This window comes from Papaver somniferum, chromosome 7 (genome assembly GCF_003573695.1).
Source record: "Papaver somniferum cultivar HN1 chromosome 7, ASM357369v1, whole genome shotgun sequence".
Lineage (NCBI taxonomy): Eukaryota > Viridiplantae > Streptophyta > Magnoliopsida > Ranunculales > Papaveraceae > Papaver > Papaver somniferum.
The window spans coordinates 134648192-134720280 of NC_039364.1; the positions used below are offsets into that span (position 1 = coordinate 134648192).

A 72089-nucleotide genomic window follows, 5' to 3' on the forward strand; every position below is an offset into this window, starting at 1 on the left:
CTTCACATACCTTTTTGTCGAGAAGTTCCACCGGTTCCTTGAGTAGTTCTTCTTCTTGTATGATGAATCTCCATGAAGTCCTTGAGCTCAACTACACTTTCTATCCTAGTCCGAGACTTAGCTATAATAGACTAGAAATCAAGACTTATAGTTTTGATCACTAACATTGACAAACATGCTTGAGATAACAACGCATGCGAGGTTGACTGAGCAATGCTCTAACAATCTCCCCCTTTGACACTTTTAGTGACAAAGCTATCAATACATATGGAATACAAAAAAGATAAAGAAACTTTAGTAGCTCCTATTCCACATGTCTAATCTTCAACATTCCTCGAAATCTTCGTCACTTCCAAGTACTCCAATGATCCCAAAGGTTGTAAGTTTAGTATCATCGTTGTTGAAGATCCATAGCTATAACAATGAGAAAGCATCGGTCTCGATCATTGTTATACAGTGTCATAGTATTATTACACAGTTTCAAAGTCCAATTGTATCACAACTTCAACAATAATACTATGGTGATATGTATCACTCCCCCTTAGTCAATACTCCATCTCACATGGAAACCACTCCCCCTTACACAATGATCTGAAAACCATATGTATTTGTAGTATGAACTACATATTAATTCTCCCCCTTTTTTTCAATAAAATTGGCAAAGGTACAAGAACGGGATCATAATGAAATTTCCGTAAGAGACATTTCATGACTAAAAGAAAATACATACCATCTAATTTAGATGCAATCATATAGCCGAAGCTAATAGCATTCATCAAGGAGTTTAAAGATACAAGATAACCCCTCTAATATTCCACAGCCGCACTCCCCTCAAGATATTACCATTAAGCACAAGTTCAAAAGAACTCTCCCCCATTTGATGTCATTATCGAAAGAACAACAAGATCGACCTTAATTTCAAAAGAAAAGAAGGATTTTATTGGACACCAAAAACCATGAGAATGATTTTCTATATCCAAAAACTCAATCAAATTAATCACAAGTAAACCCATGATTAATTTAATCGGAATATTCAATCAAATTAAACACAAAAATGATCAACATAATTGATTACGCTCGACATAAGAGAACTTATGGAGCATACGACTAACATAACCATTAGAAAATGAGTAGGATAGTCGTTCATATACTCAACATAAGAGAAATCTTACGGAGTATGAAGATACTCAACTAGATTAATTACAAGTGAACCCATAATTAATTTAATTGGAATACACAACCAAACTAACTAAAAAAATAATCAATTCAATTGTCATTTGTTTTGCTCAACGTAAAAAGACTTATGGAGCAATAACTAAATAACCAGACAAGATGATTAATTTAGTTTAATATGCTCAACATAAAGTACCTTACGGAACAACCAATAAAGCTAATCAAAAACTAATCAACTTGGTTGTATTGTGCTCAACATAAGACACATTACGGAGCCTCACAGTAATACATAAAATATGGATCAGGGATGATCAATACTGCGGAATACACAAAGATTCATTCTATCTTCAATCACTATTTGCATAACGATTTTAATAGACATAATCCTTCAAAACAAAATATTTTAACCTATCTTCCATCAAATGTTTGACAATATAGGCATAACGATCACAAACGACTTTACTTTTGACAATATATGGGACCTTCAAATTCACGGATGCAAACATACATATCCCATAACAAGTTGCAATATAACAAATCACAAAGATTAAATACTGCAAAAACATCATCATCCAAATATTTTTAGAATTTAATATCAAATAAACCTAAAAAACAAGAAGATGAAAAATAATAGATATGTGTAGTCACAATCATTGTTATTCAAGCGCTAGTTATTCTTCCAACTAAATCAAAAAGGATATATACTAGGCAACTAAAAAGAAACAATCTAAAGAAAAATAGACTCTGGCGCTATGTCCGAACATGAACTATGATCATATGGACGGTTCAGGATCCTCATGAGTCATAGGGTCTTTGAGCTTGTGATTGACAGCAACCTCTGCATCTTTAGAGAGGATATCCTTGTTTGGAGGATCTTTTGCATGATTTTTCAAAAGAATAAGGTCAGGATTAACCTTTTTCAACTCAGATTTTACCATATCAAGACACTTCTTTGCATCAACAAGTTTCTGAACGTCAAGAACCATATCAGTTGGAATCTTCTCCCCAATATCTGAGTAGGAATCAGGAGATTGAGGAAAAGATACTTCGACTTCAACAATGGTTCCTTTATTTTTATCAAACTCGAAATACACCGCATTATCAACGAAGTCTTCAGGTAAATCCCAAGAACATGAAGAAGAAGCCATTGATAATAGGAAACCTAGAGTGAGATATCTCAACTCGACAGGAAAGGTATATAAAAGATTTTAAAAGAACTTAGGGTTTTATAAGATCGGTTTGTGTGGACACCCAGGAACCGTGTGTGTACCCATAGATAGAAGGGTTCACAAAACCCTAAACAAAAAGGCTAGTTGAAAACAGACAACACAATACTTAGAAGCAAGGCTAAAACCAAATGGTTTAGTTAGCAAAAATACTAATGTAAAGTGATTTATAACTTACAATCCTTCTAAGGACGATAAGAAATTAGCTAGATAATCAGAGACACTTTACCAAAAGTATACCTATCCAAATCTCACTCACTAGGATTTTTGTAGGTGAGACTTCAACCTTGTGATTAATTAACACAAGTATGATCCTTTGGCTCATTAAATGAATGTTGATTATTATAATCCCCTTTTTTGCGAGACTTTGGAGGAAAACCATTATGATGTGAAAACTTATCATAAAATATATTAATATAAACATAATGTAAATTTTTACCTGGGGGAATTAGACTGGAGGGAATTGACAACCTGTTGATGATCTCTTCATAATCCCTTATGATCATTCTTAGTATGTCTTCCGGATTTCCTTCTTTTGGTATCATTTTCACATCAAGACTATCATTATCTCCCTTTTTCACATAAGAAGATTCAGTGCTTCTTTGATGGAGTGGTTTAGAGAGACTTTTCGCTTTTGAACATTTGAGGAACCTATAGGAAAATTCCTGTTTTGTTCAGCATGTCCTTTTGAATCACAAAATGGACATACTTTCTGATCATCGAAATGATTAGAGGGAACAGTCTTAAAACCATTGTTGGGAGGCCTCTTCCTTCCTCGTGATGTAAACATTCCTCGATTAGAGGAAACAATCACATTTTTTATAACAGGAAGAGATTTTGATATTACTTCTGGTTTATGAACGTTTTCAGTCGTAGCATAAGTACTTGGTATATTAGACTGCTTAGAGCATCCTTGAATAGAGAGTTTACTCAAGCGATGTTCAATTTCCAAGGCATCCTTTTTCATGCTAGCCTCAAGAGTCATACGTGAAGAATGATCTTCAGTCTTTTTCTTGAATTTGCATTCTCTTATTACACCAAGAAGAAATTGACATGGTGTTTCAACCGATTAAATCTATCAGCTTGGATTCTAACAAGATTTAGAATCAATTCACTCTCTTCAGCTGCATCCCATTAATTAATAGAGAAAGTCTCTTTAGAAGGGTATCAGAATCACACATGTCAGTGTTTGTCTGTCTTGTCGGAACACAAGGTTCATCTATATTCGAAATTGAAATATCTTTCTCTTTATTAGAATTAGACTAGACATAACTTTTATTTCTGGCGACGCGTTTATCAGAGATAATACTCTTGTACATAGAGTCAGACCTCTACAAACACAGACTTTTGAGGTCTTGAACGTGTTTTCCTGCTCTGATACCAATTGAAAAAGCGGGGGTCTAACAACACCACCCAATATTTCACTTAGCAATCTGTATGGACTAACTTCCAATATACTTTGCTATAGAATCAACTAGACAGTCAGACTCAATCTAGACTAAAGTATACCAAGGAGTTGATATCTCTCTCTTGTTTTGATTTACTCGAGCTAATAGAAATCATCGAGTCTTTAATCAAACACAAGGAATAACTTGGATGGTAACAAAGACCAATATCCAAGGATCAATCAATGGCAATCAACAACCAAAGGTTGGATTACTCTAATTGATGATCTAACACACAACCTGTATTATTTCATTATAAAGATAAAACAATATAATGGGAAATTGAAATAACACAGACACCAGAAATTTTGTTAACGAGAAACCGCAAATGCAAAAAAAAACCCGGGACCTAGTCCAGATTGAACACACACTGTATTAAGCCACTACAGACACTAGCCTACTCCAAGTTAACTTCAGAATTGACTGTAGTTGAACCCCAATCAATCTCCACTGATCCAAGGTACAGTTATGCTCATACGCCTGTGATCCCAGCAGGATATGCGCACTTGATTCCCTTAGTTGATCTCACCCACAACTAAGATTTGCTACGATCCAAAATCGCAGGCTTTGACAATAAACAAATCTGTCTCACACAGACAAGTCTATCAAAGGATCAATCTGTCTCCCGCAGATAAACCCTAAAGGATTTGTTCCGTCTTTTGATAATAATCAAGGTGAACAGGAACCAATTGATAATCCGGTCTTATATTCCCGAAGAACAGCCTAGATTAATCAATCACCTCACAACAATCTTAATCGTATGGTAGCGAAACAAGATGTTGCGGAATCACAAACGATGAGACGAATACGTTTGTGATTACTTTTTATATCTTTCCTATCGGAGATATCAATCTCAAGGCAATCAATCTGATTGTACTCGTACGATAGAAGATGCAAGATCATATCACACAACTACGATAAAGGTAGTATCGGTCTGTGATAGACACATTTATGTATCTAACTTGTCCTCAATGTTCTGTATTGTTAGTACTCGTTTTCGTACTTATTGTGGTGTTTTGTGTGTTTGTAGGTATTTATTGGAAATAAATATTGTTAGAAAGTTCGGCTCGAAAAGTTGCTCAGAGTACCCCCCAGAGGACAATTGCTATACGGGCCCTCACTTTTGCTAAGGGGCACCGACGGCTATGTGGAGCCCATTTTTCTATATCACCTACTGGTTATTTGGCATCCAAGATGTTGGATAAGGGCTAACCTCCTTCTTTGTTTGAATTAAGAAAAATGGCGGGAAAATACTACAGGTTACTGTGTAATTTTCTATTGGATTTTTGGAGGAGTTTCAGTGAGACTCAACCACTGGTTTTGATTGGGATAAACGTGATATACCAAAACAATGCTGGTATGGGTGTTTGTATGAGTTAAGTTGGGCTGGATAATCTATGGGAAGCAAAACAGGAAGCAAGCTCGGGTTTCCCCTGCATTTGTTCTGTGAGAATTTGTGGAGTTATTTGGCGAGATTCTTGTCGTGTTTGGATTGATTTGACCCTGTTGTATCTAAACAGGGGAGGTAGGTGTCTTGAATTTGAATATAAAGAAGATTTCCAGGAGATTAAGCAAAACAGAGGAAGGTACGTATCTTGAGGATATCTCGGGCTTTTGGTTGATTATTTTGGGAATAAATCTTGTAGAAGCAGCATGTTCAATGTCTTTTGAGTCGTGTTGCGTTGATTTGGTGTGTGCTAGACATCTACAGGCGCATGTAGGAGAGAAACAAATAGAATTATTTCCGAGAGTTAATGAGAAGATTTGGGAAGATTATTTGCATTTACAGCGAGATATATGGGTCATGTGGGTATAAATAGAGATGCTTGAAGTCGGATAAGGGGAGGGAGAGATTGGGAGACGTTTAGACATTACAGAGCCGGAGAAATTGGAGTTACAGAGAGCTTCCAATTGCTGCTCCTGTGAAGAACACGAAGAACATTAAACAGTAGGGGACAGTCATAGTGCTACAGTACCAACGACGCTTCTCATGTATCGTTTTCTGTAACAGTTAGTTTTGTAACAGATATAAGTGTTAAAAAGCCGGTTTTATTATTTTTCTCCCATTTCATTATTGTGAACACCTTTTTGAGCAGTGAAAAATTCCTTTGAGTGTGTTTTCACCATGCGGAGTTAGAACCCATTACTGGGACAACGGAGGAAGCAACTTTTCATGATTGTGGTAAATGAATTAATTCTTTATATGACTTTTTGCATAGATTTAATTGCTTTATGATTTCTATTAATTATTTGTTATTTTGTTTGATGTCGCATGCTTGGTTTTAATTACTTTTGATGTGTCCTGCTCACAACTTACAACTAATGTTTTATGAAATCTATTTTTGGCAAAGAATTAGAGTCAAAACTTCTTTTGTTTGAGCTTATTTTGTATAGTTTCCTTTGTTTTTAGTATTTTGTATATTCAAGCCTAAATCAATCTGAACAAAGTCCGAGTGAACGACAATCTATTTACCACTATTCAAAATTCGATCAATTTTTGGCGACGCTGTCGGGGATTTTGAAAAAAAGATATACAAAAACCTTAATTACAGTTTCCTTTCTTTGATAAACACGTAAGTGCTACATTTTATACCCATATTTATATTAAGTAGGACCCGATATTTTGTTAATAACATAATTTTAATGCTTTTATAGAAAGTACAAACAAATCCGATCATCCGAAAATAAATGACGAAATATAAAACTAAAATGACGTTTGCGACGATAACAATCAAAATGCAGTCAAAGCATTATAGAGACGACAGTTAATTAACATTTTTGTGCCTTGTTATTTGCTTATGTTGTCGGAGCACCTAATCAACTCATCATGAAATGATGCAAGGAGACAAAATTCATTTAAAAGAAGTAAATGGGAGACGTGGCATCACTGTTTCCACACATTCTGTTCTTTTTCAAAGGTGAAGGAATTCTCATTTTCATTTCCTAACCAAGCAGCTGCTGTCATCATCATTCGTAATTGTTTGAGAACAAGATTCTATGGAGTCAAAAAATGGTCGAAAATCAGAAGCAGCAGTTCTTGGGTGCACATCGAATGGCAAGACGGAGACGGGTGCTGGTCGGAACTGCAGCAATGGCAGTGATGGATTATTGGTTAAAGGTAGTCTCGATCGTACAGCAACTGCAACGGGAGTTCGGAGATGGAGTGCATATTGCTGGCGCTGGTTTGTTGTGGCATGTATTTCCATGGTCGTGGCTGTAACAATGAGTCTTCGATGTGAATCTGAGATGAAGAATGAATGCGCAGCAAACCAATTACATGAGCTACTAGTACCGGTCGAGAAGGTTCAGTAAACGGAATGGCCAGGGAACAAGAAAGTGTTGTGGTCGAACTGGAAATTTTCGGGAAGAATTTGGACGTGGGCTGAGTTTGGAAAACGGTGGTGAATACCAGGTTGGGTCCGTGGTTAGAATTTGGCATTATAGAATCGACAGAAGATGCATTTGGATTCAAGTGAAGCTGGGGCCGGCTGCAGGCTTGCGAATGAGCTCGATTAAACCGGCACCCTTGAGTTGAATTGCTGGTGGAGGTGCTTTAAGGATCGAAGAACAGAATTTTGACGTCAAAGTCAGAATTTGGATAGTATGTGGATTTGGATGTTGGTGGTGGACCGGGCCTAGGTAGTTCTGCTAGGTTTTAGTCAGACTTAGAGGACTCGCACAAACTACAAGAGGAAGACGGACGGACGGAAACAAAGAAGGAGGAGGCCGGACTGGGATTGGAAAGAAGCGCGGCTACACAGCCGCAACTGGAAGAGAAGTCTAGGGTTTGAAGTTTCAGTTCTTCAATTCCATTTTTGCTTAGCTAGAGTTTTTGATTCTATTTTGTTTATGGCTTTTGAGAAAGTCATGTCTAGCTAGAGCCATGTTAGGGTTTAGGTAGAAAACAATTTTATTGTGTAGACTCTACATATATATGCTTAATAATGATTTGATTGATTAATAGTTTTTCTTCATATAGTTTGGTATTTAATTGCTCATGAGATTTTGTTGATTATTTATGTTTTTCAATTGATATGGCGTGCTTGGGTTAAGTTCTTTGACGTGATATACTTTAGGATTGATAAGTAATGCTTTAGAATCACTACACATGAAACGAAGAAAATTACAGCGGAGAAACAGTATTCAATAGGCATGAAATATATTTTTTTAACGATTAGTAGAGTTTGCATAATTAATTGGTGGAAACCGAAAATCCTAATAACTCATTCCCATTTTATTTTTATTGTTAAAATTATTATTATTTCATTTTGTTCCAAATTTCTGAAAATCGTTCAAACATCATCTTGTCAATTACTTAGTTTTTGGTGTTAGTTGGTAGAGTATTTCACATTCCTCGTGGGAACGACCTGTACTTGTCATTGTCTACTAGTTAGAAGTTGTGCACTTGCAGTATTATTATTGTGGGTTTTTGAGCCTACCAAGTTTTTGCCGCCGCTGCCAGTGAGTGGTTGCAAAATACTCTCTTGTTGATATCAATTTTTTTTTTGTACATAGTTATTTTTATTTTTGTATATAGTTTATTTTTGTTTTTCTTTAATTCCTTTTTACGCAGTCTGTTTGACTCTTTTTAGGTACCTTAGTCTGAGGTGCGACGATTGGAGTCGATAGCGGCTAGAAAGTATGTGCTTGATATTCTCGTAAAGCTTATGCAAGGTGAGTTATTGGGTAAATTTTACCTTATATCATGGTTTCCAGTGAGTTGGATTCTTTTAGCTTTTTGGAATCTTACCATCAGAGCCGAGAAAGTAGAGCCATCTAATAGCTCACATGAGGAGTATGCATATGCACCTTCTTATTGTCAGGAACCTGTTAGAGACGAGTATGTAAATAATGATTGGAATTATTCTCATAGGTATGATCATTCCGGACTTTGTGAAGGTTATGATCATTACCAACCTTATCCAGGTTATGAGACAAATTATATCGATTCCAATTATTATTCACACACATATGAGTCACCATATGAAAGAGATAATCAATTGTATGGTGAACTATCTCCGTCTCTCGTATCTAGCCTAGAACAATTGACCAAAAAAACTGAATTATTTGTGATTGCAACTGCTGAGAGTTGTGCTCAAACTGATAGAATGATTGCTGAACTTATGAACCCAGTAAAGGATCTTCGTCTATACTATGACTCAAGTTCTGATTTTCTTCATATTGATGACACTAATAATGAAACCGTTGTTGATGATGAATCTGTATGCTTCGAGGATGATGATGGACTTGACACTGGTAGTGATTTTAGGAATAATGATACCGCTATACCAAATGAATGTATTGTTTTTTATCCAACTCATGATCATGTTACTGATTATTTGCCTATTCAAAAGGACGAGAGTTGTGTTAGAGATGCAATTTATTCTGATAATGATGATTTAGAAGAATCTGTATATACAGAAGATACTATTGTTGAGTCTAACGACTTAGAGACAGTAGACGTTCATAATGAGATACCTTCTAGTCATTTGAATAACGAGATTCCTATAAGTCACTTAGTTGCAGATAATAATGAGGCGATTATTCATGATATTGTTGCTCCATTGAGCTCCTGTTTTGCTGACCCATCTTGTAATTTTCTGATTGTTGATGTGGATGTGGAGCCAATTTGCACTGGTCAGGTAACTGCTGATTTTGAACCAATCTCAGTTTGTTTATCCCACTTTGAAGATTCTGATGATCCTATGCTTATTGACATTGTCAATGCATTGTGCATTCCACTGATTAATCAAGGTAACTCAATAACGGAAGTTATTTCCGCTGACTTAGAACCAGATTTAAGAGTTACTTATTTTGGTAAATTTGAACCATTAGATACAGATTTGAACCATTATGTTGAGTTTGAAAATCCGATACCTTTTTACAATGTCAATACATTGCCTCCTATGATTTCTAGTGAAGATAATGTGTCGACTGAATGTATTTCAGCTGATCTTGAGACTGATTTAGAGTGTGCTTCCCGAATAGAGAATAATATACATTCTAAGTTTGTTTTCCATGTAAGTGATTTATTTATCTCGATTAGGGACTATTTTCTATTGGGAATGAATCTACACATCTTTTTGGAGGTTTATAGTGTTTGCAGGTTCATATTCGCAGTTGACCTGATTTGTTGGATCGATCCCCAACTTTTCAGACTTTATATCTATGCTTTGCAGCTTACTTTGGTGTATCATCACATTGTTTGAGGTTCTTTATGTGCGCAAATATGGATACAAAGATTATGCTTTATGGGAGTCAGCCCATACGATTTCGCTTCATGGGAGTCAACCCATAAGATATGTTTTCTTTCCTCTATCTTTTATTTGTTTACTTGAATTTCCCATCTTAATTTCTACGTTGGATGACTCAATTACATTGAGGACAATGTAATGATTAAGTGTTGGGGAGTGGCATTTTCATTAGGCTTAAAAAAAATGCATCATATGACCAGCTGTTTAGCGGGTCTTTAAAATTAAAAAAATTACATGATATGATCAGCTGTTTAGCGGGTCTTTCTGTCTAGCTGTTTAGCAGACATCTCTATATTACTGTTTAGTGGTTCCGTCTAGTTGTTTAGCAAACAATTTATCTCGCTGTTTAGCAGACATCTCTCCATATCTAGCTGTTTATCAGATATTTATCCAGTTGTGGAACGAATATATTCTTTGTTTTGCTCGAGGACTAGCAAAATATAGTGTGGGGTGTTGATAAGCACGTAAGTGCTACATTTTATTAGGGGTGTAAATTGGGCCGGGCCGGGAAGCCTGACCTAATTATTAAATGGGACGGGACAGGTCGGACCTGGAAATCTCTTGCCCATCAGAACAAATAGGCCGGGCGGGCAGGAATATACCTGTTAAAAGACTGCCCATGGCCTACCCAAGCCTGTTTAGTAATTTGGGCCCGGGCGGGCAGGTTCAGGGCGGGCCTTCAATGTATAGTATTAAAGTTTCAACAACTTAATCAATCAAATACTTCCATAAACAAATCAATAAACTCATTGTTCTTCAAAGATCAAAAATTGTTCACTCAAAATCAAAGCATTAAAACTTAAAAGAAAACGTCCCTTAATAACTCAATTTAAAAACAAAGACTCATGCGTCCTATTCTACTTCCCGCATCTTAGCAGTCCATGACTCCACACAACTTTATTCTGAAAATACTAAAAGAAACTTTCAAGCCATTCACCTGCACAAAAATAGAAAAAGATCAATACAAAAATTTATGGAAAGAGCGTACTGTTTTCTGTTCACTCTAGATTACAGAAGTATCAAATTATAATTCACTAACACTTGCATTGTGTGCTATGTTAATATAGACAGTAAGTCAGTATTCTATTATCTCTATAGAAACCAGCATCGAATTATCATGTAAATGAAAAGTGATCATGAACATAAAAGGATGTGAAGACAGATATTTACCTTAGAAAAGAAGCGACTGACGAGATTAAGTGGCCAAACGTTCAAGTTCATCTGCTGGAGTAATATCATCATTCAAAGGATCAATCGGCTTAAAAATATCTTTCATGTCAGCCTTCCACCAATCTTTTATAACGACTGAACACTCTAACATATCCGGAGTTAAACTACTTCGGTAATCACCTAGTATACGTTTCCCGAGAGAGAAGGCAGACTCGGAGGCAACTGTAGATGCTTGAACTGCTAGAACATCACGAGCGACACAAGAAAGTACTGGGTACCTCTTTTCATTGCTTTTCCACCAATCTAACACGTCAAAGTTCTCGATATCAGCCAAAGCAGGTTCAGGCTCAGCATAATACCTCTTTAGTTCTTCTGATGATGTAGCAAGAGGGTCTCTTTTTTTCCGATTGCGAGATGCCCAGAAGCGCTTCCAGATGAAGTGGAGGAGACCTCGGTTGAAGAGCCTGAATGCATTGGACCAGCAGAAGTCTCTGAAGTACCTGTTGAAGTCGGCGGACCACTGGAAACTGTAGTTACCTGTTTATCATGCAAAATATTTGAGTACTCCGCAAACAGACTCTTCAGCTTAGCACCCATTAACCTACTTTGTTCGCCGTGGCATCGAATTGAGAATGCAGACTCTGATCGTCAATTCAAATATAAGGTTCCTATGCCAACGACAAGTAGGACAAGCGCCCCGGCAAGTAGAGCAACTAAGTGCCAAAGCATTCTTCAATATCAGAAAGAGTACTTTCCACCCCTCTTAGATTAAGACGAGGATCCAAAATAGACCCAAACCCAAATAATATAGGAGTTTCACCCCAATACTTAACAAACTTTTCCTCCATGGCAGCAATAATGTTCTTGAAAAATGGGTTATCTCTGTGATTCTAGAAGACCATACCAATTTCATATAAATATTGAAGAACTGAGTTACTAGTCACATAATGAACTCCTGAAAAATAATTAGTGGCATCATAGAAAGGCTTCAAAAATGCACATAACACTTCAGCGTGTTCCCAATCAGTATCATCAATAACATGAGGACATGACCTATCATCAAGGAAGGCCGACAGCACTTGACGGTAGGGAATTGCATCTTTCAACATAAGATAAGTGGAGTTCCACCTATGTTTTACATCAAGCTGCAATTTTTTAGACCTAACACCCATATCATCACACAATAACCGGAACTGTGTACACCTTGTACCAGACACAAAAATATACTTCAAGCTACCCTTAACATGTTCAAGCATCTCAGTAAACCCCTGAACTTTTAATCCATCATGGACTACTAAGTTCAGGATATGAAAACAACACCTAACATGAAATAAATCTCCCTTAGAAGGAAGGTTAGGAAATAATTTTTTCAATCTAGAAACTGAGACAGTGTTTGCACTAGCATTATCCATATCTAAAGAAAACAATTTTTCTGAAATACTCCAATCATGAACAAGCTTGCGAAAAATGAATTCAGCTATATTCTCACCAGTATGAGATGTGTCGATTAAAGCATAAGTTATTATTCTTTTTTGCAGCACCCAATTCTTGTCAATGAAATGTGCAGTAATACCCAAGTAACTCAATCTCTGTTTTGAGAGCCAAATATCGGATGTCAATGAAATCCTTCCAGGACTATCAAGAAGAATTCTCTTCAACTGTTGTTTTCCCTCTAGATAACACTTATATATATCAGTCCTCAAAGTATTACGAGAAAACTTAACGAAACCAGGATGAAAACTAGCATTGATGAACCATTGGAAAATAGGATCTTCAACGAATTGGAAAGGGAGCTCTCTTAAAATAATTAGCTTAATGACATTTTTCCTAGCTCTAGCCTGGTTGAAATTAAAGGTAGCAATTTTACCTTGACCATTTACAACTATTGTGGTCTGTGAATTATCGGTCTTGCGCTTCTTCAAACAGCTATTTGTATGCCTTTTTAGGTGTGAGGTTCCAGCATTGCCACCTGATTTTTTCCTTTCTCCACAGATTCTGCAAACTGCCCACATTATAATTGTCCCGGGATTTTCTGGATCTTCCTCTTCTAACTGATCAAAACCACCCCATACCTCAGATGTTAACTTTCTTTTTGGCTTTCGGATAGTTGCATTTGTTGGAGCTGGAGTTCCATTAACATCAGAATTGGTAATAAGCTCAGATGCTGCTTGTGAAGGATTTTCGCCTACTTGACTAGGATCCATTGTGAGAATTCCTGTAGAATATCATTGAATGTATAAGTTATACAAGTATATAAGACTGGTTAAGTTCACTCGGCAACTACATACTAGCATACTGTAATTAAGGTCAGTGAAGTATAGAAAACAATATGAACTAGTGAACTTCTCCTTGTAAGTACTCCAGTAGTACAGTTTCAAATAAACAAGCAAACAGGTGCATAATTCCCATCAGTACTAACCATCACATGAATGAAGTAAGAAATGAAAAAAGGGATGCCAAAATCACAAAAGATCCCAATTTCATTTACCGATTTGAATATTAATCAATTTCGTTCATACCCATGAATACCCCATCAAACAGAAAAGTAATTTATAATCATAAATCCTAAGCAAAATTAAAACATCAATCGACAACAATAATGTCCAAATCAATTGAAACAAAAACAGAAATGAATACCCAAGTTATTATTATCGCTTATTAGCACATGCATCAGCAAGCAGAAAAGTAAATCTATCATCACTTAAAATCATTTAAAACAACATTACAAGATCAAACACTAGTAACAATGGAAAAATCAATTGAAATAAAAACATAAAAAAGTGAAAATGAAATTACTGAAACACATACCTTAGGCTTAGCCGCGTAGCAGTACTTCGAAATCAAGCTCTCGTTTGTGGTTCTTCCAAACCCTTATATATAAAATGAATACAAGAGAAATATAATTTTGATTGTGACCTAATTCAACTAATATAACAAAATTTCCTATAATTACTCCAAGATTGGATCATCTCTCGATAGGAAACCCTAAATTTTCTCACTAAAAATAGCAAAATGAATATATGCAGAAAAATACTCGGGATAGAATCGATAGACTCTGGTATTCCAAGTATATATCTAGATATAGAATGAATCAATGAAAGCGGAAAGGAATAATTAGGCTGGGTAAATGGGTAGGCAAACGGGACGGGTAATATTAACGGGTTGACAGGACGGGTACCGGGCCGGGCAAGATTTTTTTACTCATGGCATGTGCCCGTCCTATTATTTAAAAGGGCTAGGCCGGGCTAGCCTGTGACGGGCAACGGGTACCCATGGGCTGTTATGGGTAAGGACGGACGGTACTGGACTTAGGGTTGCCGGACAGAATTTACACCCCTACATTTTATACCCATATTTATATTAGTTAGGACCCGATATTTTACTAATAACATAATTTTAATGTTTTTATAGAAAGTACGAGCAAATCCGATCATCCGAAAATAAATGACGAAATATAAAACTAAAATGACGTTTGCGACGATAACAATCAAAATGCACTCAAGGAATTATAGAGACGACAGTTAATTAAGATTTTTGTGCCTTGTTATTTGCTTATGTTGTCGGAGCACCTAATCAACTCATCATGAAATGATGCAAGGAAACAAAATTCAGTTAAAAGAAGTAAATGGGAGACGTGGCATCACTGTTTCCACACATTCTGTTCTTTTTAAAAGGTGAAGGAATTCTCATTTTCATTTCCTAACCAAGCAGCTGCTGTCATCATCATTCATAATTGTTTGAGAACAAGATTCTATGGAGTCAAAAAATGGTCGAAAATCAGAAGAAGCAGTTCTTGGGTGGACATCGAATGGCAAGACGGAGATGGGTGCTAGTCGGAACTGCAGCAATGGCAGTGATGGATTATTGGTTAATGGTAGTCTCGATCGTACAACAACTGCAACGGGAGTTCGGAGATGGAGTGCATATTGCTGGCGCTGGTTTGTTGTGGCATGTATTTCCATGGTCGTGGCTGTAACAATGAGTCTTCGATGTGAATCTGAGATGAAGAATGAATGCGCAGCAAACCAATTACATGAGCTACTAGTACCGGTCGAGAAGGTTCAGTAAACGGAATGGCCAGGGAACAAGAAAGTGTTGTGGTCGAACTGGAAATTTTCGGGAAGAATTTGGACGTGGGCTGAGTTTGGAAAACGGTGATGAATACCAGGTTGGGTCCGTGGTTAGAATTTGGCATTATAGAATCGACAGAAGATGCATTTGGATTCAAGTGAAGCTGGGGCCGGCTGCAGGCTTGCGAATGAGCTCGATTAAACCGGCACCCTTGAGTTGAATTGCTGGTGGAGGTGCTTTAAGGATCGAAGAACAGAATTTGACGTCAAAGTCAGAATTTGGATAGTATGTGGATTTGGATGTTGGTGGTGGACCGGGCCTAGGTAGTTCTGCTAGGTTTTAGTCAGACTTAGAGGACTCGCACAAACTACAAGAGGAAGACGGACGGACGGAAACAAAGAAGGAGGAGGCCGGACTGGGATTGGAAAGAAGCGCGGCTACACAGCCGCAACTGGAAGAGAAGTCTAGGGTTTGAAGTTTCAGTTCTTCAATTCCATTTTTGCTTAGCTAGAGTTTTTAATCCTATTTTGTTTATGGCTTTTGAGAAAGTCATGTCTAGCTAGAGCCATGTTAGGGTTTAGGTAGAAAACAATTTTATTGTGTAGACTCTACATATATATGCTTAATAATGATTTGATTGATTAATAGTTTTTCTTCATATAGTTTGGTATTTAATTGCTCATGAGATTTTGTTGATTATTTATGTTTTTCAATTGATATGGCGTGCTTGGGTTAAGTTCTTTGACGTGATATACTTTAGGATTGATAAGTAATGCTTTAGAATCACTACACATGAAACGAAGAAAATTACAGCGGAGAAACAGTATTCAATAGGCATGAAATATATTTTTTAACGATTAGTAGAGTTTGCATAATTAATTGGTGGAAACCGAAAATCCTAATAACTCATTCCCATTTTATTTTTATTGTTAAAATTATTATTATTTCATTTTGTTCCAAATTTCTGAAAATCGTTCAAACATCATCTTGTCAATTACTTAGTTTTTGGTGTTAGTTGGTAGAGTATTTCACATTCCTCGTGGGAACGACCTGTACTTGTCATTGTCTACTAGTTAGAAGTTGTGCACTTGCAGTATTATTATTGTGGGTTTTTGAGCCTACCAAGTTTTTGCCGCCGCTGCCAGTGAGTGGTTGCAAAATACTCTCTTGTTGATATCAATTTTTTTTTGTACATAGTTATTTTATTTTTGTATATAGTTTATTTTTGTTTTTCTTTAATTCCTTTTTACGCAGTCTGTTTGACTCTTTTTAGGTACCTTAGTCTGAGGTGCGACGATTGGAGTCGATAGCGGCTAGAAAGTATGTGCTTGATATTCTCGTAAAGCTTATGCAAGGTGAGTTATTGGGTAAATTTTACCTTATATCATGGTTTCCAGTGAGTTGGATTCTTTTAGCTTTTTGGAATCTTACCATCAGAGCCGAGAAAGTAGAGCCATCTAATAGCTCACATGAGGAGTATGCATATGCACTTATTGTCAGGAACCTGTTAGAGACGAGTATGTAAATAATGATTGGAATTATTCTCATAGGTATGATCATTCCGGACTTTGTGAAGGTTATGATCATTACCAACCTTATCCAGGTTATGAGACAAATTATATCGATTCCAATTATTATTCACACACATATGAGTCACCATATGAAAGAGATAATCAATTGTATGGTGAACTATCTCCGTCTCTCGTATCTAGCCTAGAACAATTGACCAAAAAACTGAATTATTTGTGATTGCAACTGCTGAGAGTTGTGCTCAAACTGATAGAATGATTGCTGAACTTATGAACCCAGTAAAGGATCTTCGTCTATACTATGACTCAAGTTCTGATTTTCTTCATATTGATGACACTAATAATGAAACCGTTGTTGATGATGAATCTGTATGCTTCGAGGATGATGATGGACTTGACACTGGTAGTGATTTTAGGAATAATGATACCGCTATACCAAATGAATGTATTGTTTTTTATCCAACTCATGATCATGTTACTGATTATTTGCCTATTCAAAAGGACGAGAGTTGTGTTAGAGATGCAATTTATTCTGATAATGATGATTTAGAAGAATCTGTATATACAGAAGATACTATTGTTGAGTCTAACGACTTAGAGACAGTAGACGTTCATAATGAGATACCTTCTAGTCATTTGAATAACGAGATTCCTATAAGTCACTTAGTTGCAGATAATAATGAGGCGATTATTCATGATATTGTTGCTCCATTGAGCTCCTGTTTTGCTGACCCATCTTGTAATTTTCTGATTGATGTGGATGTGGAGCCAATTTGCACTGGTCAGGTAACTGCTGATTTTGAACCAATCTCAGTTTGTTTATCCCACTTTGAAGATTCTGATGATCCTATGCTTATTGACATTGTCAATGCATTGTGCATTCCACTGATTAATCAAGGTAACTCAATAACGGAAGTTATTTCCGCTGACTTAGAACCAGATTTAAGAGTTACTTATTTTGGTAAATTTGAACCATTAGATACAGATTTGAACCATTATGTTGAGTTTGAAAATCCGATACCTTTTTACAATGTCAATACATTGCCTCCTATGATTTCTAGTGAAGATAATGTGTCGACTGAATGTATTTCAGCTGATCTTGAGACTGATTTAGAGTGTGCTTCCCGAATAGAGAATAATATACATTCTAAGTTTGTTTTCCATGTAAGTGATTTATTTATCTCGATTAGGGACTATTTTCTATTGGGAATGAATCTACACATCTTTTTGGAGGTTTATAGTGTTTGCAGGTTCATATTCGCAGTTGACCTGATTTGTTGGATCGATCCCCAACTTTTCAGACTTTATATCTATGCTTTGCAGCTTACTTTGGTGTATCATCACATTGTTTGAGGTTCTTTATGTGCGCAAATATGGATACAAAGATTATGCTTTATGGGAGTCAGCCCATACGATTTCGCTTCATGGGAGTCAACCCATAAGATATGTTTTCTTTCCTCTATCTTTTATTTGTTTACTTGAATTTCCCATCTTAATTTCTACGTTGGATGACTCAATTACATTGAGGACAATGTAATGATTAAGTGTTGGGGAGTGGCATTTTCATTAGGCTTAAAAAAATGCATCATATGACCAGCTGTTTAGCGGGTCTTTAAAATTAAAAAAATTACATGATATGATCAGCTGTTTAGCGGGTCTTTCTGTCTAGCTGTTTAGCAGACATCTCTATATTACTGTTTAGTGGTTCCGTCTAGTTGTTTAGCAAACAATTTATCTCGCTGTTTAGCAGACATCTCTCCATATCTAGCTGTTTATCAGATATTTATCCAGTTGTGGAACGAATATATTCTTTGTTTTGCTCGAGGACTAGCAAAATATGAGTGTGGGGTGTTGATAAGCACGTAAGTGCTACATTTTATTAGGGGTGTAAATTGGGCCGGGCCGGGAAGCCTGACCTAATTATTAAATGGGACGGGACAGGTCGGACCTGGAAATCTCTTGCCCATCAGAACAAATAGGCCGGGCGGGCAGGAATATACCTGTTAAAAGACTGCCCATGGCCTACCCAAGCCTGTTTAGTAATTTGGGCCCGGGCGGGCAGGTTCAGGGCGGGCCTTCAATGTATAGTATTAAAGTTTCAACAACTTAATCAATCAAATACTTCCATAAACAAATCAATAAACTCATTGTTCTTCAAAGATCAAAAATTGTTCACTCAAAATCAAAGCATTAAAACTTAAAAGAAAACGTCCCTTAATAACTCAATTTAAAAACAAAGACTCATGCGTCCTATTCTACTTCCGCATCTTAGCAGTCCATGACTCCACACAACTTTATTCTGAAAATACTAAAAGAAACTTTCAAGCCATTCACCTGCACAAAAATAGAAAAAGATCAATACAAAAATTTATGGAAAGAGCGTACTGTTTTCTGTTCACTCTAGATTACAGAAGTATCAAATTATAATTCACTAACACTTGCATTGTGTGCTATGTTAATATATAGACAGTAAGTCAGTATTCTATTATCTCTATAGAAACCAGCATCGAATTATCATGTAAATGAAAAGTGATCATGAACATAAAAGGATGTGAAGACAGATATTTACCTTAGAAAAGAAGCGACTGACGAGATTAAGTGGCCAAACGTTCAAGTTCATCTGCTGGAGTAATATCATCATTCAAAGGATCAATCGGCTTAAAAATATCTTTCATGTCAGCCTTCCACCAATCTTTTATAACGACTGAACACTCTAACATATCCGGAGTTAAACTACTTCGGTAATCACCTAGTATACGTTTCCCGAGAGAGAAGGCAGACTCGGAGGCAACTGTAGATGCTTGAACTGCTAGAACATCACGAGCGACACAAGAAAGTACTGGGTACCTCTTTTCATTGCTTTTCCACCAATCTAACACGTCAAAGTTCTCGATATCAGCCAAAGCAGGTTCAGGCTCAGCATAATACCTCTTTAGTTCTTCTGATGATGTAGCAAGAGGGTCTCTTTTTTTCCGATTGCGAGATGCCCAGAAAGTGCTTCCAGATGAAGTGGAGGAGACCTCGGTTGAAGAGCCTGAATGCATTGGACCAGCAGAAGTCTCTGAAGTACCTGTTGAAGTCGGCGGACCACTGGAAACTGTAGTTACCTGTTTATCATGCAAAATATTTGAGTACTCCGCAAACAGACTCTTCAGCTTAGCACCCATTAACCTACTTTGTTCGCCGTGGCATCGAATTGAGAATGCAGACTCTGATCGTCAATTCAAATATAAGGTTCCTATGCCAACGACAAGTAGGACAAGCGCCCCGGCAAGTAGAGCAACTAAGTGCCAAAGCATTCTTCAATATCAGAAAGAGTACTTTCCACCCCTCTTAGATTAAGACGAGGATCCAAAATAGACCCAAACCCAAATAATATAGGAGTTTCACCCCAATACTTAACAAACTTTTCCTCCATGGCAGCAATAATGTTCTTGAAAAATGGGTTATCTCTGTGATTCTAGAAGACCATACCAATTTCATATAAATATTGAAGAACTGAGTTACTAGTCACATAATGAACTCCTAAAAATAATTAGTGGCATCATAGAAAGGCTTCAAAAATGCACATAACACTTCAGCGTGTTCCCAATCAGTATCATCAATAACATGAGGACATGACCTATCATCAAGGAAGGCCGACAGCACTTGACGGTAGGGAATTGCATCTTTCAACATAAGATAAGTGGAGTTCCACCTATGTTTTACATCAAGCTGCAATTTTTTAGACCTAACACCCATATCATCACACAATAACCGGAACTGTGTACACCTTGTACCAGACACAAAAATATACTTCAAGCTACCCTTAACATGTTCAAGCATCTCAGTAAACCCCTGAACTTTTAATCCATCATGGACTACTAAGTTCAGGATATGAAAACAACACCTAACATGAAATAAATCTCCCTTAGAAGGAAGGTTAGGAAATAATTTTTTCAATCTAGAAACTGAGACAGTGTTTGCACTAGCATTATCCATATCTAAAGAAAACAATTTTTCTGAAATACTCCAATCATGAACAAGCTTGCGAAAAATGAATTCAGTTATATTCTCACCAGTATGAGATGTGTCGATTAAAGCATAAGTTATTATTTTTTGCAGCACCCAATTCTTGTCAATGAAATGTGCAGTAATACCCAAGTAACTCAATCTCTGTTTTGAGAGCCAAATATCGGATGTCAATGAAATCCTTCCAGGACTATCAAGAAGAATTCTCTTCAACTGTTGTTTTCCCTCTAGATAACACTTATATATATCAGTCCTCAAAGTATTACGAGAAAACTTAACGAAACCAGGATGAAAACTAGCATTGATGAACCATTGGAAAATAGGATCTTCAACGAATTGGAAAGGGAGCTCTCTTAAAATAATTAGCTTAATGACATTTTTCCTAGCTCTAGCCTGGTTGAAATTAAAGGTAGCAATTTTACCTTGACCATTTACAACTATTGTGGTCTGTGAATTATCGGTCTTGCGCTTCTTCAAACAGCTATTTGTATGCCTTTTTAGGTGTGAGGTTCCAGCATTGCCACCTGATTTTTTCCTTTCTCCACAGATTCTGCAAACTGCCCACATTATAATTGTCCCGGGATTTTCTGGATCTTCCTCTTCTAACTGATCAAAACCACCCCATACCTCAGATGTTAACTTTCTTTTTGGCTTTCGGATAGTTGCATTTGTTGGAGCTGGAGTTCCATTAACATCAGAATTGGTAATAAGCTCAGATGCTGCTTGTGAAGGATTTTCGCCTACTTGACTAGGATCCATTGTGAGAATTCCTGTGTAGAATATCATTGAATGTATAAGTTATACAAGTATATAAGACTGGTTAAGTTCACTCGGCAACTACATACTAGCATACTGTAATTAAGGTCAGTGAAGTATAGAAAACAATATGAACTAGTGAACTTCTCCTTGTAAGTACTCCAGTAGTACAGTTTCAAATAAACAAGCAAACAGGTGCATAATTCCCATCAGTACTAACCATCACATGAATGAAGTAAGAAATGAAAAAAAGGATGCCAAAATCACAAAAGATCCCAATTTCATTTACCGATTTGAATATATTAATCAATTTCGTTCATACCCATGAATACCCCATCAAACAGAAAAGTAATTTATAATCATAAATCCTAAGCAAAATTAAAACATCAATCGACAACAATAATGTCCAAATCAATTGAAACAAAAAACAGAAATGAATACCCAAGTTATTATTATCGCTTATTAGCACATGCATCAAGCAGAAAAGTAAATCTATCATCACTTAAAATCATTTAAAACAACATTACAAGATCAAACACTAGTAACAATGGAAAAATCAATTGAAATAAAAACATAAAAAAAGTGAAAATGAAATTACTGAAACACATACCTTAGGCTTAGCCGCGTAGCAGTACTTCGAAATCAAGCTCTCGTTTGTGGTTCTTCCAAACCCTTATATATAAAATGAATACAAGAGAAATATAATTTTGATTGTGACCTAATTCAACTAATATATAACAAAATTTCCTATAATTACTCCAAGATTGGATCATCTCTCGATAGGAAACCCTAAATTTTCTCACTAAAAATAGCAAAATGAATATATGCAGAAAAATACTCGGGATAGAATCGATAGACTCTGGTATTCCAAGTATATATCTAGATATAGAATGAATCAATGAAAGCGGAAAGGAATAATTAGGCTGGGTAAATGGGTAGGCAAACGGGACGGGTAATATTAACGGGTTGACAGGACGGGTACCGGGCCGGGCAAGATTTTTTTACTCATGGCATGTGCCCGTCCTATTATTTAAAAGGGCTAGGCCGGGCTAGCCTGTGACGGGCAACGGGTATCCATGGGCTGTTATGGGTAAGGACGGACGGTACTGGACTTAGGGTTGCCGGACAGAATTTACACCCCTACATTTTATACCCATATTTATATTAGTTAGGACCCGATATTTTACTAATAACATAATTTTAATGTTTTTATAGAAAGTACGAGCAAATCCGATCATCCGAAAATAAATGACGAAATATAAAACTAAAATGACGTTTGCGACGATAACAATCAAAATGCACTCAAGGAATTATAGAGACGACAGTTAATTAAGATTTTTGTGCCTTGTTATTTGCTTATGTTGTCGGAGCACCTAATCAACTCATCATGAAATGATGCAAGGAAACAAAATTCAGTTAAAAGAAGTAAATGGGAGACGTGGCATCACTGTTTCCACACATTCTGTTCTTTTTAAAAGGTGAAGGAATTCTCATTTTCATTTCCTAACCAAGCAGCTGCTGTCATCATCATTCATAATTGTTTGAGAACAAGATTCTATGGAGTCAAAAAATGGTCGAAAATCAGAAGAAGCAGTTCTTGGGTGGACATCGAATGGCAAGACGGAGATGGGTGCTAGTCGGAACTGCAGCAATGGCAGTGATGGATTATTGGTTAATGGTAGTCTCGATCGTACAACAACTGCAACGGGAGTTCGGAGATGGACTGCATATTGCTGGCGCTGGTTTGTTGTGGCATGTATTTCCATGGTCGTGGCTGTAACAATGAGTCTTCGATGTGAATCTGAGATGGAGAATGAATGCGCAGCAAACCAATTACATGAGCTGCTGGTACCGGTCGAGAAGGTTCAGTAAACGGAATGGCCAGGGAACAAGAAAGTGCTGTGGTCGAACTGGAAAGTTTCGGGAAGAATTTGGACGTGGGCTGATTTTGGAAAACGGTGGTGAATACCAGGTTGGGTCCGTGGTTAGAATTTGGCATTATAGAATCGACAGAAGATGTATTTGGATTCAAGTGAAGCTGGGGCCGGCTGCAGGCTTGCGAAGGAGCTCGATTAAACCGGCACCCTTGAGTTGAATTGCTGGTGGAGGTGCTTTAGGGATCGAAGAACAGAATTTGACGTCAAAGTCAGAATTTGGATAGTATGTGGATTTGGATGTTGGTGGTGGACCGGGCCTAGGTAGTTCTGCTAGGTTTTAGTCAGACTCAGAGGACTAGCACAAACTACAAGAGGAAGACGAACATAAACAAAGGAAGGAGGAGGCCGGACTGGGATAGGAAAGAGGCGCGGCTACACGGCCGCAACTGGAAGAGAAGTCTAGGGTTTGAAGTTTCATTTCTTCAATTCCATTTTTGCTTAGCTAGAGTTTTTCATTCTATTTTGTTTATGGCTTTTGAGAAAGCCATGTCCAGCTAGAGCCATGTTAGGGTTTTGGTGTAAACCAATTTTATTGTGTAGACTCTACATTTATATACTTAATAATGATTTGATTGATTAGTAGTTTTTCTTCATATAGCTTGGTATATAATTGCTCATGAGATTTTGTTGATTATTTATGCTTTTCAATTGACGTGCTTGGGTTAAGTTTTTTGACGTGATATACTTTAGGATTGATAAGTAATGCTTTAGAATCACTACACAAGAAGCGAAGAAAATTACAGCGGAGAAACAATATTGAATAGGCATGAAATATATTTTTCTAACGATTAGTAGAGTTTTCATAATTAATTGGTGGAAACCGAAAATCCTAATAACCCATTCCCATTTTATTTTTATTGTTAAAATTATTATTATTTCATTATGTTCCAAATTTCTGAAAATCGTTCAAACATCATCTTGTCAATTACTTAGTTTTTGGTGTTAGTTGGTAGAGTATTTCACATTCCTCGTGGGAACGACCTGTACTTGCCATTGTCTACTAGTTAGACGTTGTGCACTTGCAGTATTATTATTGTGGGTTTTTGAGCCTACCAAGTTTTTGGCGCCGCCGACGCTGATTTGTTTATAGATTTGTTTTTAGGTTTTATTTTATTTGTTCTTTTTTACGCGTTTTGGTATTTTTGTTTGCTTTCAGATTTGGAGCTAAGCTAAAGGATAAAGAGAAAAAAAAAATAGATGTTTTAAAGTGAACGGTGTTTCCCATATCTGTTTATGCAAAGGAAAGAAAAGATATACAAAATCCCCAGCTGTCCAAAAAGGATAAGGAGCAGAGGAAAAAGAGAAAGTGCTGAAAAGAAAGAAAAATCCCAAAAAGGAAAGAAAAGAGAAATCCAAAAGGAGTGAAGAAGAAGATTTTGTAAATAATTTTATTATTATTTTTTAGAAACTGTAATTAAGATTTTTATTTTTGTAATAGGGGTAAATCTAAGTATTTGATGTTGAACTTGTGATATGAGATCGATGATATTATTTTACATAACCTAATACCTTTTTATAGGTTTACATTACTTGGTCTCCAAGTATTTAGTTCGGTTCAAGAATCCGACCCGAAAATACGACATAACGAAACCAAACGTGCATTTAGGCCTTCCAGGGTGTTAATACACGTTTTCCAGTTGCTAAGTTCGTGAACCCAGTCCGCGAACTTCAAATTCCAGCAGATATTTTCGGAACTAAAGTATGAAACCCATCCGCGAACTTTACTGTCTTCGGTATTTGATAAAAACTATGTTGGACTTAACTTATTCATCCGAACTCGGAATGACCTCATTCTTTTTGCATTATTTTTATCTTTCAATTATCTTCAAGATGATGATGAGAAATCCTTAATTTGAATGAGTTAAGATAAGTCTTTGGCCCGTCTCTTAATTTTGAGTGTTTTGCTCATTTTCGTCGCACTTTTCCCAGTTCTCTTAGACTTGGGTACTTGGATACTTGGAATACTTCTCTTCATAGATCTTTCAGAACTTTGTAGCTCCTTTTTGGATGATTCACCTATTAGAGAAAAATAAGAGAAAACAAGAGTAATAATACGAAAATATGCAAGAATAATAGCTAAAACAAGTATAGAATGGATACTAAAATCATATAAATTATGCACTTATCAAATTCCCCCACACTTAGCTTTTGCTAGTCCTCGAGTAAATTAAAGAAAACTAATCCTAAATACAACAACTCCCTGCCGTGAGGATACGGTTACTCTTAGCATGAATAACAGGCCTTTAAACCCCTAGGTATCCCTAGTGGACGAGTTATAGTCTCGTGAGGGATTACAAGAGGTATACCCACAAAACCTACTCCAATTTCTCCTTGGAAGAACCACTAAGGATAGACACAAATCAAAAAGCTAAATAATTAGTTTGCATATGTTCTTTAGCTGCAAACATCCCACATACATTTCAATCATCACACATAAGTAATTACTTAAGTGTGACACTCAACCTGATTGCAAAACTCTACTAAGATAGTCATCGTACTTGTTGCAACGTTTTTCACAATACTCGCATACTGAAATCACATGGATAGATAAGAAAATGGAAATAGAAAAGTGAAGTGTGCAAAATATTGACTTAAGTGAAAGATGTTACCCACAATACTTGTATGAATGTCGTCAAAGGACTCTTATTTATAACGCAATAGTTGAGAGAAGCACCCATTTAACTTGACCACATGATTAGATAATCTAAGAGCATGTTTCCTTTTCAGCAAGTATGTGATAGTTTCCTTGGATCCTGCTTCCACGCTTTCTTAGGCGACGGAGACAGGGACAACGTTTCACACATACTGCAATCAAAGTGTCAAGAACCTCATCAATAGCCTTTTGACTTGCTATATAATGATGATAGTTTTTTTTTTCATCGACTATGATTAGTCCGAAATTCCGGACCTATCATTTAGTAATGTCGATAAAAGAAGAGGAGCCTTATATATATCTTTTTTTTTGTTTTTTGTTGTTTTTTTTTCACTTTTCTTTTTCTTTTTTCTGGCTCACTCTTTATGAGTGTAAGACAATTGTTTTATGGGGATTTTAAATAAACTTAACCAATGATTACCTTGCTACAACATCCACGACAGTATCAGGATCCCACCAAATCACTTAGAGAAACATATAACTGCAAAAATAAAAAGAAAGTGATTCATTATTGATTAATTGTGAGGATAAATCTTTTCAACGACTACCATATCTTAGTTTCTCATTCAATTATGAACGTATATATTTAAGGATTGAAATAAATGGAACTTAATCTATAGCCGTAAAAACTGTTTCAACCTTAAAAAGGTTTATAGTGTCATCCTAAGTAACTCAAAATTAACTCCAAAATATGAAGTCTCAAGAATGCAACAAATCAAAGAGTATTATTTATTTATGTGTATATGCAAATAGTAGATACTAAATGCTCCTCCACACTTAAACTCAACATTGTCCTCAATGTTCAAAACCGAAAATTCTGATTTCTGACATAACAACCCTGAAAAAATCGAAAACTGTACCAATATGTAGGGAACTAGGAAAAATATCCTAAACTAAAGTTGTTCAACTATGTCTTTTCTATAAGGTGTCAAAAGGGAACAGTATTTCGATAAATGTTCTGACTTTTATGGCCTCCGGACTGACTGACATGCAATCTGAAAAGTTCTGAAAAATACCGAAACTCAAATGTCCAGGCTTATCTCTCCAACTTAACATAATCCAAATTCAGATTTTCTTTTTGGAAAAGAAAGGTGAGTCTGTCCTCTTTAAAATTTGGGGTCAACCACTCAAATCGGACTCAGTATGAAGTCTCTAGAGAAAATTTGGTGACAAGCGTGCAGTCAGAATTTTCTGACGAGAATTCGTCAAAACTTTCATTATAGAAATAGGACTTGTAAAATCTAAGATGGGAATGCAAGATATGATATGCAAAACTAATAAAATTAAAAACAAAATGGATATAGATACAAAACCTATGGTTTGCCTCCCATTTAGCGCTTAGTTTAATGTCCTCAGCCCGACTTGGCATCCTTTTAGTTATTCCTCCAGAGGGAGATAATCATGAAATTCTTGCACATCCATATCCACATAAGCAATGCTTTCATATTATGGCTTCAATCTATGGCCGATCACCTTTAAATTTGTTCCATCTCTAAGACTAGAAATTTCAACTGCGCCATGAGAATAAACATTAGTAACAACACACGGTCCAATCCATCTGGACCTTAACTTACCAGGAAATAATTTAAGACGAGAACAAAATAAAAGAACTTTTTGACCCACAACAAAACTCTTCCGAGAAATCATCTTGTTACGGAAAAGTTTTGCCTTTTCCTTATAGATACGAGAACTCTCGTAAGCATCATTACGTATCTCCTCTAACTCATTGAGTTGTAACTTCCTTTGTTTCCCCGCATTGTCATAATCCATGTTGCACAAATTTATCGCCCAATATGCCTTGTGTTCAAGTTCAACCGGAAGATGACAAGCTTTTCCATAAACCAACCGATATGGAGACACACAAACCGGTGTTTTATACGCCGTTCTATATGCCCAAAGTGCATCATTAAGCCTATAACTCCAATCTTTCCGTGTAGTGTTTACGGTTTTCTCAAGAATGGATTTAATCTCACGGTTCGAGATCTCGGTTTTCCCACTAGTTTGTGGGTGATACGGCGTACCAACCTTGTGTGTTATGTTGTACTTCTTGAGTAGAGCATGGAATGATTTCTGAAAATGAGAACCTCCATCACTGATAACCACTCTTGGTGTACCATGTCTGGAGAAAATATATTCCTTCACAAATTCACAAACAACTTGAGAATCATTAGTAGGGGTGGTTTTAGCTTCCATCCATTTCGAAACATAATCCACAGCAAGAAGTATATAAAATTTTCCATTAGAATTGACAAAAGGACCCATAAAATCAATTCCCCACACATCAATTACTTCAACAGCAAGAATTAGTGTGAGTGGAATTTGATTTCGAGCACCTAGATTGCCCGTTCTATGACATCTATCACAAGATTTGCAAAAAATATATGCATCCTCAAATAGGATAGGCCAATAAAATCCAGTTTCAAGTACTTTGAAAGCGGTACGTTTAGAACCAAAGTGACCACCACACGCATAAGTATGACAAAAAGTAAGAATAGATTGAAATTCAGAATTAGGTACGCACCTGCGGATGATTTGATCAGAACCGTATTTCCACAAGTAGGGCTCATCCCACACATACTGCTTGGCTATTTTCTTAAGCTTAAGCTTTTGAAAATTAGACATTGTACTACGTACTTGTCTTGTAACCAAGTAGTTCACTATATCCGCGTACCAAGGTGTTGAATCTTCAATTGAGAAAAGTTGTTCGTTTGGAAAACGCTCTTTTAAAGGAAGTTCCTCTTCGGAAACAACAAGTCTACTAAGATGATCAGCAACAGTATTCTCAACACCTCTTTTATCCTTTATTTCATAATCGAATTCTTGCAATAGTAGAATCCACCGTATTAGTCTTGGCTTAGCTTCTTTCTTCTTTAATAGGTATCGAAGTGCTGCATGATCATAATACACAATCACTTTTATACCCACCAAATAGGATCTAAATTTTTCTAATGAAAACACTATAGCCAAAAATTCTTTCTCGGTGGTAGAATAGTTGATTTGTGCATCGTTTAGGGTCCTAGGTGCATAATAAATCACATGAGACGGCTTATCTACTATTTGACCCAAAACGGCTCCAACTGCATAGTCACTTGCATCACACATTAATTTAAATGGCAAACTCCAATCAGGTGACTTGATAATTGGTGCAGTTGTCAACAATTCTTTCAATTTATCAAAGGCATCCTTGCACTCCTCGTTGAAGTCAAAAATAACCTCTTTTTGTAATAATCTGCACATCGGCATTGAGATTTTGGAGAAATCCTTGATAAACCGCCTGTAAAAACTTGCATGACCAAGAAAAGAACGAATTTCCCTCACCGAAGTGGGATATTGTAAGTTTCTTATTAAGTCTATCTTTGCTTTGTCAACTTCAAGCCCTCGAGAGGACACAATGTGACCGAGCACTATGCCATGGTTTACCATAAAGTGGCATTTCTCCAAATTTAAAACAAGATTAGTGTCTATGCATCTTTTAAGCACAAGTTCAAGATTTTGTAAACAAATATTAAATGAATCACCATAAACACTAAAATAATCCATAAATACCTTAATGATGCGTTCCACATAGTCATAAAATATACTAACCATACTCCTCTGAAAAGTGGCAGGCGCATTGCAAAGACCAAACGACATTCGTCTATAAGCAAACGTACCAAAATGACAAGTGAAAGTAGTCTTCTCTTGATCTTCTGGTGCAATAACAATCTGATTGTACCCCGAATAACCATCCAAAAAGCAATAATGTGAGTGTCCCGCTAACCTTTATAACATCTGATCAATGAAAGGCAAAGGAAAGTGATCCTTTCGGGTTGCGGCATTAAGCTTTCTGTAGTCTATGCGCACTCTCCATCCAGTTTGAACCCTTGTAGGAACAAGTTCATCATCTTGATTTCTAACAACAGTGACACCTGCTTTCTTAGGTAACACCTGTACCAGACTAACCCATTTGCTGTCAGAAATTGGGTAAATCACCCCCACACTTAGTAATTTGAGGATCTCTTTCTTCACTACCTCCATCATTGGGGGGGTTAAGCCTACGCTGAGCATAACGTACATGCTTAAAATCATCTTCCATTAGGATTCTATGCATGCACATGGATGGACTAATGCCTTTGATATCAGAAATTGTCCAACCAATAGCCATTTTGTGCTCTTTCAGAACCCTAAGTAGACGTTTTTCTTGTATTGGGGTGAGGTTATTTGCAACAATCACCGGAAGTTCTTCTTTGTCACCCAATTACACGTACTTTAGGTGGTACGGAAGTGAATTCAATTCAAGTTTCGGTGTCTGCACAACAGAAGGTAATGGAACCTCATTAGTTATGGGTAAAGAAATATAAGAAATATTACCCGTTTTTGCTTCTTGTAGTGTTGTTAAAGCACCACACATCTCCACCAATTCTTTGGCTAAGTAAACGTCCAGGTTAGGCTGTCCGTGAACGTCCAAATCAATATTGTTCCGTAACACAAATCCAAGTTCATCTTCAGCATTCAAATCAAACATTTGTTGTGCTAACGAACCAATAACATCAATGGAAAAAGATGAGTGAACATCACTAGGATAGCGCATAGTTTCAAAAATATTGAACCGTATGATCTCCTTATCAAATTCCATAGTGAGTGCAACACTATCAACATCAATCTTCATCTTTGCAGTTTTCATAAACGGTCTCCCAAGAAGTCACGAAGTAGATGAACAATTATCTCCATTGTGCATATCCACAATATAAAAATCAACCGGAAAAATTAACTGATTCACTTGAACTAACACGTCCTCCACGACTCCCTTAGGATATATATTGGACTTATTAGCCATTTGAATAGTAATATTTGCTTCTTTCAAAGGTTCAAGATTCAAAGAATCATAAACATCGGCTGACATAACACTTATAGATGCTCCCAAATCAAGCAAAGCACGCTCGAATCGTCGATTCCCAATAGTAACGGGTACCGTGAAACCACCAGGATCTTCACACTTTATAGGAATCTTCTTCAGTAACATTGTCATGGCACTTTCGCCTACTTGAGTAATCTCATTAGCAATCAACCTATCCTTCCTTGTACACAAATCCTTCAAAACCTTGGCATACCTGGGTACAGTTCTGATGGCCTCAATAATGGAACGTTGATGTGTATTTTGCTGAAAATATCCATGATCTCCTTGTCTTGAGCTTGCTTCTTTGACTTGGCAAAACGACTAGGGAAAGGAGGTGTTATGGTAAAATTGGGAATCGTGTCCTTAGGTTGGCCGTTTGAGGTTAGGTTTTCCTTTGGGACGGTTTCCTCCTCTATTTCCTTTTCGATGTCGTTACTAACCTCTTTCTGTTAATGTGGCTCTTCAGTTTGTCTCCCACTTCTTAGAGTTACTGCATTAACGTGCTCTCTTGGGTTCACGTAAGGTTGTGATGGAAACTTTGTTGAAGCTTGTGCCTTTAACAAATTTATATCGATTGCCATTTTCCCCATTTGTAATTGTAGATCTTTAACAGCAGCATCATTCTTTTGTTGATATTGTAGGTTTTGTTGCAATATTGTATCTTGTTTCTGGGAAATACCCTTTGTTTCTTGCATCATAAACTTTATCATCTCCTTTAAATTAGAGCTTTGGTTTTGCTGTTGATGTTGTTACTGGAATTGTGGTTGTTGAAAACCACCTTGTCGCCCGAAAACTGGGTTGGAAACTGCAGCTTGCTTGTTTGTATAACTGAAATTCGGATGATCTTTCCAACCAGGATTATAAGTATTAGAGTAGGGATCATACCTTTGTCTTTGATTTGGAAACACAACGTTCACCTGTTCGGCCTCTTCTTCATAAGAAGGAATGAGCACGGCTGCCATTTATTGCATCATCTTCTCGATATTACCCATTCTATCCTCTAAGTGTGAAGAATAACTAATTTTGTTGACCCTCCTAGCCATCGATGAGCCTCTTGTATTAATTTTTGCGTGTTTGCAGCCATATTCTCGATCAGTTATGTGGCTTCATCAATGGTTTTGTTGGTTAACGCACCACCACTAGCCGAATCTATGAGATTTCTCTCCGATTGAAGCATTCCATCATAAAAGTACTGCATTATGAGTTTCTCACTTATTTGGTGGTGTGTACAGCTAGACAACAACTTCTTGTACCTTTCCCAGTAATCGTAAAGAGTTTCACCAACAATTTGCTCAATTCCACTTATTGCTTTAAGAATAGTTGTTGCTTTGGAAGCGGGAAAGTACTTTTCTAAAACACTTTCTGCATATCATTCCATGATGTAATACTTCCTTGTGGAAGGATGTAAAACCATTCTTCCGCAGAATCTGTCAAAGAAAATGGAAAAGTTGTAAGTAAAGCTCTGCCTTTATCAGTTCCAGTTGGTTTCAAACTTGTCAACCTATGTTGAAATAATAGCAAGTGTTTACTTGGATCATCTCCAGGTAGCCCTTTAAACTTCGGTAACCAATGTACCAACTGAGATTTAAGTTCAATAGAATCATCTAAGTTGATGCAAAGCTTTTGTTGATCAAACGATGTAGATGTTAGATCTTTGAGCGTTCTCCTTGGAGGAGGTAGTGGAGGATCTATCTCGTCGTCTGTATTAACCATCTCTTCTATAGAGGGTTCTCGTTGCAAGTGTTGATGTGCTTGTAATACCGTTCCCTTGCGAGTTTGAATACCACACCTCAAATAATCCCAATCTTTCGGTGCCAGAGATTAAGCACCTGAAACCAAAATCTTGAAAACGAGATTAAAACTACAAATAAATTAAAAACAATAATAAAACTAAAAGAAGTAACAACTAAAGCTACTGACTGCTCCCCGGCAGCGGCGCCAAAATTTGTATGGACTGTCGTAGGCTCAACAAATTAATAAATATATTTTCCACTAATTAACTGGTAATATAGCGGTAGTAAGAGATCATTCCCACAGAGAGCTGTGTAATTGATAGGTTATTTGATCAGCAAGATAAAGTAAATAACAAAGAGGGTTTTGGTTGTAAAATAAATAAAAATACAATAAGAATAAAAGAGATGATTAAGGAATCCTTCGCCGTTACCAAGCGTTAACAGGATTAGAATACTTATCTATCATTCGTAAGAACCATTCGTCACCAACTGTAGAATAACAGCTAGATCAGTGTTACCCCCAAAACTCCTTCAATCACTGGATACGGAAGTTCTCGACTACCAGATTATATCCAACGAACCACCAAGTAGTAGATCACTCAAGGGGTAATCCAATCGAACACCTTAAGATTTGTGAATTTAGGTTGATCCCAGTAGTTAGACTCTTAGATCAAGGTTTACTTGATGGTGTTGTCTTCACACACGATTGCTCCACATAATCCCTGTGTAATATCTCGCGATTTCTACTTGTGTAGATAGTTAATCGACGATTACTTATCTCATAATTTCTACTAGCGATATAACAATCAATAGACGAATCTAGTATGCATCCCAAATCAATCTAAGAATCACTCATAAACCCTAGATATGATAAATACAAACGATGATGATAAAAACTCTAATATATTTGTATTATTAAAAAAGCTTCAAGCTTAGAACATTGAATTCATCCTTAATCAACAAAGGATTTAGCTACTCATATTATAAAGAAGATGAATAATGGTGGTTTCCCCCTAAAGGGGTAAAACATAGGTCTTTGATGTTAAACTTGTGATATGAGATCGATGATATTATTTTACATAACCTAATACCTTTTTATAGGTTTACATTACTTGGTTTCCAAGTATTTAGTTCGGTTCAAGAATCCGACCCGAAAATACGACATAACGAAACCAAACGTGCATTTAGGCCTTCCAAGGTGTTAATACACGTTTTCCACTTGCTAAGTTCGCGAACCCAGTACGCGAACTTCAAATTCCATCAGATATTTTCGGAATTAAAGTATGAAACCCGTCCGCGAACTTTACTGTCTTCGGTATTTGATAAAAACTATTTTGGCCATAACTTCTTCATCCGAACTCGGAATGACCTCATTATTTTTGCATTCTTTTTATCTTTCAATTATCTTAAAGATGATGATGATAAATCCTTAATTTGAATGAGTTAAGATCCATATTTGGCACGTCTTTTGATTTTGAGTGTTTTGCTCCTTTCGTCGCACTTCTCCCACTTCTCTTGGATTTGGGTACTTGGAAACTTGGAATACTTCTCTTCATAGCTCTTTTCAGAACTTTGTAGCTCATTTTTGGATGATTCACATATTAGAGACAAAATAAGAGAAAACAAGAGTAATAATACGAAAATATGCAAGAATAATAGCTAAAACAAGTATGGAATGGATACTAAAATCATATGAATTATGCACTTATCAGGCACAAAAAATCTTTAGTTTCATTCTCAGAGAACAGCCATCGCGTCTTCTGACTGAGTACTTCCATGCAGATCTTGATCTTGATACTTCGGAAAATTCATGTTACTCAGCTGCGAGTGAACACTAATTGTCATGTCATATCAATATTAAGAGTTCAACTGGGTTACATATCATAGGAAAATACTCAATAAGCCACACATTAGTGAATAACGCATGCGGGAGGTTAAAATTTATAGAATATTTGGGATTGTTGCTACATGCACCATTCTGGATAAATTTCATATAAATATACTGAATTGCTCAACACATATGCAAGTAAAGAGGCATGGGCACTCATCACTCTTAAATGGCTCAGTTTCTTTGCAGAATGATAGCGCATTAAATACATGGTTTTACAATTTAAGTCCTGAACTAAAAACCACCATCAACAACCTCATTTGTGATACTAGTTGTGACTAGAGTCGATTCTCCTTTAACCTTAGGTTTTTCAAGAAACCATGTAGGTTAATGACTTGAAGACTTCATTGGGATTGTGAAGACAGACCCAACTATTTTCTCTGTAGTTGTGTGTTCTGATCTTGCTGTTATCTATCGTGTTGAGTACTATCTTCTTTAAGATTTTCTCGAGATTTATTCTCCGATAGGCAAGATTGAAAAATAGTCACAAACATCTTTGTCTCATCATTTGTGATTCCAAAATATCTTGTTTCGTTAATCGATAATATTATTGTGAGGTTATTGATAATACTAGGTTGTTCTTCGAGAACATAAGTTCGGTTTATCAATTGGTTCCTGTTCACCTTGATTTATCAAAAGACGGAACAAAACTCGTAGGTATATCTGTGGGAGACAGATTTATCTATTCAGTAGACTTTTCTATGTGAGACAGATTTGTTTATCAAGTCCTCGACTTTGAGTCGTAGCAACTCTTAGTTGTGGGTGAGATCAGCTAAGGGAATCATGTGCACAGAATCCGGCGTGGTTCAAGAGGCGTAAGGAACTTAACTGTACCTTGATCAGTGTGATATTGATTAGGGCTCAACGACATTCCATACCTAAGTTATCTTGGTAGTAGGCTAGTGTCTGTAGCGGCTTAATCCAGTGTGGTGTTCAAATATGGACTAGGTCCTGGGGTTTTTCTGCGTTTGCGGTTTCCTCGTTAACAAAATTTCTGGTGTCTGTGTTATTTCTTTTCCGCATTATATTTTGTTATGTAATAGAAATATCACAGGTTATGCGTAGATCAATCAATTAGAGAATCCAATCTTTGGTTGTTGATTATTTTGATTGACACTTGAACATTGGTCTTTGGTACCGTTCAAGTTGTTTCACATTATAATCAAGCTCACGGATTTCTATCTGTTTGATTTTCTGATTACATTGTGAAACATAGATACAACTCTTGGATATACTTTTTTTTGAGATTGAGTCTTACTGTGTAGTTAATTCTCTCGAAAGTATATTGGAGTTTGTCCATACAGATTGCTAAGCGAAATATTGGGCGTGGTTGTTAGACCCCCGCTTTTTCATATATTTTCTTCTAGGGTTTGGTATCCTTACCAAACCTTGTTTCCTTGTTTTAGATGTCAAAATACGTCGAAACATGTCTCTTAGGTTTGCAACAGTCCGCATGGTCGAACTCCAATGAACCGTGCCAACTTTATGATCAAAGTAATTTTAAATCTCTTCCCCAAAACTTGATCCAGTTGGCATAGTAGATTTCCTATGAGAAATGCCGACTCTATGGCTTAAAAATATACCTTCATTTCCCAAAATAGTGGTTTAGTCGGCATAGCTAGTAGCAATTCGTAAATTTGAGTTGTAGATCGCTTTTATTCGAATCGACTGTTTTTCCCGTAACTTCTTTGTCCGAACTCGGAATGACCTCATTTTTTTTTTTTGCATACACTTCGTATTCTCGTTATCTTCAAGATAGTATTGAGAACTCTTAGATTTGTTTGAGTTGAACTTTGTCTTTGGTCCTTCTCCATTGATAGACTCCACTTCCTTGCTTTTGTAAGCACTTTGAAGCTCCTTTTTGGATGATTCACCTAATATAAAATATAAACTAGAAAACAGTCATAATAACAAGTAATATGCAAGAATTATATGTAAAACAATATGGATTTGACATTATAAACATGTAAATTAAGAACTTATTAATAATCGAGATAATCATAACGATCGATTAATTTTTCATTAAGTTTCCTCCACGCGATATTAATTTGCTAAATCCATGAGTCAATAATGCGCTTTTGGCTTTGGGTACCTTTCAAGAAACGAACTGATAATTTTTGAAATGACGAGGGTACCAAGTACACCATAATTTTTTTCGGATATCAACCTACACAGGCACACTTAATAATCTTATAAATACAAACAAATGTCAAACAATTATTTCAACAAGATATACACTTGGCATATAGTGAAAATTCGAATGTGGACCAATCTACGGGATCATACTAAATATTTGATTAACGTACAATGATATTAAATAATTATAACTATAATAATAATTATAATGCGGAAAATAAAATAAAGGCACACAACAAAATTTTGTAAACGAGGAAACTACAAGGCTTAAAAACCTCGGGGCCTAGTCCAATTTTGAATACTCTTATAATTAAGTCTTTACTCAAATTGATTATAACAACTTCGTATAGTTGAAACCAAGTAAACTATCCTAAGTTACTAAGTTACTTCAGTATCCCTGCCCCTAATATCCCGTACAAGTTTTCTTGCTATAAAAGTTCGGCTATAACAAGATTTTTAACAAACAAAAAAACAGAGAGCACAAACAAAAAACGGGGACCAAAACTGACAGAAAGAATTATTAAAATACATAATGGTCTTCACCTTTGCAAGCGCAAATACTAATACTCCGCCATCAACAAGGAAGGTGCATACGTACTCAGGCAATGTGTATTTTATCCCGTATACTAGGGTGCCCATCAACATCACCGCATGTAAGCAAAATTTGCAGCGGTAAATAATATGAGCAATTATTCTCACAAAAAGCTCGAATGAGATAGTTATAACAGGGTTTGAGTTTGAGTCTCAGTATAATCCCACAGATTCGTGAAAAGACACTGAAATGGATGCACAAGAGCTCAGGAATCCTCCTTGATATAACATGAATAAACAGCTTGCTCATCGTTCAGTCATGGGTTCAAGAAAATTATAGTATGAATAGCCTAAAACTGTTAGCCATTGTTTTTGCATGTAATAAAAGATGACTAAACCGTTAGAGCAGTCGAACTCGCATGCGTTGCTATCTCAAGCATGTTTGTCAAGTTTAGCTGTCAAAACTATATGTCTTGATTTCTAGACTACTTATAGCTAAGTCTCGGTTTAGGACAGTTTAGTATAGTTGAGCTCCAGACTCCATGGCGATCATCTTATGAAGACGAAGAACTACTAAAGGAACCAGTGGAACTTCACCCGACTAAAAGGTATGTGGAGACTTGAACTTATCTATCACTCAAAAGTCTATCTACTATATCTCCTACTCTTGAGACAAAGTCATATAAAAATGATAGTATTCATACATACACATTTGCTATTTCGAGCCGAGTTTACTCTCCTATCTTTTTCTCGAAATATTTGTTGGTAAGCTTTCGCTTTAACCACTTTCCATATTAACCCGTGACGAAAGTCATGATGACATTTCAATCTTGAAAATAACTTTAATGACGATAGTTGTGAATAACGACTGTTGTAACATTATAGAAGAATGTTTCAATGATTGAAATGTAGAGTTGAGATTACGTAACCAACTATGGATATGAGCATATATAGTGTGTTTGCACATTAGTGTATAAATCCATGTGTCGGAAACCAAGTGAGTGCATATGTGTGCATACGGTATTGGTGAAGGAGACAGGTTGGGTACGCGTACCAGCGGAAGTTTTCGAACCGAAAATTTCTACTAAGTTTGTAAGTTTGCAAACTGTTAAACCAGTCACCTTAGGTACACATAGCCGCACGCGTACCCACAGAAGTTCTCGACTGAAAATTTCTGCTGAGTTTCTAAACTCAAATTCGGTAGCTATGGTACACGTACCCATACGCGTACCCAAGATGGTTATATTTCTCAAATCGGAATTTCATGAACTTAAACAATAAATCAATAAGGAATGCAATCTTTACAAACCGTGGCTATATTGTTCATGAATTGATTCAAGTGAATCAAACCGATTTTGTTTCAATTGTGTCTATTCATAAAGACCTAAGCAATTGAATAACTCTTCAACTAGTTCTTATGAGTCATTTGAACTAGTTATGTGAAGAAGATGAATATGATCAATATGGAAGTACTCATATGGCTAACAATTGGTTAACTATTTGTGAACCAACTAAGTGTACACGTTTAGGTACGGTTACTCAAACCTAAATGAAATACATTTTATTTGCGTGTGACAAGCTAAGTTTCGATCTAACGGTTTAAAGATATTAGCTTGGTTAATTCAGGTTTTTCATCTAACAGTGAATATTGAATGCTTTGTTACCAAGGTAACTTGGATTGAAAACCCTGATTTGAAAACTATATAAAGGAGACATCTAGCAACTGGAAAAAATAATCCCCACACCTCCTGTGTGATACTAGTTGGTTTTGCTAGAGTCGATTCTCCTTTAACCTTAGGTTTTTTCTCGAGACCCTGTAGGTTAACGACTGAAAGACTTCATTGGGATTGTGAATCCAGACGAAACTACTTCTATTATAGTCGAGCGATCTGATCTTGCCATTTTATATCGTACGAGTTCAATTGAATAATTGACTTGAGATTATATCTCCGATAGGGAAAGATAAAAAGAAATCACAAACATCTCCGTCTCATCGTTTGTGATTCCGCAATGTCTAGTTTCGCTACCATACGATTTAGATTATTGTGAGGTGATTGATAATTCTAGGTTGTTCTTCGGGAATATAAGTTCGGGTTATCAATTGGTTCCTGTTCACCTTGATTTTATCAAAAGACGGAACAGAACTCTTAGGTTTATCTATGGGAGACAGATTTATCTACCATCATAGATTTTTCTGTGTGATACATATTTGTTTATTAAAGTCTTCGACTTTGGGTCGTAACAACTCTTGGTTGTGGGTGAGATCAGCTAAGGAAATCAAGTGCGTAGTATCCTGCTGGGATCAGAGATGTAAGGAGCACAACTGTACCTTGAATCAGTGTGATATTGATTAGGGTTCAACTACAGTCCAGACCGAAGTTAGTTTGTAGTAGGCTATTGTTTGTGGCGGCTTAATACAATGTAGTGTTCAATATGGACTAGGTCCCGAGGTTTTCTGCATTTGCGGTTTCCTCGTTAACAAAATTTCTGGTGTCTGTGTTATTTCTATTCCCAATTATATTTTGTCATATAATTGAAATATCACAGGTTGTGCGTCAGGAACAATCAATTAGAATATCCAACCTTTGGTTATTGATTTAAATTGATTGACACTTGGATATTGGTCTTTGGTACCATCCAAGTTTATCTCTCTAGTATTTGACAAAGACTCGCAGATTTCCATTTGCTTGAGTAAAGATCAAATCGAGAGATTGAGATATTAACTCCTTGATATACTTTTTATCTAGATTGACTCTGACTGTATAGTTGATTCTCTAGAAAGTATATTGGAGTTAGTCCATACAGATTGTTAATCTAAATATTGGGTGAGGTGTTAGACCCCCCGCATTTTCATAGACATTATTTTTTTATTGGATGGACAAAATTTTACGTATGTGTTTTCTACTGGTCCTTCGTTTATGCAAGTGTGCTAGGTTTCATTTCCGCAATACAACCATATACATCTAGAGTGATTACCAATAAACTTCAATCAATCACAAGAACAAGAAATTAGGCACGAGAAATCTTACCTGGAATCATTTTTGACGATTTTGCTAGGATCTGCATGTACCAAGATAAGATTATCAATCTGGTATATGCACTGATCCAAAGATAGGGTCCACTATATTAAGTCGTTTCACCCTCTGTGAATACTTCATCAACTCAACTCCTTAAATCGTAATACGAAATATTAAAGGATAAAGTTGTTTCAGTAAATTATCTATAAATCTCAGGAAATAAATGAGAGATAAATTGAGTACAAAGTTTCTTCCATTTAATCAGGATAAACTCCTTTTTCCGATCACAGATCGACAAAGACTTTCGAAACAATCAATCATAATTTACAAACAATCAGAATATATTTCAAAGAGAAATAACCAGATAGATTGTCGGCCTATACAACAAGCTTGATGTCTATCAAGATAAACAAATTTGCGGATCCTAGTCTGAGGTAGATTGGATTCTATTGTTTTTAGATGCGGGGTGGACAAAAGAAGGTAAGGTGTAAAAAAACAAAGTTCCTAATTAATGTAAGGATGAAAATTAATTTTGATGGAAAAATCTTTTTTATGATCACCTAGCATAAGCCGTTGAACTCAATATTTTTGCTTCCAAATAATATCCTTTTAAATCTTAAAAATATAAGTAATTGTACAAGTTCAAGAGTCATGTGCAAGTATCTACTTGTCCCGATCAAGCATAATCATAGCTTACTCAATTTTGTCTTATGGGTTACCAAAAAAATTCCAAGATTTTTTTTTGTCATTGACGTTTATTAGGAATAACCAAAAAATTATTAACAAACAAAGGTTCACCATTATGACTCAAACATTTATAACATCCTTGAATTTTGGGTCATATGTCCAACTAGCTTTTATGATTAGGCATGTGTTAATGTAAATGATCGGTCGTTGGTATGTCAATTTTGTTACTATGATTCAATTGTGAAAATTATTTTTTGTTTGTAATCTATTAAAGTCATTTTTAGACTATATTAGATTAGGTTGTAGGATTTTACGATTCACTCAAGTTACCCATGAAGACTGAAGATTGAAGCTAACACGAAGAATCATTCTAAAGAACTTCGTCAGTGGTTAGTAACCAAAACTAGTTTTTCTTTTAGACTATTTTCCTTTTATTTAACTTTCCATCGTATCAAGTTCAAATATTTTTATACTAAATGACATTGAAAGAAGGATCGTATCACGAACATCGAGATTTCGCAATCTAAGACGCGGTTTGATTAGATTCAAAATCTACAATCACGATAGGAGAATCCAGTGAGATATGAAAGTTCAAGTTCACGAACTTAAGTCATGTAGTTTTCTACTGATAAATTTTTTGTTCACTGTGATCCTAAATTCACATATTAAGTTCACAAACCTAATGTCCGTAAAACCGATGACTTTTTCTATTCTGAGTTTGTGAACCTATGTTAGAGAAATTTCTACTATGACTTTTTTATAACTTGAGTTCATGAACATAGCATAGTGACTTCGCTAACCTAAGTTAACAAGCATTTTCCCGATGCCTTTTTATCGCTTGTGTTTGCATACCCGAAGCAAATCGACCAAACATTATATATAGTAACCTTTGCAATTTCTTGATTTTTTTTCGAGAACAAATTTCACACGCTTGCGGATTACTATTATTAGCATAATACCTTACTGAAAAGGTGAGGGTACCCAAATATACCTGAAGCTAAAACTTTTCCTACCTATAAGTCCTTTATCCAAAAGTGATTGTCTATGGATTGAGTCGAGACAATGCAACAAATCGGTTCACACTTCGTGTTATCTTCTATGGATACGAGATCGAGACAATACAACAACGAAGTATGTTTACTTGATAAAAAGCTTCGGACTTAACCAAACACAATAAGATTACTTATCAAGTAAATAGGAACTAACGTTTGTGTAATTTACTTTAAATCATAATAAAGACAATTATAATTGCGGAAAATAAAAGTAAATGACACAACAAGATTTTGTTAACGAGGAAACCGCAAATGTAGAAAAACCCGGGGACCTTGTCCATAATTGGATACTCTCAGGATTAAGCCGCTATACAAAATAAACCAACTTCATATAGTTGAGACCAAGCAACTAAACCTATAGTTCACCTAGTTCCGTCCTTATTCCCACGCCTCCAACTTATGAATAAGTCACGTACTTGGAACAATTCCTTTGGTTCATGTTCCAAACAGTAAAGGAACAACAAATCTGTTTGGTAGCAACTCTCTTCAACCAAGTGATGTGAGTTCGACAAAGGCTCTTCTGTTTATCTCATATAAACTCCTTCGTCAGGTTCTTAGATCTATCTTATTCTCAACTACCGAAGTGATTGTTAAGATTTTGCAATCAATACTTTTAATCACAAAGAATTGTATTGATGTCGATCTACACAACTAATCAATCCAATCTACCACAAGGATAAACCGATTATAGTTGGATCCTCTATACCGAAACAAGTATTGTGCACACCAAAGATTATGAACCCAAAATCAGAAATCTTCAATATCTTATTTGTCTTTAAATCTTCTTAGATCTTCAATAAACACCTTCATACAACAACTTGAATCTCTTGTGATCAATCAAGCATAGAACAGAGTCTGTTAACAATGGATTATCACAAGACGTCTTTAGATCTACAAACAGTCTAAAGATCCCTGTCGACAGTTCGATCTAGTTTGAGTGAATTTTAAATCAGGATAGAAGATTCTCAAGCATAAACAAACTACATGCAATCAAAGTACAACCACCGTTAGTCAATCAAATCAATCGAAAACAAAAGATAAACCGAAATTATCTAGTTTTCCACCAACGGTACTAATAGAGCTTCTCAATCCCAAAGAAGAATTTAAACTGAGCGGCCGTAAGAGATTTCTCCTATTTAGGATACTCTCCTCTCCGAATAGGCGGCTTCACCAGTAACAACACAACCGAGGAAATTTGTTGTCACGAAGGATTAGTTTGCTAGAAATGCAAACTTCAAGTATTTATAGACAAGGAAGTTTGGACACCAAGGAATTTCTAAAGCCGAAAATATTCTCAAGATATGCAATAAAGTCCAGATTCGGTTTTCATAATTCCTGGAAATGCTTTGTCCAAAATAATCACCGAAAATCTCTTTGGAAAATCTCTAACTAGTAAATGCACATTACTAATTTTCATTTTCCTAAAATAAAATTAACAACCTTAATTAAAAGATTCTTAACTTATTTATGTTTCGATCCTGGGATTTTCTTCCTTTAGATATTAAGGAATAACTTTGAACAATTAAAGATAGCGTTAATGCACATGTTCAAAGTATGTCGATATCCTTACTTTGTAAGTCCTTTTTCATACTTACAATCTTAAAACCGATTTTCCACACTTCCAAACAAATTTAGAATTGGTTCATTTGACTTTCAAGAACTATGTGATTGATCAAGAACACTCAATCACAAATCACGGGTTTAACGGTTCTACCAAAACAAGTTTCGGTTCTACCTCCACGTGAGTATTGTACATAGTCACACTAGCTTCCCAAAACTTCGGTTAACTAGGTACTAGGATCGGTTCCCCACATATATATGGTATCTAACTTATATGTGTTGCACATGTTCACAGGATCGGTTCCCCTTTCTGCTGTAAACCTTGCTGCACCCCATACAAGGATCGGTTCCCCTTGATGTACTGCACCCCTTACAAGGATCGGTTCCCCTTCACCTCTTACAAGGATCGGTACCCTTCACCCTTTACAAGGATCGGTTCCCTTCACCTCTTATAAGGATCGGTTCCCTTTCCATGGCAGACATAATCCGATCATACCAAGGTGATTACTTAAAATTGGTTTTACTAATAAAAGTTATACCAATACAAAAGTCATGCCTTTGTGAATAGTTCTACCAAGAACACAACAAGTTGTGAGCGGTTGTACTTTATCACACATATTGGTTGTTCATAAGATATGCAATGGATAACAAAACCAATAACACCTGTCAATTTCCTTTTCGGTTCACAAAACAAGTTTATGAACTTACTTCCTTAGAACACATGTAAACATTGTTCCCTAGGATGAAATCCTCACCTTATACCCATACATAATCACAATATCATTCAAATGATTATGGCGATGTCTTATCTACAAAGTTTAATGGTTAAGCAATAAACCTCGTATTGTATTCCTTAATATTATGTCTATCTAGAGTTCAATCATGCTTCGCAGTTTTGTTTTCAATATGCACAACTTGAAAGATACGCTAGGAAATGAAACTGTTCAAGTCAAATATCACTAACCTCAAATGGAAGGATGATGTTGTCATTGTAGCTCCTTGCTTCTTCACTTCTTCAAGTCTTCGCAATACTTGTAATGTCTCATATCCTAATACAACTTTCAAGCTAACTTATACGAAGTTGACTCTAGTACATAATCAAGCGACTCTTTAAATGAGTTTTGATTCACTAAAATATGACAACCAAACTTGACATACCAACGCTTGGTGGGTTCAACCGAACTATGCTCTAACATTTATGATAACAAATTATTCTCGTTCTTTCCAAGAATTGATCAAACTCGAGATTCAACTTCGTATGCCCATGCCTAATTATAGAAGCTTAAAGTAATATTTGGAAGTAACTTACTTACGGTAACTACTTTACGTTAAATTATTTAAATAACTCGAACTAAAGAAATAACCTTAATGCAAGTACTAACTAAGAAAACATGTTGTTATTTTTTTCAAGGAAAGAAATTAAACTTGGCATCATTGAGAATTAATTAAGATGCATGAAAAAATTCATTGCTTACATCTAAGAAACCTAGCCTTGACCATTCATTCCTATTTGAGACATCCTACGACACAAAATCCAATCCTTTACACGTTGTGTGTTTGTTGTACAAAAGCTCTCCTCGATCGCCTGAGGTTCTTCGAGAACAAATGGTGACACTTTGAAGACTTCATTTGGGATCGTGAAAACAAGTAGAACTAACATGTTCGTAGTTTCATAACTTGTATCTTGATTTGATATTTCATACAATTATTATTTATTCTGAGGTCCTTCTCGTCTGTTATAAAAGGAAATTCAATAACTATTGATCAAATACAAGGTTTGATAAAACTTCAATCTCGAATGCATGACGACATTGATTTATAGAAATCCAAATTTGAAGATTCCATAGATTCATATAAGACTTGTTTTAAGATTGATATTTTAACTGAGATTGATTTGATTAGATATCCATATAAGTTTTGAAGTGTGAAAAACCTAATATCTGACTATGTCACCTTGATTTTATATCTAATAGGGAATCAAGCAGGTCCCTGTATGAGGTAGGTAGCGCTAGTCATAAGGGTTGTGTAGCAGCTCCTATGCCTGTAAAGGACATCAGCTGGTAAATCAATCTGGTTATTTGGAAGATTTGGATAACTTTTAGATTTGAAGCAAAGTAGCTTGGAACGTTTATTCTATCTCAATTACATCCATCCCGAAGTCCTAGGGTTTTTTAACACTTAGATATTGATCTTTAATTATAAGAAGAATTTTATTAGTTCACTTTTCAGTTAAAAAAAGAGTTGAAACCTCTCTTTCATCCTACGTCTTCTTTTCCTCGGTCTCATATTCTTCACAGGCCAAGGAATCTGAGTATCGTTTTTTTTCTTTCTTGATCATTTTCTCAAGCCATGTGTTGTGCCTTCTCCTTGCACCATCTTTATTATCTTACCCTAACGCCAATCTCCTTCGTAAGGTGGATTTCATGTGTTGCTCTTCTAGACCATTTCTCCATTATAGTCATCATACTCCATCTCTCTGGAAATATCGTTTAACCATATTTTTTGATAAAATTGCTTCATTCCCCAGTTGTTTAATCTCTTAATCCACTCATTTGTATCTTCATATTATTCCACAACACCCAGAAGCGCTCTAGGACCTGTCCCCGCACTTCTATTCTTTTCCTTTACTATTTCATCTAACCTTATCATAAGTAATTTTGTAATGCCAATTACAGACCGACTACTCAGTATGAGCATCTTTCGGGGAGAGTAATAACTCCAATGGTCCCAATTTCTTTTCCCTAGATGATAACTTTTTCATCGATTTTGTGTCGAGATTAGGCTGTGCTTTTATGCGCTTTCTGTGAAAGCCTTATTCCTTTAGCATGTTTACTTGGCTACAACAGAATTTATCACCCATCGTGTGCATCGATACTGACTGCAAATAGTTGAGATCCTCCTATTTATTCCCATAATCTTTCTGTCATAGCAGACAGAATAAGTAGTATAACAATATAAGTTCCTTCTTACTACACTATCTCAGACATCATGCACTAACATACAATGCAACTAATATTTTGGATAAGGAAGCCCGAAAATATTCAATTCACTTCGTCCAAACTCACTCACGCACATCGTCATATTGTATTACACAAACTCAAATCTGAACGACGCTTTGTTTATCCGTTGAAATATTGATTGGTATGTAAGTCTTATCTATCAAAAGAAACAACATGGTATAGTTATATGATCAATATTGAAATAGGAAAGGCTAGTTATATGGGAAAAGTTGGATTGCCTAATCCAAGCACCACCGGTCCAAGCTTATAGCTTAGTTGTAACTGCAGGAAAACCTACAACACGCCTGAAATATCAAAAATATGAACTAATCTAAAACATGCTATTAAATTAGGAGACAAAGTGAAAGTTTGTTTGTGATCTTATTAATATTTTCTTAAGTTTACATCACAAACCCTAATATGAAATCTAAAGAACAACTCTCATAACATAACCAAGAACCAAGAACCAAAACCCATTTTCCAGTAGCAAGTACCGGGTTTGGATAGGAGACAATGTTAGCTCCCAAATATAGGACATATTTTTTACGCCGGCCTGACCAAGCCTTGCACAACCCGTAGGCAAACTCTCATAACATAACCCTCACTACAAAATTACTCAATCCCTTTTTGGCATTCAGTGAAGTGGATTACAGCTCATAATTACTTCGCTGATAATCACGTAATTCATGTGACTCTACTTTATACTTCGGTTCCTCAATATTTATTACGAAACTTCTTGTTATTTCGGCGATAACCCCGGTCTTCTGTCTGTACAGCTGTCACTATTTCTTGCCCGACAATCTTCTTTCGCTAGGGATCGTTCCTTCTTCGCTAGATGGAAAAATTATATTCTTCGCTGGATATATATGTTCCTCTTGTCATCTAAACTTCGTAGCACTTTCAGGAAGACTTTACTGTACTCTTTTGTCAGTCGATTTGACATATCGAGCATCTTGATAAATGCTTCATCTTGACATTTGGTAATGACATCTTCTGATGAGATCTGACCATTGATTTCGCTTATTGGGGGATCTATTTGGGGAGAAGTTATTTTCTATACCTATATTAGTGGTTTCCAGTCAGTTCCAGTAAAGAAATCATGGGTTGGGGGTTCAATCTTCACCGTAAAGGTTTATATAAGTATAATCATATAGTTGGGTTTAATTAACGGGTTCAATCTTTATGACTTGTATGTGCCGGTTTGAATGCCTCTTTATAATTGGATACTTGTTTTCTCCGGTTGCTCGTCTTGTCCATATATATAGGTGGTTTGGTGAGAGAGAGTATTTGTTTATTTCTTTCATTATTTGATGTTTCAATCTTTTCTGCTACGGTTCTTCTTCCCCTCTTGAGTTTCCTCTACTCTGTCATTATTTTGGTTGAATCTTGATTTTGTGCTTCCTTTAATCTTAAACCGGAATCGTAATGGCTCCCAAAAAGGTTTTGTCTCCATCACCGCCTAGGAGCTTGGAAGATTTTCAGAGGGGTTTGAAGTTAAAAGGTTTTTCACTTTCTCCTGCCAAGGGTTATCAAAAGAACATGGAATTAAATCATGGATGGATTCACTCCGAGTCTTGGTCTCTTCTAAAGTTATTGTTACATTGGGTCAGCGAGAGAAGGCTTACACATTCCCCTGTATAATCCTTCTAACCCTCTCTTTTATGATGTACTCGCAAGGTTGGAAGTCAAGCGAGGTGTGTTTCAACTAGATGATGATGCCATTCAGCTCCTGAATGAGCTCGTTCTTCGCTCCACGTGAATTGGTCTCTCTCAAATTCCCGACTTCGCTGAGGAGGACGAGACTTCGGAGTACAATATTGGTTCGTTTCTGAAAAATTACTATCCTCAAATATCTTCAAAGAATAGTCTTAAAGGATGGGCTATCAGTTTTGTTCGATCTACCGACAATGTTGCTCGCCCTTTCCTTCTAGACGTTGAACATATTGGCTATTTGAAGAGCGACCGTTTTCATCTTTTTTTATGATGAGGATTGGATGATGTACCCTCTTGTTCTCGAAGGTCCTTGGATTTTGGGAGTTGACGAGAATGGGACTGTTCACTCTCGCCCTGCTGCTCCTCATCGCCATTTCTATCGTCACGAGCCTTAGATGTTCGTTTGGCCCGAAATGCTTACGGGGGTGATTTTTATCTTTCTTCCTTACGTATTGTGTTATACTTCGCAAGTCTCTTATATTTCTTTGCACAGTCTTACCCTTCATTTTTCTTTCCAGTTTTTTTCTTTCTTTCTTTTTTTTTTTTGATGCATAGAACCTCTTCATTAATGGAAATTCAAGGTTACAATGGGTTTAAAATCAAAATAAGAAAATACAAATAGACACGCCGTACAAGTGTACCGAGAAATCCGACAAGAGAAAGAGAAGGATTGCCGGTGTAGAACAAATACAAGCATAAATAAGAACCGATCAAGTCAGAGGAAGAATGGTTTTTCTCGGAAGTGTATTCCAACCATTTTGTTTGTTTTTCTTCTTCATAAAGATGTGCTCCAAAAGTTGGAGTGATTTGCTCAAATTTCTTAAAACTTGTGATGGAGATTTCGTCGTCAAAAGCATCAATCATGAAGTTTTCTTCGCCGGATAAATAGATGATGAAGATTCCGGTGAAAATTCTGTCGCCTGAGCTAACAATGATGAAGTTTTCGTCATTGAAAACCATCTCAAGTGATCTTAAAACTCATAAAACGCGAGAACGGCCATTAAAACCGAGATAAACCTCTAACAGAGGAGATAAAAACACTATGAGGGTGTACAAAACTTACCAAAAGGTAAGAGAAAACCATCATAAAACTAGCTAAAAACAAAGATCTAGCCTAAAACAACAAAAGGGAAAGAAAATCCCGCTCAAATCCAGCCCACAGAGGACCAGATCTGAGCCGGAAGTGTATTGCCGGTGAGGAGTTTTTTCTTTGGGTGAAGAGTGAAAGAGGAGAGAGAGGAGAAGCTTGGCTGTCCGAGTTGTTTTTTTTTTTTTCCAGTTCGTTTCTCCTCCTCTTAGCTTGATCAAGTCTGGTACGAAGAAACGTAATAAAGCTCCTGAGTCTCCCAGTCCCGGGCACGTAAGTTCACTTTATTCGTTTCTTAATTCGTCAATTTTTATTTCTCTTACTCGAGCATTTCGCTTTGCAGAATGTTGGCTCTGGCACCAAGCCACCAACTACTAAACGTCCTCGTAGAACTCTGGATATGGCTGGGCTTGCTGAGGTTGAAGGTCCCAAGAATCCTACCAGTGAAAAGGTCGAATTTCTTCTGCGAGGTCCCATGATAATTCGCTCAAAGGAATCCCTCCTTCCTCAGGAATGAAGAAAACTCTTCGCAAGAATCCTCCCTCAACTCTTCCCATGTCCTCCACTGTTAATTTATCTCATCCTCTCTGAAGCCTCACATTGATGATCCGAAATCAAAAAATAAGAGTAAGGCAACTGAGCCTTGGTATTTTTCCGAAGGATGTGACCCGTTCTACCAACCTGATTTGAAGTTTCTGGAAGATATCTTTATGGCTGCCAAAAATAGTGGTTCTGTCAACTCTCCCGCTCTTGACTCGTCGGTGTCTATGACTGCTGATGCATTTATGGGTGGTGACCGGTTTTCGCTAGAAAGAGCTTCCCGAGCATTGACCGTCTCAGCATGCGAGTTTGATGGCTTTGGTAATATTTTTTCCTTATGCTTCGTGATTCTTATTTCGTCCTCCGCAATCCTTATCACCTTTTCTTCGCAGGAATTCAACCGTCATCTTAGTCATTTAGTGGAGTGTCGGTGGGCTCGTAAGAGGCTTGATCAAGCTAACATTCGTATCCAAGGGCTGGAGACAGGGCTGGCCCTGAGAATTTGCTGCCCCAAAGGTGGCGGCAAAATTGCTGCCCCATCTCACACCTCTTGAAGCATGAACAAGTTACACCATATATTTATTTAATTTGTTAAAAAATGAGGTTATATTAATCAATAAGGATAAGCACAACTAAAGAGCTAAACTTCCCATACTACATATGTAATCACAAACTCCTAGTTGAATAAAATCAAATTTATACCTACAACTTTAAACTTCTCAATTTGAGACATCCAAAGAACAATGGTATGTTTGATCAGAACCATCCATTTCTCACCGTTTTGTGTCTAGCACCAAATGCGCCACCATTCCTTTCCTTCCACAAATGCCAGACAATAGCATAATGCATCTACCTCCAACTTCCTTACACCTACCTTTAAGCTCAGTAAAACTCTACGCTTCAAAAACTTCTTACTGAGTTTGAGGCGTCATCCAAGCTATCGTAAAAGCAAAAAGAACAGGGAAAATGAAGAGATAATTACCCCAAGTTCACCATTAACACCTAGTTGTTCACCATATTAGAAGTAAATTTGAATCAATTTAAAATGCAAAAAACAAATGGGGAAATGAAAGAACGATTATCTCACTAGCGTGATCATATATGGATGCTGCAAAGAACCCCAAACGTGATCGTGGAATCCCTTTCATAAATGCTGATGCTGCATCCAAGCAAAATATTACATGTTTTAGCACTGAAACAAATATGAAAGAAATAAAATTAGACAAGTGAAAAATGTAGAGTTAACCAAATTTATAGGACATTTTTACTACAACTTGACTACTACTTAGACTTGCTGATGCTATAATTAATATTCTATAGTACCAGTTCTCCAAAGATAAATAACAAACACAACAAATTAGCCCATTTTCTACCATGGAATCAAATAGCTGATCAAATATTTGTCTAGTAAAACAAGGGACGTCTGAAAATCATAAGAACAACTGAGGTGATATCAAAGACAAGGTACAACTATGTACATTCCCATATAGGAAAACGGATGAACTGAGGTGAAAGAGAAAGAGTAAGAATGTATATCCTAAAATGGTAGTTCCAGAATTAGAACTCTAGAATAATAGACGAAGAATCTCGCAAAAATACAATTAAGTAATACTACTCGGAAATCAAAAGATTAGACTTACAACCAGCCATAGAATATATATGATAATCTATTCTTGTAATTCAATTTGGGGTCCAAATTTTTTTCCCTAAAAATGCAATTAAGTAATTCTAACTGAAAATCAAAAGATTAGATACAAATCAATCAAAGGATATAAAAGATAATTGAATTGGGGTTTAATTTTACTTACCATGGAGATGGTGGCTCAAGTGGAAGTGGTGCAGGGTATAAGAAACTGGAAACTGGATGGAAGAGGCAAGAAGTGGATGGATTCTCAAGAGACCGAGAGAAAACAATTATTCTCTGAAACATAACCGGGGCTTTTTACATATTACTTGTAAGCCATTAAAGTAACCCTTTATTAATAATTATGCCCCTAAATCTCTTAGGGTTATGTCCTTTTTTTATTTGTAATCACGATTTAAGCCTTCATATTTACCATTATCACAAAACAACCCCTGATAAAAATCTATTTTTTGTTGCCCCAGTTGCGTGCTGCCCCAAAGTCAACCTTCGTTGACTTTGCCTCAGGGCCGGCCCTGGCTGGAGAATGAACTTGCTGAAGAAAAGGAATTTGCGAAGAAGGTTAAACAGAAGAATCATGATTTAAGTGGTAAGTTCCAGGCTCTTATAGTTTACTGTCTTAATTTGTTTTTCCTTTCGTGTTGTACCCTTAATTTTCCGTTTATTAAGTTCGTTGTGTGAAACGTCAAATGGAAGCTGGCGAAGCGAATTATAAAGTTGAAGATATACAAGCTGAGAACTTGAACTTATCAAGCCAAATAGATAGTTTAGGTACTGAGAATGAGATATTGAAATAAAAAATCGAAACTCTTTATTCTCAAGTAGATCAACTGACCGTTCATCGTGATAACACTGAGGAGTTAAATGTTCGTCTTCATAACGAGAGAATTGCTTGGGAGCGGAAGTACAAACTTGCTGAACGTCGGGTGGATGATATCTATGATGAGAATCAAGATCTAAAGGTCGAGCTTAGGCGAAGTGATAAGAAGCTTGAGTCTTTAGAAAACCTTTATTCTTCGTCCCAAAGTTCGGTTGAACAATTAGAAAAGGATAAAACCAGAATAACAGAGAAAAGGGCCAATAAATGTGGATAGTTTTCGTAAAGCTCGTAAGGAGATCAATGACTTGGAAACCAGTAAATGTCGCTTAAAGAAAGAAGTTGAGTCTCTACTTGTTCGTTTGGATAATCCTGCACTTCTTCAGGAAGCCAAGACAGGCAAACTTCTTTCAGTCGTAAAACGAATAGCGTCTCGTAAAGATCGAGATGAAAATCAATTTGAATCTCGGCATAACGAGAAGCGAATTACTTCTTATTCCGAAGTATGTTCTCAACTCGAAGCTGTGAACCTCGAAATTGTGAGGTTAGATAGTCTCAATGAAAATATCCAGCAAACCTTGAATTCCACCCCTTGGTGGAAGTTAGACCAAGATATGGCGTGTCTGGTTTAGACATGGAGCTTACTTGAGAAGCAAGATGTTTAAGTTCTAGAAGAGTTCTATTTAGAGTTTGTTTTATGTTAGGAAAGTGTCTTTGTTTAGAGTTTTATCTTTGTTAGGAAAGTTTGATTTGAGTGATCGTCAAGTTTATGAGACTATAAGTAGGCTATTGAGCCATAAGAATTGTACACCGAATTTGATTATCAATGTAGTCGTTTTATTGCTTCCGCGTGTGCTCTCCTCTCTCTTGCTCGATCCTACATTTGGTATCAGAGCAAGGTGAGAGGAATGGAGAGGAGAAGGAGATAGAATTCGAGAAGATTGATAAGTTTTTGTGATGTTAGAGAATTGTTTTGAAGGTTGTCGTGTGAGAGCAAGAAAGATTAGAGAACACGCGGACGCAATAAAACGACTACATTGATAATCAAATTCGGTGTACAATTCTTATGGCTCAATAGCCTACTTATAGTCTCATAAACTTGACGATCATTCAAATCAAACTTTCCTAACAAAGATAAAACTCTAAACAAAGACACTTTCCTAACATAAAGCAAACCCTAAATAGAACTCTTCTAGAACTCTCTAGAACTTAAACATCTTGCTTCTCAAGTAAGCTCCACGTTCAAACCAGACACGCCATATCTTGGTTAACTTCCAACATCCTCCCTTAAACTAAGATATTCAAATCCCCACACTGGGATTGCTTCACTTCTCACGATCACATCCTTGTGACGTCTCTTCCACAACTCATAGGCATTATAACCTCTTATTGTTGTCTTTTCACACATCACCCTTGGTGATTGCTTCTCTTTCTTCATAACCTTGTTGTTGTTTCTTCTTCTCTAGTTTTCTTTGTTTCTTCATGATTCTCTCACAATCTTTCTCTTGTTATGCTTCTGCCACAAGCAATAAATATCACAAAGTCTGCCACACTTCGCAAGTCTTCCAAGTTTCTGCCACAAACTCTTCAACCACACTTAAGCTTACATGTTTGAGCTTAAACTTCAACATCCTACCTTAAGCTTAAACATATCCATCCAACATTCCTTGTCATTTTAAGTCTCTGAATTCGATCAACTTAATCAAATTGTACCAGTCCTGACTGCAATACCAGCTTTGACCTCCATCAAACTGTATCAATCCTCCTGACTGCAATACCAGCTTTGACCTCCATCAAACTGTATCAGTCCTTCTGACTGCAATACCATCTTTGATCCTCTATCAAACTCATCGGAAGGCTGAAGTTTGAACTTTTCTTATATCTCTAAATCCGAGAAGCAGAGAGAAGAAGATGAGTATTTGTAGTTGCTATAAAAATTTGGTGCTGCATAGAGAAGTTTCAGGTGAGTCTGGGAGAGTTTAATGGACATATTACAGGGAAGAAGATGGTTTGGTGGCAGGAAGAAGCATTAGAAAAAAAAATCAACAAGGTGTTGCTGCCATTGTCATCAGGTTTGGCTGTAACATGAGTCCTAGGGGTGGGCAGTAGTGATTGGGGATTTGTGAGATGTTGTGTTCTCGACTTGATTGATGGAAGATGATGTTGTAAAGGATTAGAATATGTGATTTAATCAAGTAAATCCTGTTAAAAAAAAAGAAACAAATTGATATTGTCATTGTTGGATGATAGACCCATTTTTGTCTCTGATATATAATCTCAATTGTATATATTGTTAGTGCTCGATTTTGTATTTGTTATGGATTTTTGTGTCTTTGTAGGTGTTTTTGGAGAAATAAACATGCGAAGAAAAATTGACTCGAAAAGTGGTATTTGTGCTCGTGGGAGAAAATCACTAAAGGCACCCCTTATTTGGATAAGGGGAACTCAATTACTAAGGGGCACCCAATTGTTATTTACAACCAGAACACCCCAAGTGTTAAAGACACCTGACAGTTGGTTAAGGGGCACTCATCCTCTTTGTTTAAAATCCATATTTTGGCGGGAAATCAAGTGCAGACACTAACAGATTTGGATTTGAGTTTTGGAGTTGTTGTAGAGAGATTCAATCGCCGAGTTGGATTTATTTAGGCATGTTAATGCTAAACAGGTCCAGTATAAGCCATTACTTCGACTAAATTTGAATAGATATCGGTTGGAAGAAAACAGAGGTGGAGAATATCACGGGTTATTCGGCGTATCTTAGGAAGTTATCTGGTGGATTTGGAGAATATCTTCCCTTGGAGATTGAATTCTATCATTAAGAGAGTTGATACCAACTCAGTTGACGCATAAAAAAAGAATAAAAAGGGAAGAAAACTCTGAAACTTGATGTGGAGATAAACCAAGATTTTGGGGGAGATTTAGTCGAGTTGTGACCTATAAAAGGAGAGGGGATAAGTCATATAAGAGGTACGAAACCTTAAGAGAAGTTTAGAGGAGAATAGAGAGCTCTAGAGATCGATTTGCAGGAAAATACAATATTCTGTTGCTGCTGCTGAAGAGGAAGAACACGAAGAACATTGACGCACAAGCAACTGTCGCAGCAAACTATCGTTGTTTCACAGCAGTACCTATGTGTCGTTCATCACAGCGGTTGCATTAGGTCTTTAGCTACTATTTCTCTCTGTAATAGTGATTCTGCAACACCAACAAACTGTTGTGAATCGTCTGTATTATCACTTTTCATCTTTTTAATCATCTTTTGAGCCATAAACAATTATTTTGAGATCATGATTAATATGAGGAGCTAAACCCCATTGCTGAGGCGATAGAGGAAGCTATTTTTCCAACAAAAAGCGGTACAATCTATTTTATTTAATTTATTGCAATTATTATTATGATTATTTGCCTTGAACTATTATTGAATATGATTTTTATTTGAGTGATTGTGATCTATTTTGATGGAGTATGCTTAGTTTATAGACTCTTGATGCTTCATACTTGGTATTTACAATTATTACTTTTGAAAATCTATTAGTTGCAATATTTTAGAATCGAAATATATGAGAAAATTGCATGAATATAAATATTTGGACCAAATCACTTTGAACTTGGAAAATAGTGGAATATTAGCCTCAATGTTCTTTTAATATTGATACCAACTTTGTCAGTGTTTGTTATAATTATTAGCGAGTTTTCTATTTAGTTTTGAATTTTAGTCTAAAGTTATCCTTCACAAGTTCGAGAATCGAATCACTTTTTACCACTATCTACAAATCACATCAATTTTTGGCGCCGCTGCTGGGGACTTGTTTTTAGGATTTTAGATTTTTTTTATTTTTATTTTTTTTATTATTATTTGTGTTCTTTTTTATGTTTTTGGGTATTTAAATTGTGTCTATAGGTTCTAGATCATAAAGAAAATTGAGCCAAAGAGTTTGGTGATTTCATAAAGACTTTGAGCTAAAGATTAAAGCAAAAAAGAACAGAAAAGAAGACAATTTTATTTTAGATAATTTTAGTTTAGGTTTTGTTTATTTTCTTTTAGAAAAAAAAAACTGTATTAGGGTTAATTATTTTTGTAATTTTTCTTTTCTTTTTGGACTTTTGGACTTTGGGACATTATTTTTTTATTACCCTACGGAAGGGTACTTTAAATATAAACTGTTTGCAGAGAAGGAGGACAATTACGATATTGTCTCTGCACCTTGGGTTCGTACACTTGACATCGGAGTCAGTGGCCCGAGTCGACTACAACCGATTCATCCCCCGTCTGGAACGGGAGGTAAGATTCTAAACACTCGTGAATCCCCTGTCAGCGAGTTACTGGACTCCTTCGTATGCATATATGTTGAGGACTGAATACGGACATTTATTTTTCTAGTAAAGGGCAAGGTCTGGCCATACAAGATAAGGGTTCGGATTACATCACCGTTCTCTTCTTGCCCTCTTTAGGAACACATAACCTACGCGAACCTAAGCCTAAAATTTTGACTAGAACGAGACCGATAGGGTAACGAGCTTAACAGAAAAGTCATTCGAAAAATATTGGTTACTCTTTTAAGTATACTTCGAAGTTCTTGACGGTTTCTGTAAGTTGAATGCGTGATTGCGCCGCCTTGTAATACCGGTGAGGCCTTGGGTATCAAATCTCCACCGAGCTTCCTTTAACTCGGATTGATTTCTATTCAACTTACTTTAACTCGGATTGATTCCATAGGGGTTTGCTTAAATTGTAACGAATTCCCGTTCGAAGGATTAGAAGCTGGTATAGAAACAATCTAAGTGGAGCCATCATGCTTTTTGTTTGCTAGAAATCAATAGGTTTGATTTGGTTGAGTCGGCCTTGATCTGTGTTTGCTTACCCTTCCAGTTTAGAAAATTCTATTGTATGCCTGAACGTAAAAGAGATGCACTAGGTAGATTTGTTAAAGAGAAACCTAGTAGTTCTAAGCGTCTCGATTACCTTAATCTAGAGAGCACGACTTTTGAGAGTCTGTTTTTGAACGTCCTTTGACTGAGGAGAGAATCCCTGTTGCTCCGATAGCGCCAGAAATGTCAACTTTGAAAGCTTTGTTGAATCCAACTAGGACTACTCGTTCCTCATGTATCAGGTTAGCTGAGACGGAAGCAACTTATGAACTTAAACCTGGGACCTTACAGCTACTCCCAATCTTTTTAGGGAAAGAAAATGAAAACCCCTATTTCCATGTTAGGGACTTTGAGGAAATTTGTAGTACCCTCAGGATTAGAAACCTAGATGATGATGCTTTGAAACTTAGGTTATTCCCCTTTTCCCTGAAAGATAAAGCTAAATCGTGGCTATATAGTTTGGCTTCCGGGTCAATCGAAACGTAAGAACAACTTACATATGCCTTTTTGAACAAGTTTTTCCCTAGGCACAAAACATCGTCTATTAGGACGCAAATCTGCACGTTTTATCAACAGGAGGGAGAAACTCTGTATAGGTATTTGGAAAGGTTCAATGATTTATTAGCCCAAGGTCCTCATCATGGTTTAGAGAAGGTTAGGTTAGTTCAGATCCTTTATGAGGGTTTAGATTATCCCACCACAACCACAGTAGAATCTATGTGTACTGGTGGATTTGAGAACCAAACGGTTGATGACGCGATGACATATTTGCATGAAGTCGCCGAAAAGACCCAACAATGGGAAAGTAGTAGGGGACCCCAGAAAACAATTATTCTCGGCAGAGGAAACGTTAATAGGGTAGAAGGAGGCTATGAATCAGATACCTGTGATTTTAGGTCCCCGTTTTTAGTTACGTCGAATGCGATCATTAACTGTCGAAATGGTGTGATGAATTTATCTTTTGGTAATATGACTATAGAGATGAACATTTTTAATGTCAGTAAGCTACCTTATGAGCTAGATGACACATGTGTTGAAGAGGTGACCATGATAGAAGCCTTAGTTCATAAGTCATTACCAAACATTTTATTTGAAGACCCATTAGAAAGTTGTATATCCCATTTTGGTTTAGATTTTGATGACGATAGCACTATTGAACAAGTGAATGCTCTATTAGATTCTACCCATGTGTTAGCCACTGATAGATGGAAAGCTAGGTTCGAACCGTTACCAGTTTCTGAGACTACCCTAATTCCTTCTTTAGAAGAGCCCCCAAAGTTGGACCTTAAACCACTACCCGATACTCTAAAGTATGTGTTTTTAGGCCCATCTGAGACTTTACCTGTGATTGTAGCTTCCGATTTGGATAGTGATCAGGAAAGTAGGCTAGTAAAAGTACTTCAAAACAATAAGTAAGCTTTAGGGTGGACTATAGCAGACATTAAAGGTATAAGTCCTACTATGTGTATGCATCAGATTCATTTAGAGGAAGACTCCAAACCTTCTAGGGAGATGCAACGTCGACTGAACCCTGACATGAAAGAGGTGGTTCGAAAAGAGGTGCTTAAGTTGTTAGATGCGGGTATTATTTACCCAATTTCAGACAATAAGTGGGTCATCCATGTTCAGGTTGTCCCTAAGAAATCAGGTATCACTGTAGTCTAGAATGATAATAATGAATTAATCCCAACCCGAGTGACCACGGGATGGCGTGTGTGTATTGACTATAGGAAATTGAACAAGGTCACAAGGAAGGATCACTTTCCCCTTCCTTTTATCGACCAGATGCTAGAGCGATTAGCTGAACATAGTCATTATTGCTTCTTAGATGGCTACTCCGGTTATAATCAGATCGTTATTGCCCCAGAAGACCAAGAGAAAACCACTTTTACCTGTCCCTTTGGTACCTTTGCGTATAGACGCATGCCTTTCGGGCTTTGTAATGCCCCTGCGACTTTTCAGCGTTGCATGATGAGCATATTTTCTGACATGGTAGAACGGTTCTTAGAGGTCTTTATGGATGATTTTTCAGTGTTTGGTTCATCTTTTGATGAGTGCTTACATCATTTGACATTAGTGTTGACTAGGTGTAAGGAAAAGAATTTATTGCTTAATTGGGAAAAATGCCATTTCATGGTTGAATCAGGAATTGTCTTAGGGCACATCGTTTCTTCAAAGGGTATAGAGGTAGACAAAGCCAAAATTGACCTTATTAAGACTCTACAGGTCCCAAAAACCGTAAAAGATATTAGGTCATTCTTAGGGCATGCAGGTTTTTACCGTCGATTCATTAAGGATTTTAGCTTGATTTCTAGACCTCTTTGCAATTTGCTTGCAAAAGATGTTAAGTTTGTCTTTGATGATGCTTGCTTAAAGGCTTTTGATAAGCTTAAAACTTTACTCACTACTGCCCCGATAGTCCAGGCACCTAACTGGAACCTACCCTTTGAAATTATGTGTGATGCTTCAGATTATGCTATAGGCGTTGTGCTAGGTCAGCGAGAAAACAAATTACTCCATGTGATTTACTATGCTAGAAAAACTCTGAATGATGCCCAAATGAACTATACAACTACCGAGAAGGAATTGCTAGCCATCGTGTTTGCCTTGGATAAGTTTAGATCCTATTTACTAGGTTCTAGGATCGTAATCTATACTGATCATGCTGCTTTGAAATACCTTTTGTCTAAGAAGGATTCCAAACCTAGATTGATTAGATGGATCCTTTTGTTACAAGAATTTTGTCCAGACATTAGAGACAAAAAGGGTGCAGAGAATGTGGTAGCAAACCACTTTTCTAGGCTAGTTGTTAGTTCCCCTAATAATTCTCTTCCTATAAGAGATAGTTTTCCTGATGAACAATTGTTCTCTGTTTCCCAATCACCTTGGTATGCAAATATAGTGAATTATCTTGTTACTGGTCGAATGCCTCAACATTGGGGTAAGCAAGATCGTTCTAGGTTTTTAGCCGAGGTTAAGCATCTCTTTTGGGACGATCATTATCTGTTTAAGTATTGTCCGGACCAGATTATTAGGAGATGTGTATCTGAGAGTGACCAGTCTAGTATTATCTCCTTTTGTCATGAACATGCATGTGGGGGTCATTTTAATGCTAAGAAGACTGCTGCTAAGATTATGCAGTGTGGATTTTACTGGCCTTCGTTGTTTAAAGATTCTCATAGTCATTGTGTTTCTTGTGAGCGTTGCCAGAAGTTAGGAACCATTTCCCGCAGAAATATGATGCCTTTGAACCCTATTTTAGTGATTGAGGTCTTTGATGTGTGGGACATTCATTTTATGGGTCCTATTTCGTTTGGTTATCTGTACATACTTGTCGCTGTAGACTATGTGTCTAAGTGGGTTGAGGCGGTTCCGTGTAAAACAAATGACCACAGGTTCGTAGTCCAGTTTTTGAAAGAGAATATACTTACACGTTTTGGTACGCCGCGAGTTATAATTAGTGATGGAGGTTCAAAATTTTGTAATAGACCGTTTGCTCTTTTAATGAAACAATACGGTATTACCCATAAAGTAGCAACCCCATATCACCCTCAGACTAGTGGTAGGTAGAGGTTTCCAATAGGGAAATTAAACGTATTCTAGAGAAAACAGTTAATGAAACAATACGGTAGTAGTTCTTCGAAGGTTAACGGTCAGCGATTGAAGCCCTTTATAGAGCCTTTTCCTACAGGTGATGTTGAGGAGGTCCCTCTGGAGGACCTTGTTTACCTTGATTGACCATCAAGGCGATTTTTTATGTTGTATATTATTTTTGTAGGTTTTTGGTTACACTTCACCCAGGTACTATTTTTCCGACTTCTCTCTTTACTATTTCCTCATGTTACTTATATTTTTGGTACTGTTATTTAATTAGAAACATTGAGGACAATGTTAGATTTAAGTTTGGGGGTGGGGTATAACTTTTTGTTACCTTTTCGTTGCAATAAATAAACTCCAGAGCCTAGAAATTTATCCTTATTAAGGATGGCACTACCCAATCTAAGTGGATGGAAGCATTTTGGTTGTAGGAGTTGAGGGACCAATCTGATTAGATGGAAACATCTAAAGAGTCTATTCATAAAAGCACAGAGCTCAGGTGTTAGAAATAACATGGTAGTTTCGTCATGTCTCATTGAGTCCTTTTCACTTCTATTTTTTATTTTTTATTTTTAAAATATGTTTCTCTAAGTGACTAGGTGGGGCTCACGATTCAAGTTGTTACCATTGCTAGGGTGAAATAGAGTGATTGAGATAGCCAAAAAAAAAAATTGAGACCAGACCTTCAGACCAACTGGAATAAATTCAATAAAGTCGACCACTGGAACCCTTGTATATGCCAGTTGTGTTGACCTAGAGTTAGGATTATCGACCACTGGTACCCTTGTATATGCCAGTGTGTTGATATTAGTCATACCGGTATCTCAGTCCATTAGGATAGGTTCATTATGGAAGTGGCCTTCAGACAGATATGAGAAACACCGTTCACCTTAGTCAACATCAAAACCATCTATATTTTTCTATATCCATCTTCTTAATCTATCCATGTGATTTGTTTGATTCTGAGTTTGGATGCGACTATCTTAGTAGAGCTCTGTCACTTTATATGAATTTTAGTATACTTGAGTGCGAACTCGTGTACATCAATTGGAATTTCGCATCAGGGTACTTCCTCCTGTAGTCAATAAGTATGCCAACCAAGGAGATTCTTTAGTGCCTTCCAAGGTTCTGTGTAGATAGCTAGGGTCTGGAGTATAAAGGTTTTGTGGGTATACTTCTGGTAAGCCCTCCGGAGACAACACTCCGCCACTAGAGATACTTAGGGGTTTAAAGGCTTATTGCATACGCTAAATGCAATCGACGATGCCTGCGACAGTGAGTTAGGATTTTATTTCTATTTTATTTTTGCTCGAGGACTAGCAAATAATAGGTTTGGGGGTATTTGATAGACACATTGTGTCTGATATAATCTCAATTGTATATATTGTTAGTGCTCGATTTTGTATTTATTATGGCTTTTTGTGTCTTTGTAGGTGTTTTTGGAGAAATAAACATGCGTAGAAAAATTGGCTCGAAAAGTGGTATTTGTACTCGTGGGAGAAAATCACTAAAGGCACCCCTTATTTGGATAAGGGGCACTCAATTACTAAGCGGCACTCAATTGTTATTTACAACCAGGACACCCCAAGTGTTAAAGACACCTGACAGTTGGTTAAGGGGCACTCATCCTCTTTGTTTGAAATCCAAATTTTGACGGGAAATTAAGTGCAGACACTAACAGATTTGGATTTGAGTTTTGGAGTTGTTGTAGAGAGATTCAATCGCCGAGTTGGATTTATTTAGGCATGTTAATGCTAAACAGGTCCATTATAAGCCATTACTTCGACTAAATTTGAATAGATATCGGTTGGAAGAAAACATAGGTGGAGAATATCACGGGTTATTCGGCGTATCTTAGGAAGTTATCTGGTGGATTTGGAGAATATCTTCCCTTGGAGATTTAATTTTATCATTAAGAGAGTCGATACCAACTCAGTTGACGCATAAAAAAAGAATAAAAAGGGAAGAAAACTCGGAAACTTGTTGTGGAGATAAACCAAGATTTTGGGGGAGATTTAATCGAGTTGTGGCCTATAAAAGGAGAGGGGATAAGTCATATAAGAGGTACGAAACCTGAGGAGAAGTTTAGAGGAGAATAGAGAGCTCCAGAGATCGAGTTGCAGGAAAATACAATATTCTGCTGCTGCTGCTGAAGAGGAAGAGCACGAAGAACATTGACGCACAAGCAACTGTCGCAGCAAACTATCGTTGTTTCACAGCAGTACCTATGTGTCGTTCATCACAACGGTTGCATTAGGTCTTTAGCTACTATTTCTCCCTGTAACAGTGATTCTGCAACACCAACAAACTGTTGTGAATCGTCTGTATTATCACTTTTCATCTTTTTAATCATCTTTTGAGCCATAAACAATTATTTTGAGATCATGATTAATATGAGGATCTAAACCCCATTGCTGAGGCGATAGAGGAAGCTATTTTTCCAACAAAAAGCGGTACAATCTATTTTATTTAATTTATTGCAATTATTATTATGATTATTTGCCTTGAACTATTATTGAATATGATTTTTATTTGAGTGATTGTGATCTATTTTGATGGAGTATGCTTAGTTTATAGACTCTTGATGCTTCATACTTGGTATTTACAATTATTACTTTTGAAAATCTATTAGTTGCAATATTTTAGAATCAAATTAAACGAGAAAATTGCATGAATATAAATATTTGGACCAAATCACTTTGAACTTGGAAAATAGTGGAATCTTAGCCTCAGTATTCTTTTAATATTGATACCAACTTTGTCAGTGTTTGTTATAATTATTAGCGAGTTTTCTATTTAGTTTTGAATTTTAGTCTAAAGTTATCCTTCACAAGTTCGAGAATCGAATCACTATTTACCACTATCTACAAATCACATCATTGGATCTCTGATATCGTTGGTAATTCTCATGGTGTTGTGGTGTCAACGGTGATTGATAGATGAAATATCAGCTGTATCGTTGGGTACTGGTGATAAACTCGAGGAGAGGGTTATATTGTTGTCGACGGTATTAAAAAAAATTAAAAAGATTACAGTAGGTTAAAACATAGGACCAGTATCACGGAGAGATGGTGTTCACTGCCGTGTTCTTAGGTCAATAGTTTTGGTGGTGCTCAGAACAAGGAAAGTGATGTTTGGTATGTTTGTTGGTTTGAATCTGTCAAGGTCTTGTGGGTGTAATCTGTTGGCAAGATATGGGGATAATTAGGAAGGAAAGCAACAGAATGAAGAAAGCTTACGGGGTCGAGATTTAGAAGGTCCCTGGTGCCGTTATTGATCACGATGATCAAAATTGAGGACTGTTGGTTGATGTTAGTGGAGTTGAAGGCAACAAGGATGTTCGAGTTGTATAAGGACAGGGAATCAAGGTTGTCGCTTCCAATGTTGGCAGTAGGTGTTGACAGTGGTGACGAGAAAAGGGCTCGGCTGTATTGTATGATGGAGTTTGGATATTGTCTATAGTTTCCCTATTCGTGAATGATAAGAGAAGAGAACGAAGGAGATACATCTCAGACTCGAGACATGTTAAAATCATGTTTCTAGTTGTTGTGTTGAAGGTTTCTTGACGGTACTAAGGAAAGAAAAAAATAAAAGAAAAATGTTAACTATTTTTGTTTGAATGGATATTGGTGTTACTGTGTTTGGTAATGTGTACAAGGGTTGTTGTAGCAGAGCGTTGGTGGATTTTAGAAGGTGAAGAAGCTTTAGGTGAGAGGTTGATTCGAAGGGTTAAGTCATGGATTTGAAATAAACACAATAGGATCAAAGTTGGTATTGCAGTCATAGGATTGATACAATTTGATAGAGGATCAAAGCTGGTATTGCAGTCAAGGGGACTGATATAGTTTGATGGAAGTCAAAGCTGGTATTGCAGTCAGGACTGGTACAATTTGATTAAGTTGATCGAATTCAGAGACTTAGAATGACAAGGAATATTGGGTGGATATGTTTGAGCTTAAGGGAGGATGTTAAAGTTTAAGCTCAAACATGTAAGCTTAAGTGTGGTTGAAGAGTTTGTGGCAGAAACTTGGAAGACTTGCGAAGTGTGGCAGACTTTGTGATAGTTATTGCTTGTGGCAGAAGCATAACAAGAGAAAGATTGTGAGAGAATCATGAAGAAACAAAGAAAACTAGATAATAAGAAACAACAACAAGGTTATGAAGAAAGAGAAGCAATCACCAAAGGTGATGTGTGAAAAGACAACAATAGGAGGTTATAATGCCTATGAGTTGTGGAAGAAACGTCACAAGGATGTGATCGTGAGAAGTGAAGCAATCCAGTGTGGGTATTTGAATATCTTGGTTTAAGGGAGGATGTTGGAAGTTAAACCAAGATATGGCGTGTCTGGTTTGGACGTGAAGCTTACTTGAGAAGCAAGGTGTTTAAGTTCTAGAGAGTTCTAGAAGAGTTCTATTTAGAGTTTGGTTTATGTTAGGAAAGTGTCTTTGTTTAGAGTTTTATCTTTGTTAGGAAAGTTTGATTTGAGTGATCGTCAAGTTTATGAGACTATAAGTAGCCTATTGACCCATAGGAATTGTACACCGAACTTGATTATCAATATAGTCGTTTTATTTCTTCCGCGTGTGCTTTCCTCTCTCTTGATCGATCCTACAACCCTCTTTCAGAAGGAAGGTAGTCATTATAGCAGCCAGTGTTTCTATCTCGTTCTACAATTTTCTATCTTGTTTCTTCATTATCGCTCTTTGCCTTTGTAGAAACTGAGACTAGCTTGCGAAATCAAATTTTCAACCTTTCTCACCAGAAGAGCACATACGCCAAGAGGATTATTGAGCTTGAAGATGAAGTTCGACATATAAATGAAAATATGGATCAAATGGAGATGGATGCCAAGAAGGTTACCAAATTGGTCAAAGGAATGCCAACATTTCCAAGAAAGAATTTTTCCGATGAACTTTGTGACAGGCACAAGTTACCCGGTGAAGTGTTTAAATTCGATGAGTTGTCCGAAGATGAACAACCCGAGGAAGAGGCTAATGAGTTTGGTAATGAAGATGTTGATGATGAGGGTGTAGGTGATGAAGATGTTGACGAAGGGGTTAATGATGATATTCTATAGGTTGATGCTTCGAAATCTTCTAGAGTAGAGAAGGCTTCAACTTATTAGGAATATAATGTGTTAATCAAAGTCAAGTCAATTGACTTTGACTACTGAAGTCAATAGTCTTTGTAATAGTCTCTCAGACACATTAAATATGTCTGAATAACCTTGTATTGTTTTTATCAAGTTTTCGTACACATTCAATACAATACTTTTCATTGTTCTTCTCTCTGAAACACTTTCTTCATATCATGAGAACACATCAATTCTCATAGTATCAGACTAGATAACGATCCTAATCAAATTGCTCAACAACTTTTTCAACAATTTTTTAGCAACTGGGTAATAACAATTCAACAATTTTTCCCAAATCAATTTTAGGTTTTCATTCAAAAATTTTATGGTCTCTACAAGATCTGGAAAATACTCAAATAATTGAATCATTTGTAACAATCGAATCAACAAAAACAACAAGAACGGGAACAACAATACAGAAACTCAAAATCATCATCAAGAAACGCTCTCTAGCAACAACAGTTCACAAATTCCAAATCTCCATCAAGAAAATATTTTTTATTCTTCAACTCAGAGAGAAATGTCGACTTCCGCTGGAACTGGTAATTCTTGTTCTCTTCCCTTTACAAACATCAATAATTTTGTTTCAATGAAATTAGATGGATACAATTATTTATTATGGCGTGATCAATTCAAGGGAGTTTTGATTTCCACTGATCTTTTTGGATATGTTAATGGTGAGTTAGTAGAACCACCACGGAAGTTAATTGTTGATGGGGTTGAAACTCTTAATCCAGAATGGGTTTCTTAGAGAAAGTTAGATAGGTTTGTTTCCGCATGTCTTAAAGCAACATTTACTGAAACTATTAATGGCGGTGTTCTTGGTCTGGGCACTTCAAGAGAGATATGGGATTTCTTGAATATTAGCTTTATAACTCAATATCTTGCTAGGAAAAATATTTTAAGAACTCAATTACATGGAATTAGAAAGGGTAATCAGTCAATTGTAGTATATCTTCAAAAATTCAAGTCAATTGCTGATTATTTGGTTGCAATTGGAGAAAAGTTTAATGATGCAGACTTAATGATGTTTGTCATGAATGGTTTGGGTCCTGAATATGATGTGTTTATTATATCCTCACAGAACAGAGAAACACCATACAATTTTGGTGAATTAAAAGCAAAACTTTTGTCCCATGAACAGTTTTTGAGTGAAAGACAACATCAACATAATAATGTCTATGATGAACAGAATGCTACTGCTATGTATACAAGAAATAATTCAAATGGTTATAACAGAAGAAATGGTAATGCAAATGGTGGGAACTATAAAAATAGTGGGTATCAGAATGGCTCTAGATCAAATGGTTCTACTGGCTCCAGTTCAAATTCTAATGGGAGATCTTACATTGAGTACTCAAAGATGTTTTGTCAGATATGTAAGAAAAAGGGTCACTTGGCTACTAGATGTTTCTTTAGGTATCATCCACCACCAACTGGAGCTGCAAATACTTCTAACCAAGAACATTATGCACATACTGATACTGGAGCAAGTGGTTCAACTGGGGCAGTTAGTAACTCAAATTATACTCAGCAAGCTTCTATAGGTCTTCATGTTAATGCTGCTGCAATTAATGATGAGCCATCTACTTCCGATAATGTGTGGATTACTGATAGTGGTGCCTCAACTCATATGACTGGAGACAGAACTTTGCTTCAAAATACTTCTAACTACAAAGGAAAGGAGCATGTCATGATTGGCAATGGTAAGCAACTATCTATTTCTCTTACTGGTAGTACAGTTCTCAATACAGAAAAGACTAGCTTTAAACTATACAATGTTTTACATGTTCCAGATATGAGACACAATCTACTCTCAGTATCTAAATTTACCAGAGATAATGATTGTTATATCACTTTTGACCCTTTTGTATATGAGATAAGAAGCTTAAAGAATCATGCTTTGTTAGCTCAAGAAAGATGATAAATAATGTATATCCAATCACCTCTACTATGATGTAGTTTGCCTTTTCATCTCTTTTGGCTTCTTTAGATACTTGGCATAGTAGGCTTGGTCATCCATCTTTAAAGATTATTCAGAACCTTCATACTCATAAAAACATTGTTCTTGAATCTTCAAATTCTTCTGCTTCAAATTCTTTATGCCATCCTTGTCAACTTGCAAAAAGCAAGAGATTGCCTTTTCAATCATCTTTGTCTCATGCTTCTTCTCCACTTGCATTAGTTCATTGTGATGAGTGGGGTCCTTCTCCTGTCACCTCATTGGCAGAATATAGATACTACATTCTCTTTATTGATGATTTTAGCAGATTCCATTGGATTTATCCAATGCAGCTTAAAACTGAAGTTTTACGGTGTTTTCAGCATTTCAAAAACTTAACTGAGAATCTTTTTAAAACAAAGATAGCATCTTTTCAAACTGATGGTGCTAGTAAGCTAGTTAAGGGTCTTTTTAAGACTTTCTTGGAATCATCTGGAATTCAAATAAGAATCTCTTGTCCCAAAACTCCAGAACAGAATGGTCTTGATGGAAGAAAGCATAGACACATTACTGAAATGGGAAATACTTTGCTTTTTAAAGCTTCTTGTCCTAAGGAGTATTGGTATGATGCCTTTTTAGCTGCTACCTATCTTATAAATAGGACTTCTGCTCCTATTCTTAATGATAAATCTCCATTTCAAGTTTTATATAATGAATTTCCATATTATTCTTTCTTAATGAATTTCCATATTATCCTTTTTGGGGTCATTCTAGAGCTATTAAGTGTGTTTTTATTGGTTATAGTGCTTTACATAGGGGTTACAAGTGCTTTAATCCAGTTTCTAAGAAAACCTACATCTCAAGGCATGTAATTTTCTCGGAGAATGAATTTTATTTTCATCCTAATTTTGTTTTACCTCCTCCTCTTATTGATGAAGTTTCTACTTCTACTTATCTTATGTTCCTTCTTCTACTATTGTTATAAGGTCTAGAAGTGGTATTTCAAAACCAAGAACTTTTCCTGATCATGTTTTGAATCATTCAGTTACACATACTTTGCCTACTGATTTTCTTCTTTACTTGATACTCCTACTGAACCAAAGAATTTTAAAGAAGCTACGCAAGATCCTAGCTGGCAAGTATCTATGAAAGATGAGCATACTGCATTACACAATAATGGTATGTGGGATTTAGTTGATCCAGAACCTCATATGAACATATTGGGATGTAAATGGGTTTTTAGAGTTGAATTGAATTCAGTACTGTAGATAAACTTAAATCAAGGTTAGTTGCTCAGGGCTATAACCAACAAGATGGAATAGACTATGGGGAGACTTTTAGTCCTGTAGTCAAGTATACAACAGTTAGAGTTGTGTTATGCATTTTTGTTAACAGAGGATGGCATGTTAGACAATTGGATGTGTCAAATGCATTTTTGCATGGAGATTTAGTAGAAAATGTTTACATGAAGCAGCCTCCAGGGTTTGTTAGAAAATAATTTCCTCACAAGGTTCGTCATCTTAAAAAGAGTTTATATGGATGAAAACAAGCACCAAGGGCTTGGTTTCAAAAGTTCAGTTCTTCATTATTTTCTTATGGATTTGTTAGAACTGTCTCTGATTTTTCAATGTTTGTCTATAATGTTGGCTCCAATATGATGATTTTATTGCTCTATGTTGATGACATTATTCTAAATGGTACTTCAGATGGTTTGCTTGATCATTTGGTTCAATTTCTGAGTTCTTCTTTTGCAATGAAACAGTTAGGCAACTTGCATTACTTCTTAGGTATAGAGGCTTTAAGAACATCTATTGAAATTATGTTAACTCAAAATAAGTACACAGTTGAGTTGTTGAACAAGGCTAATATGGTAGAATGTAATCCTTGTAGTACTCCTGTGGCAAAAAGGCCAAGAGTTTCTACAAATGAAGGAGTGTTATTAGCTGATGCATCTGAATATAGAACTATTGTGGGTATGCTTCAATACTTATGCATTAGATGACCACATATTTGCTTTGGGGTAAATTATGTTAGTCAATTCATACATGCACCTACAGATGTGCATATGATGTTAGTTAAAAGAATTTTAAGATATTTGAAAGGTACAGTTGGTTATGTTGTTGCTTTAAGAAAAGGTGATATTATAAAGTTATCTGCTTACACTGGGGAAATTGTCCATAAACTGCAAGATCATCAGGAGGGTATGTTATTTTCTTAGGAAATTCTTTAATATCTTGGTCTAGTAAAAAGCAGCCAATTGTTTCTAGATCCACAACTGAAGCAGAATACAAAAGTTTGTCAGCTGATAGTGCAGAGTTAGAATAGTTGTCATCCTTATTCAGTAAATTGCATATTTCATTGACATTGCCTATTCCATTGTATTGTGACAATACAAGTGCCATTTACCTGTCAGCTAATCTTGTTTCCCATTACAGGACAAAACATATAAAAATTCATTATCATGCAGTCAGAGAATTGATTACAAGTGATTTTCTTCAAGTTCAACATATAGCTTCTGAACATCAATTAGCAGATTTATTTACCAAGGGTATGTGTGCTCCTGTGTTTCTTTTACTTCTGCAACAACTACTGGGTTATTCTTTGACTGAAGACAAGTCTGGTACAGCATCTACTTTTACTTCACTTTTTGCTGAGTTTGCTGCTGCATCCACTTCACTTTCAGCTGAGTCTTCTACTACTGCAAATAAAGACTGTCAACTTGCTTTGCTTGGCTAGTCTTCTTCAGCAGATTGTGTTATTGTTTCTCCAAGACATGTTGTTTTTCTATAAACTTCTTCTTGTTCTGTATTTTCAAACTGATAAGTGTATGTGATTATCATTTTGAGGGGGGCTATTAAGAATATAATGTGTTAGTCAAAGTTAAGTCAATTGACTTTGACTAGTGAAGTCAATAGTCTTTGTAATAATCTCTCAGACACATTAAATATGTCTGAATAACCTTGTATTATTTTTATCAAGTTTTCTTACACATTCAATACAATACTTTTCATTGTTCTTCTCTCTGAAACACTTTATTCATATCATGAGAACACATCAATTTTCACAACTGTTGTGAATCCACCCGAGCAACCTCAAAGTATCAACGAAGCTTCCTCTATAGGTGAAGATGCAACTCCTCTTGATCAACAAGCTGTTTGAGAGTGATTTTCTTTGCTTCGCTCGCACTTTATGATAGTTCTTCGCTGCTTACCTTTTGACACTTATACATTTGGACTGAGCGCTCCCAAGATTGGGGGAAATATTTTGTGAATCCTTTTATTGAATTTTCCTTCTTAACGCTTTCTTTGTTATTTATTTCCTGCTTCATAACAAATTTTTACTACAAACTTGAAATAGCATGATTTGCGCAAATTTGTCATAATATAGTTAAAACTTAATATGGTTAAAACATTATTATAGCATTGATCAAGTATATACTTGGTATGTTATATTAAATCTATATTCATCCTCAGAAGTAAAAATCACTAAGTTAGATTCTAGTATATACTTGCCTTTGTTTTTTAGTGAAGACAAGTTATGCGAAGGAAATGCACAAAAGAATACAAAATTTAAAAGTATATATTTTCCTCTATTCTTTTGTGCAGTTCCGAAGTCGATTCAGTGTTTCCATTATCTACTTCGTGTGACATTTCATTGCCTAAGTTTTGTCTTTTTCACTGTCTCTTCTTCACATTAGACTTCGTTGCCTCCGTTTTGAGTTTCTTATTTTCGAAATAATATCATAAAAAATTTCAGTAATGATGTTAAAAAAAAAATTTCCCTTTGTTTATTTTCCGAGGTCTTATCGCGCCTCCTAGTTAAGGTATTATTGCGACTCACCCTGTTTTGTAGGTCTTATCTTTACCTCGGGGTTTTTACTTTCTCGACGAGGTCTCTGGCGCCTGATATCTGTAGACTTCCATGTTTCTAGCGCCAAATTATAACTGCAGAGCACACCCGAAATATCGAAGTAGGAACTAATCTAAGACATGGTATTAAATTAGAAGTCGAAATGAAAGTTTGTTTGTGATCTTATTAAT

The 72089-nt window shown here is 36.3% G+C and overlaps 2 protein-coding genes across 2 annotated transcripts; both read right to left on the minus strand.

Moving 5' to 3' along the window:
• Positions 1-11293: 11293 nt before the first annotated feature.
• On the minus strand, positions 11294-13280 carry LOC113295264 (zinc finger BED domain-containing protein RICESLEEPER 2-like). Its single transcript, XM_026543616.1, has 2 exons — positions 12173-13280; positions 11294-11805 (listed from the first exon to the last, which is right to left on the minus strand). Exons 1-2 carry the CDS (start codon positions 13278-13280, stop codon positions 11294-11296), a joined length of 1620 nt encoding a protein of 539 aa, XP_026399401.1.
• A 6182-nt stretch (positions 13281-19462) lies between these two features.
• LOC113295265 lies at positions 19463-20035 on the minus strand. The gene has a single exon (XM_026543617.1). It carries the CDS (start codon positions 20033-20035, stop codon positions 19463-19465), a length of 573 nt encoding a protein of 190 aa, XP_026399402.1.
• Between the last annotated feature and the right edge of the window lie 52054 nt (positions 20036-72089).

What these genes read in the sequence shown, in the direction of transcription:
- LOC113295264 (XM_026543616.1), bottom strand. Translation starts at nt 13,280, where the DNA reads ATGTGGGCAGTTTGCAGAATCTGTGGAGAAAGGAAAAAATCAGGTGGC. An exon ending in TCAATATTTATATGAAATTG is followed by an intron (nt 11,806 to 12,172) that starts GTATGGTCTTCT and finishes CATGATAAACAG; the next exon opens with GTAACTACAGTTTCCAGTGG.
- LOC113295265 (XM_026543617.1), bottom strand. Translation starts at nt 20,035, where the DNA reads ATGGGTGCTAAGCTGAAGAGTCTGTTTGCGGAGTACTCAAATATTTTG.